Source organism: Myxocyprinus asiaticus, chromosome 15, assembly GCF_019703515.2.
Source record: "Myxocyprinus asiaticus isolate MX2 ecotype Aquarium Trade chromosome 15, UBuf_Myxa_2, whole genome shotgun sequence".
Taxonomy (NCBI): Eukaryota; Metazoa; Chordata; class Actinopteri; order Cypriniformes; family Catostomidae; genus Myxocyprinus; species Myxocyprinus asiaticus.
The window spans coordinates 32267733-32339821 of NC_059358.1; the positions used below are offsets into that span (position 1 = coordinate 32267733).

Here is a 72089-nt window from a genome sequence, read left to right on the forward strand (position 1 = left end):
ACACCAGTTCCTGAGCAGTACAGAGAGAGCAGGGGCTCCACCCATCTCCTCCACTGAGAAAGATAAAATAGAGAGAAACGTGATGCCATAGAAGAGGACGTTCAACCGAATGGAGTGTCCAGCTGCATGAAAGATCAGCACTAGATTTTGCAGCTAGTGAGGTGGTGCAGCCTTTGAATTTCCTCCTTTGTGAATTGCTTTTGTAACCACTTCTTGTCAATGGACTCAAGGAGTTTTGTTCTGTCAGTAGCAAAAGTAAAACTCCCTTTAGCATAATGCAATGACCACAAGATCAACACTGTAGATTAACTAGTAGTGCATGACTCTTGAAATGCATGTTAATGGGGTTAATTCCCAGGGTACACGTATGATGCACACAGGAAATTAGCGTGTTACATTTTTTCACCCAAATTACGTTTAAGCGCTAACATGTGGCCAATGTTCACGCCCCGAAAAATGGCTGTGCTGTGCCTTTGACCTCATATCCCTTTTGATTTCCAGCTATAGGGGATACTATATTTACTTTAGCCATGGCTAGAAGATACATTGTCTATTTATATCTTTCATGCAGCCTACACAATGCAGCTACTTGTTATTTTCATTAACAAGTATGTCTTTTTGTAGTTTGACAGTTTGAATGAACTGAATGAAGACTATTCAAGGCTACAGATAAACGGGTAAAAAGGTCGCTATTTTTAATTGTTCAACTTGTGTTTTCATACACTAACCTGCAAACACTTGATGTCAGTTTGTTCATTCTTGAAGAAGTGCTAACACCTTTTTAACTTTTGTCTGTATGGTGACCAGTGACGTGCACAGACCTTAGCAGGGACAGTGGTGGAAGGATAAAAAAGGGCAGATTTTTTTTTTATTTTTTTTTTTATCAGTAGTAATTATAAATACTTAACTAATTTCTTTGCTTTTTGAGTATTTAACAATTTTCTTGTATATACAGTATATACTGAACATAATTTTCTTTTAAATTTTTCCTTTCAATCACAAATAATAGCCTATTCTGTTATATTTCTCACAAAAAGCACCATGGTAATACACTTGTTTATTTATTCATTTTCAGACATGGTCTGTGATAACCCCATATTTATGACATGTGCCATAGTAAAACCATGGAATTTTTAAAGTACCTTGGAGTACCATGACAGTATCAAGAAATATAAACATGATCAATCATTCAGTACCATGGCATTACCCTGGTAACGTGGTGCACAATGAGAAAGTGCGAGCGTGAGGCGATCAACTGTGTTCCACGAATACTACAGGGTCCTTGAATAATGTATAACATGCAAGGAAGAATAGTTGGTGGAGTTTCTGGTGTCCCCCTAGGGAGTTGGTGCCCTACGCAGACTGCGTAATATGCGTATAGGGAGCGACGGTACTGTGGTAGCCTAATGGTATTTTTCTAAAAAGTGATTAGTCTAATGGCTTATTAGTTTCAACAAAACCTAACTGGAGTGAACTTTTTATCTGACCTGTTACTCGTCTGAGGTAACGGCACTTTGATGTTCCGGGGCTAATTCAAAACTGCATTTTTTGCCTCCTTGAAGAGCACTCCTGCGGGAGGGGATGCCACTCGAAAGCATGTTCAAAACGAAAGTGAGAAAATGGATCTTTTCTCAGAGGGCCCTTCCACAAGATTGTTAGCGAAGGGTACATTCATACAGTAATGACATGTTTCCTTCAGAGTACCCACTTCAAGGGCTCTGCAGTTCGGAGTGAGTATAGGGCATAGGGAGGATCACTTTCGATTGGAATCCACCCCCGATGTGCTGTAACGCTCTTAAAGTAACCTCCGCTTAATTTTCTTTAATATGCCCGCAATTAAAAAGAAATCTCATAATAACACATTATTACTGTTATTGTGAGATTATGACAAGATTTTAGTTTTGTTTTATTTAACTATTTTAATTTAATTATTAAAATTTCTCCCCTTTTTCTGGATGACCAAAAGGGCACCTTTAGATTTGTGAACGAAAAAGGCAGGGGCTTGCACCCCTGCTGCCTCCGTTCTGTGCACGTCAGTGATGGTGACTATTTACAGCTTTTAACTGCCACATGCTCCACATTGACACATCCTGTGTGCGATACTTGTGCTTTGTCTTACGCGCAATGTGAAGCGGCATGGCGCTTCTCGTTCTGTGTACGACATTCTTTCGTGTTTGGGTTAGGAGTATTATTTGTTAGGAGTAAAATTGGACGTGCTGTGCAAAGAAGTAAGTGAAAGAATGCAGTTTTGGTCTCAGTACTGTAGTGCATTTGCACAAGTTAGCACAACTGTAGTTCAAGCTTCGGCCGCTGGGGACAGTTCGGACAATCAGAAAGAACAGACCAATTTTTGCAGACAAGACAATTGGCCCTGTTGTCGTTGCTTTTTACTGCAAGAGAGAAATAATGTATAATTTCAATGCACTGTACGTCAATTTGGATAAAAGTATCAGAAATGATTAGTAAATAAGTAAAAACTTGGATACCTCTACAGAAGCGAGCGGTACTCAAAGAACATTCAGATTCCATTCAGTAATGGTCCTGTTTTTTTAGTGGCTTGGAGGTCTGCAGCAGCAGATGGACTGCCCCGCTGTGTGCCTGATTGAAACACTGAAACTGGAGCGTGCTCATAACAACATCTCCAGCTCCTGTCAGCTCAAGCCAGGGAACAAATCAGCCTTCCTGCAGCTCTGCTGCGGGCAACACAGCTCTGCTCAGAGGAAAAAGTGGGGCCCAGCCAAGGGTACAAAGTGTCCTCACGTTTAAGGACTGCCTGACTGTCAGTGTTTACAAGCTCTCTTCCTGTTCAGTCACAGATGATAGTCGTGAAAATCAAAGCTGGAAGTGCAGATGGCAGGTCCATATGTAAAGAGTTCTAGAGAGGTGGAGAGGAAATGGAGAGAGAGCACTCTCTGTAGACTGCACTGCAAATACTGAAGCATTGATTAAATGAGCTGCTCTACAAAGGCTGGCCACTATTGACTTTATTGATTGTGGGGAACATGAATGTATGAAGAGTAAAGATTAGGTTAATGAGGTCATGCAATACACTTAGATCACAGTCCTACAAAGTCAAAATGCAGTAACTACGGCAACACTGAAACTGAGAAGAATGGCTTCAAAGTTGTTTGATTGTCCAGCCAAATATGGGTTATACAATAGTCTTACTTTGTTAGCTGAGACAAACCTGTCTGTCACAGGACAGATCATAGCATAAGAGACCTGACTGTGGTCGTGACGAAATTTTTACCTAATGTAGTAACTGCACTGTGCCTTTGCAGGGCAGTATATAAAACAGGATGATTATTGTAAAGTATACTAAACAGTGATGGTGGAGACAAGTGGGCCCTGGTAGATGGGTAGCATTTGTGGTTGAACAAAGCAGGGTGGAGTGTCTTTGTCTCTTGTACTGATGATATAGTGAGCTGGAGGCTTAGAGCAGAATGATATGGAGCCAACCCTGTGTCCTCTGGGTGACATTCAAAGGCTCCATAAATCCTGCTCTTTATGGGGCCAGTTTGCCATAAATCCCACAGCCTAATTGGAGATGTAATGAATTACCATAATTAGTCATAGGCGGTTTTATATTAAATGGGAGGTGTGTGTGCCGCAGGGAGCAGTCCATCATAGCGAAGCGTGATTTGTGCGCATGCATAGCAGAGATGCTTCTAGAAGTTTCCCCAGCTGTCTAATCAGAGATTAGATGTGGTTTTGCACTTGCTGTCTGATTTTTAGCTTCAACACCAGAAGGGAGACTAGATGTTAGAGAATATGTCCAGAATATCATGTAATTAGCTATTTTGTTGGTCTGCTATCAAATGATAGATTCCTAGATCTTATTGTTAAGATTGCATCGCCCCTGTGCTGCTAAAGATGTTTTAGATTTCAAAAGGTTTGCTTTTGAATACCTGATCCTAAGCACATACCTGATCATATCATTGACCATCCTGCAGATAGGAGGCAGTCTCTGTCATCTGCCTCTTTAGCACAATTTGAGCAGTGATGAAAGAGCTACCGCAATGGCTGTCGTAGAAGGCCGTTTTGCTAAATATTACCATTAGATTTTTATAGGCTAATAAATGATTTGTTTAATGGATATGCACTCCTTTCCCTACTCTGCTCTGCTCCAGACAGCTGCATATCCTTTATTGCAATTTGTTGTAAAAATATAGGTTTCATAAGTAAATGCCACGGAAAAATTAATCTGAAGACCATTAAATTCTTGTAATGATGCTTAAACATGAAAAATTTAAATGGGCAAATGGAAAAGAAGTTTGATGAGTCAAGTTGAACATGTATATAATGCAGAGATCAAATGCAAAGTGCTTTTGCAAAGCCCTCTTAGATGTTTTAATTGCGCAGTTCTGTAATGTTCCAGTTTATATGATCTGTACACTGACATTGTAAACGAATATGATCATTAACAGATGGATTATGTCATTCTTTGTGCAACACATACACAGAACATGGATCTGTGGACCACACGGTTTGTATCAATGTTGGGGAAGCTACTTTGTAACTGCAGCTTCCCAGGCTATGAGCTACTCACAACATAAAGTCATTCAACTACAGTTTAAAATGTAGATACACTACAAGCTACTAACCAAAAGTTGCTAACTACACTGAAGCTATCAAAAGAAGAAATTACTTGTAACAATCGGATGATATTATTTAACTCTGCAATCAGCTATAAAATAATATTTTTGATTAGAGTGACATTACGAAAATGGTTTTACTACAGTAACCATGGTTTAACAATGGTATTTAGAAATCACAAATTGAACCATGGTTAATACAGCCATGGTACTGTAATAAATAGAACCTAATTTTCATACTTAATATACTCAGTAAAACTAGAAGTGCCCTATTTTATCACTGAATTGAAATATAATTATAAACAGTAGCAATTAACTAAATATTTCTCTTTAAAAAGAAGACAAAGTACCTTTAAGTATGTGTGGGGCTCAAGTGAATCAGGGAATCATTTATGTCACCTGGTTCATTTTCATGAACCATCTGAAAGAACTGACTCATTAAAATAAATTAGTGTTCTCATACTTAATAAGGGAATCATTTATTTTAACCAGTTCATTTACATGAACTGTCTGAAAGAACAGATTCATTTAAATTATTTGGTTTTCCCGGCACAACATGACAGAGAGAGAGAGAGAGAGGTTGGTTTAGGTAAGTGTGTTTGATTACTCCCTCGGCTCCACCGAACGTGACAAATGTAGAGTTTGTCTACATTGTCTACAGTACTAACAGTTGGAAAATGTAACTCATTACTGGAAAAGCTACACTATTGTGAAAATAGCTGAACTACTGTCAAGCTACTGAAAAATTTTGTTAAGTTAGTAGCATTGCTACTTTTAGTTCACTATTTCCCAACAATTTACTGGAAGTTATATCAAATTTGTTTGCATTTATGTATGTGATTTTGAATATAAATATATGATATATTAATATATTTTTCCTGCCTTTTTAGGTGTACATGTGATTTATTACAATTTAACTGGAGAACTTTGTGGTGTATTAATACATCTTTACTCATTTATACAAATTATTCACACTTTTATTTCTTTCCACTTTCTTTCACTTCCCTTCTTACATACACAAGCACACATACTCAGAGAAAGGCACACCTCACTAACCCTCTTGGAAATAACAGGGGCCTTATTTATGTGGTATCCCCAGGCGTCCCTTAGGGAAATATAATACTTTTCCAACTGGCCTCCTGTCAGCATCCCATTAAGGCACTGTCTTCATTTTACACCTCTAAATCTGATGCAGACACCACTGAAATGTAAGCAAATATTAATTGGGGTCAGCCGCAGCAGATGCAACTCATGCAGGCGTCTAATGTAAAGTACCTTTGTGCACCCGTGGCATTACGGAGCAGGGTGCTGACGCCTCACATTTTCCTCGTATGCTGGGAATGGCTGCGATGATTCATAATGGCTGCTGCTCTTGGTCTTCATATTTTACCAGGCAAGTGTTTTATCAATTAAAGGAAATGCTGTGATGGTACCCTTGTGCTTAGGAGCATTTAGCTTTAGACCTGTGAATCTGACTTAAAGTGACCCACTTGTTAAAGGTACAGTTCACCTAAAATGAAAATTCTGTCATCATTTGCTTGTGTTGTTCCAAACTTTAGTTTTGAGTTTGAGTTTGAGTTTCGCCTTTTGTGGTCCAAATGTGCTACTCACCTGGCAGACTGCAAACCCCTAGTTTTAAACCTTTGTTGGTAGATGTTCAGTGAACTGTACCATTACTTATGATTTATATTAAAATACACCATTGCATCAACATTTACAGTGACTTTGGGAAAATATGAGTCAAAATCGTGCTCAGCTCCTCCAAATTCAATGGCAGTTTCAGGGTTATTTGAGGAACACGTTTTATGAGGTGTTTTGTTTTAAATCAGAGACAGGACAGCTAAGAAAAGGGATGGATAATTCATTAAAAGCTCAATGCCCGGAAAACCTTGGGCCATTATTAACTGTTGTTCATGCTGCTTGTTAATTTGGCTGTATGAAGCTGTGTACAGTCACATCTCAACAAGGAGCCATTTATCAGAGGAACAGAGTGAACCATCCAATGACTTGTTTTCAAGAGGTTTTTACCAAGTTCAGTCATGACAACTCTCAGAAAGATTTAGCATGTAAATGTTGGTATGACATATTGATAGAATTTGGTCTTGGCGGACTAGACCTGCTACGCTGCTGCTGCTGCAGAGCAAGTGTAAGGCTAGGTGCCAAGAGAACTGTAACCCAGCACATGCCCACATGGAACAATGAAAGACTTCTGGGAAAAACAACACTCAAACTCTCTCACAAGTAGGATCTGCACCTGAGACAGCAAAGGCAACACTGTGTGAAAAACCCAGCTTACCCCCACAAACTCCCCCCCTTGTCTCCCCCACAAGGTCCACACACACACACACACACACAAACAAACACACACACACACAAGATGTACAGTTGTGCTCAAAAGTTTGCATACCCTTGGAGAATTGGTAATATATATACCATTTTTAAAGAAAACATGAGTGAGCAGGCCAAACACATTTCTTTTATTTCTTATGGGATTCATATTCAATTGCATGTCATAACAGAGTGGCACAATCATAAAACAAAACACGGCAACAAAGAAAAAAATGAAATGACCACTGTTCAAAAGTCTGCATACCCTTAGTTCTTAATACTGTGTATTGCCCCCTTTAGCATCAATGACAGTGTGCAGTCTTTTGTAATAGTTGTCTGTGAGGCCCCAATTTCTTGCAGGTGGTATAGCTGCACATTCGTCTTGGCAAAATGCCTCCAGGTCATTTAAAGTCTTTGGTTGTCTTGCATGAACCGCACGTTTGAGATCTCCCCAGAGTGGCTCGATAATATTAAGGTCAGGAGACTGTGATGGCCACTCCAGAACCTTCACCTTTTTCTGCTGTAACCACTGGAGGGTCAACTTGGCCTTGTGCTTAGGGTCATTGTCGTGCTGGAAAGTCCAAGAGTGTCCCATGCGCAGCTTTTGTGCAGAAGAATGCAAATTGTCTGCCAGTATTTTCTGATAACATGCTGCATTCATCTTGCCATCAATTTTCACAAGATTCCCCGTGCCTTTAGAGCTCCCCCCCAAAAACATCAGTGAGCCACTACCATGCTTCACAGTGGGGCTGGTATTCTTTTCACTATAGGCCTTGTTGACCCCTCTCCAAACATATCGCTAATGGTTGTGACAATAAAGCTCTATTTTGGTCTAGTCACCCCAAATTACAGTGTGCCAGAAGCTGTGAGGTGTGTCAAGGTGTTGTCGGGCATATTGTAATCAGGCTTTTTTGTGGCATTGGCGCAGTAAAGGCTTCTTTCTGGCAACTCGACCATGCAGCTCATTTTTGTTCAAGTATCGTCATATTGTGCTCCTTGAAACAACCACACCGTCTTTTTCCAGAGCATCCTGTATTTCTCCTGAGGTTACCTGTGGGGTTTTCTTTGTATCCCAAACAATTCTTCTGGCAGTTGTGGCTGAAATCTTTCTTGGTCTACCTGACCTTGGCTTGGTATCAAGAGATCCCCAAATTTTCCACTTCTTAATAAATGATTGAACAGTACTGACTGGTATTTTCAAGGCTTTGGATATCTTTTTATATCCTTTTACATCTTTATAAAGTACCATTACCTTGTTACGCAGGTATTTTGACAGTTCTTTTCTGCTCCCCATGGCTCAGTATATAGCCTGCTCAGTGCATCCACGTGAGAGCTAACAAACTCATTGACTATTTATACACAGTCACTAATTGCAATTTAAAAGGCCTCAGGTGTGGGAAATTAAACTTTTATTGCCATTTAAACCTGTGTGTGTCACCTTGTGTGTCTGTAACAAGGCCAAACATTCATGGGTATGCAAACTTTTGATCAGGGCCATTTGGGTGATTTCTGTTATCATAATGATTTAAAAAGGAGCCAAACAACTATGTGATAATAAATGGCTTCATATGATCACTATCCTTAAATAAAAGACAGTTTTTTGCATGATCAGTCATATTTTCAAAATCAATGCCAAAATTTCACAATTTCTGCCAGGGTATACAAACTTTTGAGCACAGCTGTATATGTGAAAATGTAACAAACACATTCCATGTAAACAAAGAATGCAACTGTATGTGTTTGATATCATTTAAGAGGTCTCTGTGCGACTGGTATAATGGTCTCTTTCCCATGTTGAAAAAACTAATGGTGACAAAGTTATAAGGTCTTTGCCAAATACTCCATAATTCTGGAGGTCTATCCTCCTCCTTGACCTACAATTTAAATTATCTCCTGTATGTTAATAAGGTTAAACCCCAGGAAGTCAAGAACCCATTCACCCCCAAATTCTCATTGTTCAAAGGATAATACCATTTGGTACACAATGTTTATTCTGTCTGGGTATTTAAGGAAAGTTGGCAAGAAGCTCGGGGAATCTGTAAGCCAGATCTCCCATGCTTTGCCGTTGCATGTAGTTTTGTCAGGTATGTTTCTTTGACTTGTCTTTTATTTTTAGAAATGTTTATTTATTCTGATCATGTGTGAAATTGGCTTTGATTGATTTTGTAACTTACGTTTTAAATCCTAACTGGCAAATAAATTGTTATTATTTGATTTATTCTGAATTCCTCCGAAATCATTTATCACCGGTAGATTCAAGGGATGCCTTTTGTTACCGCAAACTTATGTCCAGGATAATGATCATTACTGGAGCTTATGAATAGGAGGAAACCACGTAAGACTACCAGTCTCTGCTTATCACCGTCTTAGCAAGTTGTATGAAACGTGACTAAATAAAACTATCATCTGGTTATGAGCAAGCAGTAGGCGGACGAACCAGATGATATTAGTAAACCCTGCAACCGCTGACTATGAATGGGATGGCGATTTTGTGTCCGTGAGATCTATGCAATTAATCGGCCGGCATATGACTCTAAGCGACAATCGGGTCCTGAATGAAAGGATAATGAAAATGAATATGATTCAGAGTAATCAATAACTTAAAAAGATCAAATTAAAAGAATGATCAGAAGTTCATTAGAGCTGTAATCTAAATTAGATTAACTTAAATTGGAGTCAGATTTATTTAAAATTGGAGTCAGATAAATGTAATAATGGAATTAATTTGTAAAGTGTAAATTAACAATAATTGCTTTACTTCAGCACTCAGAAAAGACAGAACAATGCAGAGACCTTCAAGGGGCCATTCATTGAAGTTCCACTCCGAACCGATAAGTGTGTGCCTTTTTACACAAGTACGAAGACTTGTTACAGCTAAAACATACACAGACATACTGAGTTAAGCATGTGGACATGCTGCTGCACAAATAGACAAATGCAAGACATGCTGCATCATGCATGTAGGACAGATACACTGCACAAAGGCATAACACAATTCAAAGCCCCAACCATGCAGACCTTTGGTCAGCTTAGCCAAATGGCGTAACGCTGGTGAACTAAATCTCTATGTGTGCTTGGGCCAGCTTGGCCGAATAGCTTAAAGAGCTAGTGGCCTGACTCATAATGTGTACCTGGACCAGGAAAGCCCAGAACATATTTAACTATTGACTTAGCTATCTGTGGATTTATTTAAATGAATGACCTAAGATAGCAATGTGTACCAGGCGAGATTTGTCTAAAGCTTACCTTATTAAAGATGCTCTTCTATGTTTAATGACCAAAAGCTGACCTCACCATTTAAGTTGATAAAAAAAAAAATGAATCATGTAATATCACATATCACACATGAGCGAGCCGACTGGCTAACAGATAACGAGTTCAAAGAACCTATCATCTTGCACCATGTGGAGTTACATGCCTGAACTTTAGTTATTTCTATAAAATGTAACTGAAACTGCAGCTCTTAAACAAGTACCATGGCTCTGGTGGATTTATTTTAAACGTAAAGCGTGGTGCTCCTATAGATCGGTCTAAATCAGGGGCATTTGACCTTTTTTCTCCTTGGTGGACAGAGAGACAGAGCAGGGATCCCTATAAAATTGAGCATTTTAAACTTGGCTTGACTTGACCTATAGTACTATATCATTGTATTTACATACTTTGTTATGATGTTTATTATGTATGATACATAAGCCAAAACCAACCCGGTCTCATGACAAGTTGTGATAATAGTAGGAGTTGGCAAAATCAAAATAAATCATGCAAGTTGGCTCATACAAATATGACTTTTGCTTCCATTTAGACAAAAATAAACAAACCAATGAATGATGTTCATACCATGGTAGAAATAAACATTGGGATTTGGAATGAGACGAGGGAAGCATATTAGACGTTACTGATAGCGATGTCCCGATACCGATACTGATATTGGAATCGGGTTTATTACCGTGCTCATGTACTTGTACTCGTGCTCATAAAAATGCTCAGATACCAAAAAACAATACTATCTAAAGTACGAATTTCATGATGTAAACATTCAGCGAACAAATTAAAACCCCATTATGTCCTAGTGTGTTTATTAAACCAGAAAGGCTATGATTTAATGAGATAAATATATAGGTTGGATGTGCTGTGCACTTCAAATGTGCATGCTTGTGAATGTGTGCAGCCGATGTTTTGCTGACATAAAGATACAAAGTGCTCATACCTTTGTTCCCACATTCCACAAGTAGATAGGAGCTGCACTGTCATGACTGGAAGTAGCCTCCTGGGAGTGTTCCAAAGATGGCCGACAGTGGACTGACTTGCTAGAAAGACTTTGTATGAGTTTCACCACTTTGTGATGTCACCTCCCCCCCCACCAAAAAAACTGTCCCCACCACTTTTTAAGACAAGTGACACCCATGGTTAGAAGGAAATCAGCAGAGTCAGTCTCTCAGCAGGGCAGGTGTTATCATACCAGCACTCTGGTGTCATGTTCAAGGGCTAACAGACAGAGAGAGAGAGAGAGAAAGCAAATAACAGTGAGAGAGAATGTCAGCGTGTATCTGTGTGTGCATGTGTAAGAGAGAAGTCCTGATTAGCCATCCGAGGTGATATATGTGCCAAATTTTCTCCCAGAATAAATCAGGGCCATCAGAATGACAATCATTTTTCCACCTGCTATAAACATCTCTCCCAAACGCTCATCTGTTCCAGCATTGCAGAATATTTACTAGGCTACTCCCCTCTTTACTGTAATAGCACACATGTCTCCGATTGCCAGAAAAGTGTCCAGCATGGCATTCTAATGCTTGTTTGTGCATGACTGATGGCCCTGTGTGGCTGCAGTCTGAGCTAACCACTGAAAAGAGCAACCAATCATCCTATACCTGGTCCGAGACCAGGGGCAGCTGTCAAACTCTATCTAGATTGGTCAATATTACAGCATCCAGGCACACAAATACAAACATTTAGACAGATACATCTGTCAAACATGCTCTGAGTGTATAGTCAAGCTTAATGTTGTGATACACAATATAGCTGGGATAGAGTCCAGGAGGTATGTGTGGGGTAATTTTACCTCACAATACTCTTTCAGTATTCAAACACCAAGAATCAATATTTTTAGTTATTTTCACATTAATATTTTTTGGAACCAAGAGACTGACCACTATGTGTGAGACTAAACACACTGCAGCATTAGATCAACAAATACTCAATTATTTCTACTTGACCAAAATGAAAACTCAGAATGAGCTAAGAATAAAAGATTCTAAAACTTGTTTGAGTTTTAAGAATATTAATACAGATCACCTATACAGCTAGACTGCAAGGGTTTTCATGCTATGATAAACTTGCTCAAACCAAGGTATGCTATTCCCTCATATCTTTTTTAATTTTTTTACATAAAACGTCTATGCTCTATGCTACTTCTGTGGCACTTCATTAAAGTTAAGCAAGTAGATCTGCACTTGTTGCACAAAGGACAAAAGTCCAATGAAGATAAATGAGAAACAAGTGAGTAAAAGAATGCAAAATATCATATCATATCATAAATGATCACATTATTGTTATGTTGCAATCCAGATATCAATATAATATTTTTTTCCAGTGAGCAGGCAAAATGGGAAGTTATCCAGTTAACAAATGAATGTTCTTAACACATTTTTCAGACATTACATTACATTACGTTTTTTTTAAAAAGTTAGCATAACATTCCCAAATTGTCAAAATTTCCTTAAAACTTAATTTGCCAAATTCTTTATCAGCTTTCACTCTCAGAAAAAAGGTAAAGAAATCAAAAAGATATATGAACAATGTTGTACTGAGAATGTTTTTTTGTAACAATGTGAGAACTTTAATTGAATACTAGTTTTTTCAATTGGACACAAGCATTTCAAAGAATCATTGACCCATTTCCTCAAACTACACACACAAGGCCTATTTTAAAATATCACATTTCTAAAATCTTACACACACAAGGAAAAACTCACTCTTTGCTGAAAAACTTTACCCACAGTAGTCAAAACTAAATGATCAAGTCAGAATCACACTCAGAAAAGCATTTATGTTGTGCACACTAAACATCAGTTAACTGAATGAATTTTATTCAGATAGAAAAAAAAACAACAACAAAAAAACAAACAAACATATAGTCTAACACGTCAGAAACAGACATTTTATCTCTCAATTTACTGTATTTACTGCATACTCAACTCTCAATGTGAGTAGTGTCACCTTTTGGAAGAAAAGCTTAAAAAGTAGCCAAAAATGGTGATATCATTATTGGCCATCACCATATTGACAATTTCAGCTTCTTGATTTGAGGTGAACAGGTTAATTCTTCCAATATTTGATGGTCTTCTCTCAATTCTGTAGAGGTTGAAAAAGTTGGGTTTCCCATACATAGGAAAGCCAAGTATTGTGCAAATATTAAATTCCTTTAAGAAATATCTGTAACCAACCACTTACCTGTTCTCAGTTCGAAATGTCTTACAGTAATTATTCTAGCTACAGTATAATTTAGATGTGGCAGCACTTTCTTTCCAGCTTCCCTAAAGCTCACACCATGGTTGATGACACTATCTTTCACAGTAGCTCTTATCTAATTCGATATATTTCTGCATCTATATCTTCCTCTACCTCCTCATGCTCTTTGTTTTTCCATGTTTTTGATTTTTCAATGAGCAATTATTGACTTTGATATATTTGAGACAGTGAAGTATTCAATTTTGGTTGATTGTGTTTGCATGGATGAGATGTGTTCACCTCATTATCTCACTGAGTTTTGTTTGTTTGACTCCCTTGGTTGGGGTATTCACAATGACAATTGTGCTGGAGTGCTGAGAGTTGTCTGAAGAATTTTAGAATGCATGAGAATCGCAAATTGTGTGGAAGCAGGAATAAAGTGTTTACCATTTTGCAGAACCTGTATACTGTATGTTTCTGGCACATTAGCAAGAGAAACTGATGAAATGATTAATTGTTTTAGTCACAGTGGTATCCAATTGAAATTTTTTTTTAAATGGCATGTAAAGGATGTTCCATTAATGTTATTTAGTAGTAGTAGCAGTAGTCTTTAGTTTATTATAATCCCAATGGGCAATTTGGGTGCAGCATGAGACTGTGTAAGACATATAGGAAGGAACATACTTGTATAACAAAACGTAAAAAAAATAAATAACATCAACCATCAGCCAAAAAAATTTACAAACACAATATGAATTTAAAAAACAAATTGCAATGGGTATAAAAGAATGCTGAAATTGGTTGCTATTTATTCTAGGCGTCCTATTACAGATTTCAGTAAGAAAGAAGGGATGTAAACTCACTATTCAGCATTGGTTTTGATCACCAAGAATAGTTAAAACTGTTTGTTCATAGCCTTTAAAAAACATTAGCCAAAAATGTTAGAATGTTTCCTAAAAAAGTGGGTAGGAACAAGGATCTTGATCAGGTAGAAAATACTGAGCTTAACAGTGTCAGGTAGCAATGACTGCTTGCTCATGGCTGGGCCGTGTTCCTCTGAAGGCCTGCCAAAGTGTCCCTGAGCAGATTTAGCACCTCAAGCCCAAGAGGGTGCTCAGATCTGTCAGGGGTTGCCAGAGAGGTGCTGGCATGTGACTTATGCCATGGAGAGGTCAGGGACACCGTGTGTTCTTTGATATAACACTGAGAATGCCTCTCAGATGTCTCTCTGAGTCAGGACAAGTCAAGATGATAATTTCCCCCATAATATTGTGCTGTACAGACCTGTAATGACAAAAACACTGGAATTCTAAGTCAGTGTTGTGAGGTACAGTAATGGAGATTAGCAGTTATAACAAAACTATAGCCAGGTGAATTTTACTTGGTATGGTTCCTATAGGCCTTCATGTTATCTACAGTTGAAGTCAGAAGTTTACATGCACCTTAGCCAAATACATTGTTTCACAATTCCTGACATTTAATCTTTGAAAACATTCCGTGTCTCAGGTCAGTTATGATCACTACTTTATTTTAAGAATATGAAATGTCAGAATAATAGTAGAGAGAATGATTTAATTCAGTCTTTATTTCTTTCATCACATTCCCAGTGGGTCAGAAGTTTGCATACACTTTGTTAGTATTTGGTAGCATTGCCTTTAAATTGTTTAAACTTTGGTCAAATGTTTTGGGTAGCCTTCCACAAGCTTCTCACAATAAGTTTCTGGAATTTTGGCCCATTTCTCCAGACAGAACTGGTGTTACTGAATCAGGTTTGTAGGCCTCTTTGCTGGCATACACTTTTTCAGTTCTGCCCACAAATTTTCTCTCAGGTCAGGGCTTTGTGATGGCCACTCCAATACCTTGACTTTGTTGTCCTTAAGCCATTTTGCCACAACTTTGGAGGTATGCTTGGGGTCATTGTCCATTTGGAAGACCCATTTACGACCGAGTTTTAACTTCATGGCTGATGTCATGAGATGTTGCTTCAATATATCCACATAATTTTCTTTCCTCATGATGCCATCTATTTTGTGAAGTTCACCAGTCCCTCCTGCAGCAAAGCACCCCCACAACATGATGCTGCCACCCCCATGCTTCATGGTTGGGATGGTGTTCTTCAGCTTGCAAGCCTCACCCTTTTTCCTGCAAACATAACAATGGTCATTATGGCCAAACAGTTCAATTTTTGTTTCATTAGACCAGATGACATTTCTCCAAAAAGTAAAATTTTGTCCCCATGTACACTTGCAAACTGTAGTCTGGCTTTTTTTATGGTGGTTTTGGAGCATTGGCTTCTTCCTTGCTGAGCAGCCTTTCAGGTTATGTCGATATAGGACTCGTTTTACTGTGGATATAGATACTTGTCTACCTGTTTCCTCCAGCATCTTCACATGGTCCTTTGCTGTTGTTCTGGGATTAATTTGCACTTTTAGCACCAAACCACGTTCATCTCTAGGAGACAGAATGCGTCTCCTTCCTGAGCGGTATGATGGCTGCGTTGTCCCATGGTGTTTGTACTTACGTACTATTGTTTGTACAGAAAAACATGGTACCTTCAGGCGTTTGGAAATTGCTCCCGAGGATGACCCAGACCTGTGGATGTCCACAATTTTTTTTCTGAGGTCTTTTGATTTTCCCACGATGTCAAGCAAAGAGGCACTGAGTTTCAAGGTAGGCCTTAAAATACATCCACGGGTATATCTCCAATTCAGTACACCTCCTATCAGAAGCTAATTGGCTAATTGGCTAAAGGCTTGACATCATTTTCTGACCCACATTGTGATATAGTCGATTAAAAGTGAAACAATCTGTCTGTAAACAATTGTTGGAAAAATTACTTGTGTCATGCACAGAGTAGATGTCCTAAACGACTTGCCAAAACTATAGTTTGCTAATATGAAATCTGTGGAGTGGTTAAGAAATTAGTTTTAATGACTTCAACCTAAGTGTATGTAAACTTCTGACTTCAACTACATGTATTTCACACAAAAATACAATATTAAGTGAACTTCAACTGAAGCTGAATTAAGAAGCTAAAGTTCAGCTTCATCATTCCCTCCCACACTGAAATGTTTTAAAGGAATAGTTCACCCAAAAATTAAAATTCTCTTATCATTTACTCACACTCATGCTATCCCAGATATGTATATTTTTCTTTCTACAGCAGAACACAAACAAAGATTTGTAGAAAAATATCTCAGCTTTGTAGGTCCATACAATGCAAGTGAATGGTGATTAGACATTTTAAGCTCAAAAAATCACATAAAGGAAACATAAAAGTAATCCATATGGCTCCAGTGTTTAAATCCATTTCTTCAGAAGTGATATAATAGGTGTGGGTGAGAAACAGATCACAATTTAAATCCTAGCATGAGAGTGAGTAATTGATGAGAGAATTTTAATTTTTGGGTGAACTATCCCTTTAAGTAAATGTATATGACACATGATTATTTTAATGGCTTTGCAATGTAAGCATCATAAAGTATAAAAATGCACGAATATGGTGCTATATGCATGTTGTTATAGGCCAGGCTTAAAATGCAAATTTATACAGTAAGTAGCAGGGGGTCTCTGCTCCATCTCTTTATCCACCAAGGGGTGCTTGGCCTAAAAAGACCCATGCATTAAAATACACTAAACCTGAAAATAATCAATACTCTTGGTTCTTAACCACTGTATATTCCAACTATACATTTCTCTTAACAACATTCAACACCAGACCCCAAAGCGTCAATATGCATTTAATTTCTCCCCCTCACGTGTAACGTCATCGGCTCTGACTGAAGGAATTCCTATTGAAACAATTACCTGAGTGTTAAGCCCTGGTTCTGCGGGTATTATACGAGGAGCAGGTGTGGTAATTTGAGTCATTTGTGGCAGCGTAATGATGAATGGTGTCAGGAGTAAACAATCAGAGTGAGGGAAGTGGATCTACTGCAGAGTAAGGAGAATTTAGTTTCATCATAAAAGAATTCTCCCTTCCTCTATTTCACTTCGACACTTTTATGCTTTTTTTATTTTCTAGCTTATTGCGGCCGTGGGGCACGTGCTGATTTATATGGTCTGGCAGGGATACAAGTCAAGGGACCCTTGAGAGACCAGGCCCTCCCTCCCAAAGCTCCACACACACACACACACACACACACACACACACACACACACACACACACACACACACACACACACACACACACACACACACACACACACACACACACACACACACACACACACAGAGCTCACCCACTGGGCACTTCCCTTTCCTTCCTCTAACAAGATATTAGTTTGCGGCAATTCTGGCACTGTTATCCATCACATTGTGAGGGCTGTGTGAAACAGTATGCCTTTAAGCACTGCACACACTTCTTTAAAATGTGTCTGTGGAAATCGGTTATGCCCATTCATTCAGGAACCGGTTACAATGATGCCATTTTGAGTTTTGAGTGCTTAGCTTCCCTCTAAGGGGCTCTTTGTCTCACTTTAAGAAATGTGCAACAATGGCTCATAGATGAATAGCTGCAGGTTAAGACTCAGTTTAAATGTTTTGTAGATAATTAATGTGATCTACGCCATATATGTGGGAAGCAGATGCCAGATCTTTCCATTTTGATTCAAAGCAGGTGACTGAGTACAGCTTAAAGGGCTAGTTCCCCCAAAAATGAAAATCAGTCATCATTTACTGACTTTCACTTTTATTGCTTCTTGTTTCCTTACAATGCTTATGAATTTTTGCTTGTGAATTTTAAACATCTCTTCTGAGCACATATTTCCACAAAACCCCCATGCAATAGTTGCACAGAATATTATGTAGTAGTTGTTCCCAGGAGGTGGTTATGTCTTTAAGAGGTCATACCTCCCTATTATAATCTGAAAGAAGATTGCAGTGTAAAAACACGTCTCTTTGGATTTGCCCTCTAGGAGTATTTGAAGATGAGGGCAGCTTACTGTTGCCATTTAATACCCAACCAAATGACACTCCAATCACGAGTCACTTCACAGTGCTGCACACACAGTCTTTTTTTCATCTCCAGCAGAAATATGCTCTCCTACCCGCAGTGAAGGAAACCCCATCCAAGCGGAACCAGGCAAAGGTAGCCTGTCAAGGCTGATAAATGGGGGACAAGCTGCATCCAGATTCATTTCCCTGCCGACAAGTGAGTGACGGGGAAGATGTCTGGCTCTGGCAGTGGTGGCATGGAGGGCTGTTTTTCAGATAGAGCTTAATGTTGAGACAGGACACATAGATGAGTCCCTCCTCTTCACTTCAAGGCACTGAGTTATTGTAAGGTGATAGAGCATACAGTATATTGTATGAAAGATACAAGAGGAAGATCTTGTTTTAGATCACTGTACCCATGTCCATGTTTATAATTCAATTTTGCCACAAGTGTATGTGTGTGAGAGTTTTGTGGGCTTCCTATATCAAGCCTTCATAGGGCCTTATCCACCACACCTGCACAGACTATCTCTTATCTCGATAGTTTAGTTTGCTCTAATTGTACTGGTTCTTCAGTTCAATTCAATTTTGTTGAATATCCATTTGCTTCATTAGATGTAAACAATAAAAAATCTGACATGTATGGACACATCACACCTAAAATTGATCCTCTTGTACATACAGAGGGGTCCAAAAGTCTCACAAGACTAGTGAAAACAAATTACAGTGTATTATCAGCATAATCTTTTGGGTGAATGTGGAAATGAAAAATTAACATGAATTTCACGGTCAATGTCACAAATTATAGTGTGACATTAGTGACTTACAGTACAACAAATATTTCTGTAACACTTTACAATGAGGTTGTGTTCATTAAACCATGTACTGTATGCAATTATGTATGTATGTTATTTCTACGCCACTAGCACCACCAAAGGGAATTGCAAAAAACAACAACTTTGTTTTCAAAACAGCTTTTTGAATACACCCCTGAGTTCCATTGGTCAAACAAAAACATAGTCCTGCCCCTGAATCATGCCATTGGTTAAGTATCGTTGTTGGGGCGGGTCTAAGTAGGTTGTTCAAAACAAACTTGGAGCAATTTTCAAAGCACCACGGAAAGACAGTGCTTACAGTTTCAGAGAAAATTATCCTATGAATGGCTTACATGTCTCTGCATATTAAGCTGGGTTAGGAGAAAGTATTTTAACACAGAAAAAGTTACATACTTCAGCTTTAACATTAATTAAAATAATCATTAAACATGAAATAATAATGAACAATACTTTAACAGCACCTATTAATCTTGATTCATGTTAATTTTAACATATGCTAATACATTTTTAAAACTAAAAGTTGTATACGTAAACATTAGTTCAATTAATATTCCGGGTTCAATACAAGTTAAGCTCAGTCGACAGCATTTGTGGCATATTGCTGATTACCACAAAAATGTATTTAGACATGTCCCTCCTTTTCTTTAAAAAAGCTAAATTCAAGGTTACAGTGAGGCACTTATAATGGAAGTGAATAGGGCAAATTTTTTGAGGGTTTAGAGGTAGAAATGTGAAGCTTATAATTTTATAAAAGCACTTACATTAATTCTTCTGTTACAACTCGTGTTGTATTAAAGCTGTAAAGTTGTTTAAATCGTCGTTTTAGGGTTTTATAGTTTACAGTGTTAATGTGCGGTCTCATTTACCTTTGCATGGTGAAATTCCACGGGTGAAGAAGGCTTTGAATGCGTGTGAAACAATGCTGTACTTATTACTCTGGGAGAATGAAGTTAAAAAGAAACTCGCCACTAAAATGATTTCCTTGTCCATTGAACTGTAAATATTCAGTGTAGCTGTGTATGAAGCACCGCCAAAAAAGAGGTCACTCTCAAACCAAGAAACTTCCTATTGGTCATACTGCAATTCACTGAAATCAGCGAGGAGAAATATTTCGTCACCGGAAGTCTATTGCGCGATCATGAGCGGATTCCCAATGAGATTACTTTATTTCGCCCATGGATTTTTGGTGTGTGAAGGTAAATATGACGTCTTTAAGTACAATTACAAAATGAGATATTACTACACAAAAAAGGTTGGTAAGCGATTTTATCACACTAAAATCATTTCAGTAGTTCGCAAGTTAATGTAATCCTGCTCAGAGTATAGTGTAAAAAGTTTGTGGCTCGCTGTCCTGGGTGAAGGGCTCGAGGCTCAAGGCTTGGCCTGAGCAAGAATACGCCCAAAATAATTCCAGAAAACGTGACAGTGAGCTGTTGTCTACGGAACCTTGTATTTGAGATGAGACGAAGTATTTAATGATGCCTCTTGTACCCCCCAAAAAAGAACTTGAAATGATGAAATTAATTTGAGGGAGGAGGAGATGCTTGCTGAGCCCTGTGAGAGGTGGGCAGAGGTGCCAAAGTATGATAGAATGAGCGGGGGCCGCTAGTGGAAGCAACCTCACACTAGAGGACGCTCGGGGGATAGGAAACTGGGAGGTGTAGAATAAGTAGAGATGAAGAATGAAAATAGGCGGAAGTACTGAAGAGACAGTGGCGGTTGCGGCCGCATGGAAATGAGCTCTGCAAGAGCTGAAAAGGATTCTTGGATCTAATTTTGTTGTGGTGGTGAGTTCGGAGTGATGGAAGAAACCAAAGAAGGCAAGGATAAACATGGCGTCTAGTGTTTTTGCGGTATTTAGAGAAATGTAGCCCTGACAGAGAGTGTTTAGGCAACGAGTTAGTAGGTCGAGAGTAAATAGTTGTCTGGTATTGATTCTGGTGGGTTGGGATTTGTGAATGCTCTTGACGAGGAGTGAGATCTGGGGATGGCTTATTGTGGGGGAATTTTTTCCAAAAAATTTATTTGTGGAAGAAATGGATGCCGTTTAGGTACCCTTTAATTGTACCGGGGTGGATGTTTTTGGTTTTGTTGAGTTGTGAGGTGAGGTGAAGGATGATACAGAGATTGTAATTTAGGTGGACATCTTTGAAGCATTTCCAAGCTGTCTGATATGTTTGTAGGGTTCAGGGGGAAATGGCTTGAAGAAGCATTCAATGGGAAAGCATACGATTCATGAGAGAAAGTAAATTCAGCATAAACAGAGCTTTCTCGAAGCTGCGAGCGGCTGGATCCGCAGGCGTGGGCCTGCATTGCATACGATGGTAGGATGAACGGGATGAATCTTAGAGCGCGGACTCACGTGACGTTTAACAGGAGGAGCCCATGTTTTCATGTGAAAAGTTTATGCTGTAAATAAGTAAGAATTCACTCTGAGGTACAAATGGGTTGAGCATGGCATTTGACGTGAGGGCGTATGGTAGGCTATGTTCAAATGAAATTGATTGATGCGGAGATGCAAGCTTATGCTTAACTATTTAGGGAAGACCTGAAACAGCCCTGTTCTTGTCAGTTGCTAGGTGGGTGATGGTTAGTTTGGTATACGATGTGTTACAAAGCCATGGAGGCTGAGACGCATGATCTGAAAGACGTGCTGCAGTTGTGGCACTCGAACAGTTGAGGCGCTTGGACGGCGCATTTGCACTGTTTGCAGTGCAGTAGGAGGTGTGGTTACACAGCCTGAAAGATGCCACAGTTGTGGCGCTTGGACAGCATGTGCGCTGTTTGCAGTGTAGTGGGAGTTTGTATCACAGGGCCCAAAAGACGCCACAGTAGCGGCGCTTGGACAGCGCATTGCACTGTTTGCAGTGTAGTGGGAGGTTTAGTCGTACGACCAAAGGATGCCGCAGTTGTGGCACATGGACAGGGCATTGTAGTGGGAGGTTTAGTCGCATGGCCCAAAAGACATCACATAAAATTAAAGGGCACCTGAAACTGAGTATCCAGATGAATACCGTAGTCTGATGTTTATTAACTTAAGCATATGGTTTGGAGCTTGTAGATTGTTTCCCAATGTAATGTGAGTCATTTCATAGCTCTGTATTATTGGCACAGGGTGACTCATCTCGTTTTGATGAGGACATATGAAATCGTAACAGTTTGTGCCTGAGAGTTGGATTGAATAGTTACTATAAGAGCACCATTTGCGGATAGTGTGGTGGATAAAATGACTTATTTTATATTGATGACTTGTAATAAATTCTACAGAAAAACTAAAATATTAGAGTATAAAACAAGGTGCCAAGATGAATCATTTGGCATCGATTTAACTTGTTACTTTAAACTTTGGTGGAGCGTAAAATTATGACAGATTGTTGAACGCTTTTAAAATCATGCAGAAATTAAGTTGTATGGTCAAGCTTGTAAATTAACATTTGTAATCCAATGATTCGGGCAAAAGTAGAGAAGAATGTCTGTAAAATAAAATAATAGATTGATTTTACCTGCGTGAAGCGTTTGTCCTGACAGTAGGAGGGAAAGTCATGTTATAGTGTAGAGATGATTGGAATTTTGAAGCAGCGCTTGCTTTGTATTATAGGGGCTGCACGGCGAGGTGAGCTCGAATGTGGAGAGGCGAGACGAGTTTGAGGAATGATTATGAATGAGTTGGGACGCGGCGCTTGATCCGCCTCTTGCGGAGCCGAATTCAGCTCATGTCTATTCAGACAGAGACTGTGTATAACTATAGTGTACTGTGGAATGGTCAGAGCGAGTGCTGCGTGGCAGTGAACTCACGTTAAAATATTTGCGTTGGTTTGAAAAGAAGTTGTAATTAGAGTATCGGTCGATTGGAAGTAGTTCGCTGTTGCATGATTGCCCCTGTCCGAATTGAATAAAATATTTATGATACATAATGCAGCTAATAATGTTAACAAACAGAACCTTATTAAAAAGTGTTACCAATACTTCTCATTCATTTAACGTTTTCTATCTTACAAAATCCTAAAACTTTTTGTTCATTTCCCGTTTTTAAATAGGATTTTGAATCTCACGTTTCCAACGCAGTCTCAGACTTATGGACCCCACTGTAGGCTACATAATCACAGTAGAGGTCAAACATGGTTAATATGATTGTGCTAATGTCCATGACCGAGCATGTGTATGTTGTGCGGCAATATGCATTTGGTATCATAAAAAGTGCTGACAAGCTCTGAAGCAGATGGTGGCATCCCCTGCGGAGTCATTCCCCTCTCTGTCACCTTTTGTAGCTTCTGTTTGTGGAGTATTCATTCTGCTCATTCAGCATGAAAAGATGACCTCCACACAAACACAACACAATCTTTATTCTATACAGCCTAACAGATCTGGAAAGCCTCTCCTTGAGTTAAGCCCTCATACCCAAACTGTTCATACCAAAAGCATTTCTCTTTGGTCCTTTATAAGACAGTGTTCACTTTAAATCAATGGGTGAAGGTTTAGTCAGTTTTCAGCGTTGCCATGACAGTGGAACGGGACTGACAGTCATGGCCATTCCTGCTCCTCTTCCCCCTGTGGCAGCTCAAGGTTAACAGTCTGTAGAGGAGGGAAACAGACAATTACAGACTAGTCAATAGCTCTCTCAGTCCCGAGCACAATACTATACTACTCAAGTCCATAGCAGCAGTTCAGATGGCTTCCTATTAGTTGTACACACTGCATGGGTAAATATAAATGTACTTTCTCATACTGTTCTCATTTAGGAGACAATGAAATAGGCCCATTAAGTCTGAAATATTTGACCATTCCTTAAGGGTAAAGCACTTTTTTTTCTGATGTTAAAATACTTTCTCCTTCCCAAGCTTATTAGCAAAGTCTCGGTGTATGCCATTTGTAGGTTGATTTTTACATGATAAATGTGAGTACTGTGGCTCTGTGGCACCATCAAAACATTTCTATTATTGTTTGAGCATCCCAATCAGCTAGACACAGCAACACTGGCTCAACCAATGGCATGAGTTTGTGGTGGGACTATCTGTATTTGTCTGACCAATGACAGATGGGGGAGTGTTCTGGAAACCTGCTTGGGAACAATCATGAGCTATTCCTGTGTCTCAAATGATGCACTATGCACTGTGCACTTACACCATGCACTATGTATTTGGCCATCTAGTGTATGAATCGTCTCAAATGGAACACTTACGTTTTTTGTTTTTGTTTTACTACATGGGAGCATTCAACATTTTTCAGCTGACAGAAGTGACATTTCAAACACATGCAATGTGCTGCCGCTAGTTTTAGCATGTTAGCCAACCTCAGTCCAGCACTCCAAAATAACACACATATTCACACAGCGTGGGGTGATGGCAAAGCATTCAACTCAAATTTTCAAGATGTCTTCACAGAAGTTTCACTAGTTGCCACTTTCACCATTAACAACAATTGTTTTGTCAGGCCAGCATTGTGGTCAGGTAACCCCACCCCTTTTGCTATGTAGGGCAAGCTGTAACATCTGAAGTGTATGTGCATGAAGTGTCCAACATTCCACAATTTGTTATTTTGGTTAAAGAAGCTCATCATCCAGGTGCTCGTCATACTCTTATTCTCGTTGCATATTTCAGTATGAGCACAATACCCACACTACTTACACTATAAAATGGCATAAAATAGTGCAGAAGCATGCGATTTGGGATGCAGTTTATATGTTCGGAATAGTATGTTCCATACTACTATTTCTGCGGTATATAGTATGTTTTATGTGAATAGTATGCAAATGTAGATGACCTACCACATTTGCCAAAATATGCAGTGTACCACAGTGCACACTGCAGTGTTATACTACTGATTAATATGTTTTTATAAATCTTAAAAATATATATTTTAAGTATGTATTCCATTCTGTATTGGTAGGCTATTCCATTATGAACTTAAACATTATTTTCTCAGTGCTTTTACCTTTTAGGTAATGGCTCAGAAATTACACACTTTCACTTTAACAGTAAAAGAATGAAAATTATGCATGTTAAAATCACTTATGATCAAGTAGCATTGTATTTTTTACTAAAAAGTATTACGTTTATATAGACTGCAGGATGTTTTATCATAGTTTTAGAATGCGTCTTTCATGGTTAGTTTTCTAGACTCCAGTCCTGGGCTGAATTCTTCTATGAAAGGGGTTGTATTTCTCTGAAAAATTTTTCAAACTGAAAATGAAACTGCTTCCCCCTGCAGTGGCACAGTAGATCTGCCCTATTCGGGGACCCAGTCTTTGCCCTGGGCCTGTAATTGGACTGGTCTGTCTTCAGCAGGTGAGCGGCTCTCTCATTTGAATATCAACCATATCCACATGCTGGCGGCCATGACAGCTTCATTACCGCCTTGTGTGAAAGTGACGGGAGAGGCAATGCATATGGTACACACATGCCCAAAGTGCTCCCTGCATTCACACACATACACTCACAATCTCCCTCGCTCTCTCTCTCCCTCCCTTTCTCTCTCTCTCTCTCTCTCTCTCTCTCTCTCACACACACATACACATACACACACACATCACAGACAACTCAACAAACCCTATGTGGTTTAATAAGACAACTTCAGTAGTGTGTCCTCTCCACCCCAATTTGGTGTGCTCCCTACTGCCCTCCTTGGTCTATGCTGAGTGGATAAGGTCCAAGGGTGACTTTACCTGTCAGTCATGCAGCCGGGAGCCCTTTGTTTCCCCGATTATGAATTTATAATGAATTTCACCCTCACCTCAGGATGACACAGTAATCTAATTAATGTAGCAAATGTGTCAGACATGTTCAAGCTAACGGCGTATGACATTAACATAGCATAGCTTATATTATAGATCTGTACAAGCAGTCTTTACAGATGCTATACACAACTGGAATGCAATAAGAACTGTTTTTTCCCAAACAAGAACTAATTGCAGTACACACTCTGACCTTTTTTCAATGTTAAAATACTTTCTCACATCCCAGCTTTATATGCAGAAATAACTAGCAAAAACTAGTCCATTTGTAAGTTGATTTCCCCAAAAAGTGCAAACACTGTGGTCTGTGTTGCTATCAAAACAATTGGTTGCAAAACCAGTGGTGTGAGTTTGAGATGAGACTATCCATTTGTTCGACCTTAAAGTGCAACATTCTGGTCCCAGAAGTAAAAATCCCATTCATTTTCTTCATAGCGGAATTGATTTTTCATGATAACTTGTAAATTTTTGAAGTCAGACCTACTGTTGTTAATCAATGGTGTACAGTATATGTCCTCTTAATAGCGTAATTACTGGTGAAGAACTACACTACCCATGATCCTCAAGAGAAAGATCCACCAATCAGAGAATCGTGGCAAACAAAGTGTGGCAAAAGAGCCCAGCAGCCACCGCCCTCTTCCATGACACTCTGTGAATGACGCAATCAAGTTGGTCTCCCTACACTCTCAAACTACTTATACATTTGCATATAGCTAAAATATATAGTTTCTATACCTATAATTAACCTTTTTTATTTTCATTTTTTTAATTTTATTTTATCCCCTTTTCTCCCAATTTGGAATGCCCAATTCCCACTACTTAGTAGGTCCTCATGGTGGTGCGGTTATTCACCTCAATCTGGGTGACGGGTGACAAATCTCAGTTGCCTCTGCTTCTGAGACAGTCAATTTTATCTTATCACGTGGCTCGCTGTGCATGACACCGTGGAGTCTCACAGCACGGGAGGCTCATGCTACCCTCCCTGATCCATGCTCAACTTACCACGTGCTCCATCGAGAGCGAGAACCTCTAATAGTGACTACGAGGAGGTTACCCCATGTGACTCTACCTTCCCTAGCAACCAGGCCAATTTGGTTGCTTAGGAGTCCTGGCTGGAGTCACTCAGCATGCCCTGGATTTGAACTCGCGACTCCAGGGGTGGTAGTCAGCATCAATACTCGCTGAGCTACCCAGGCCCCCCCTATAATTAACTTTAAATAAATGGTTTTATATTTGTCTGTCGTTTAATATGTCATTCACTATGCTTCACAGGATTGTAGTTCATGCCCTCATTAAAATAACAAGTACACACCCTTGTACCTTTGTCTTTTTTCCAATTTTTAAATACTTTTTTTGTTTTGTGTTTTGCTTTAAATCAAAGTTTGTAATGTTTTGATTCACCTCGGAGCAAGTTGACATGGTTCATGGTCTAGAACTCTTTAATGAAGAATATTATTAAATCTCTATGAAACAAATGAAAGGGAAAAATATTTCCGGAACCAAGACAGCTGAAAAATTGGGTGGGCGCTGTTGCGCTCTATAGTCCTTTTTTGTTTACTTTGCTTTACATTGTCTTGTGATACGTGGTGTCCTTGTATCAGTATGAGTTATTAGATTAAACAGCTGATGGAGCTCACGGAAAAACAGATGCTTAAGATGTTACAGTATACTTCAAAGGCTACCTTTCAGCTGTTCTGACTGGCCTGCTGAATAAATAATACACCTTATGAAGATGTCACAGCAAGGGCCAAGCACGTCATCTCGAAAGGTGGACAGAATGACAGCGCACTGACATTAACCAACACAGCAGCCTACACTGGGACTCTGCCTGTCAACATGGTATTACCCCCATACAACCGTTAGAGCTGCTTGTCTGCCTGATGCGTACACACCTCCAGTCTCTTTTACTGGTATTTGTGCGTCCAGTGGGAGTCTCATGCCGCAGGGCTGACAGCACTGCTATCAGGAAGCTGAATGTGTGCAGAGCCTATTAAGATGGTCTCTATCGTTAGAGAGACAGCAGCAGCTGGCCGTCAGTGTTCTTAAGGGAGCCGGGCGAGTGACGTTCAGGGGGCAGGCGATTAGAGGAACATTTCAACCTGTTGGGCGAGTTTGCACGCATGAACCTTTGCATGCAGTGTAAGATGTGCAGGGGAGACAGGAAAAGACAGTGCAAAGGAATCTCCCTTCAGTTAAAGATTCGGTGTGACTCTTGCTTAAAAGGGCAACTTTCATCCATTGCAAGAATTTTAATTTACATTATAAATGCTTAATAAATACACTTATTCATACTTAATTTAATGAAAAACATAAAAGGCCATAATTCATGATTTATTTCACAAAGTATCTTAAATAGACTATTACAGTGAGATCAAAAGGAGGGATTATGACATATACCGTCTTAACTCACTTGTGTTGTAACTTTCCTTGTCACGTTGATGTCAAAAGAATAGTTTTACCTAGTCCTAGTTACCTAAAGTTTTCTGCAAAACACTTTTCAGGTCCTCATGCTCATTTACAGCATTATCAGCATATATCATATAGTAAAGCCTAATGACCATTAAATCATACAGAATTTTATGTACATAGGTTTCAAACGCAGGCAACTCCTAATAAATGCTTTACATATGTCATCTTTAGATTAAGGTACATTTTCAATGGTTACAAATGTTGAATAAGACTTATTAAGCATTTACAGGTATTGCATGCAAATCACCTTTTTATGCATGTTGTTATAACCACTTAATGTTTTGTATTTAATTTGTAAATTACTTATTAGCCAGTAACGAACCCCCATAATAAATGGAATATTAAATTAAAGTGTTACCGATTTTTCTTCAATCAAATGCTCTCTATAATGAAACTGTTCCTCCCCCTAATACCACCTGCAACTAACTAGCAGGTAGCAAATTGTGGTTCATGGCTGTGACATAACTAAAGCCTATTTTTTTTTAAAAGGGATGAGCACTTTTATATGTCCTGCCCAAACTCATGTTTCAAAATGAAATACGTGGTCGTGTTTAGTCTCTTGAGAATCGCATGTGACATTTAGTGTTTATTGTGTTTATTTTGAGTCCCACAGAAACCAAACAGTTACCCCAATCCTAACCTTAGTAGCAGCAAAAGTGACTCTTGCAAGACTTTCCCATGAACTCAAGACATGAGCTAATATATATCAACACAGTAAAGAAAACTGTGCTCATCAAGCGATTTCATGCAGTCTTTAAACGTGGAAAACAGAATATACGGTTACAGTGCTGTCCTAAAAGATATTTTGGCCCTGATGACTTGATGTATAATTTCATTTAACAAGTACAGTATAATTTACTTTTTTGAACACTGGTTGCAGCCCTTTGAAGGCTTTATTTTGAATGGCTTGCTTTTGGAAATAGCATACATTTATACTATTCTGAAAATGTATTCATGATCTAATGTCAAAATCAAAGCCTGTGAAGGCAGTGGATAATTTTAAGAGACATTATTGCTTGCTTTCAACACATTTTCTCTTTGAGGAAATGTATGATAGGCTCTTACAGGTGTAAAACCATCAGTCATTGCAAGACAGAAGACCAGCGGCGCTATCTGCTGGTCAAAGGCATGTGCGAGCTCAAAGAAATGTTGAATATTTATTAGAAGGCACACAGACAATGGTCTTTTTATAGCCAAGTACAGCCATAAAATTGTTTGAGAAGACATTATTATTAGGAATTAGCTTTCTGCAGTCGGGTTTAAATCACATAATGTCCAAATATTCTGTATTTGCTTATTTGGATGGGGTAATTGCGATGAAGGGACTCCACAAGCATAAATTCCCTATCATAAACCTCTCAAAGCACATCTGTAGTTTTAACAGCAAAATGTCTTCCACTGAGCCCACATTATGCTTCTACCTTCTTCTATTTCTTCTTTTTTCTTTACATTAATTTGAATCTCAAGCAAGACATTAATGTATGCAAGAATGTGTTTTAAATAATTTATTATTTTATTAGGTTATACAGATTCATCAGTACAGATAATATGCAGTATAACATGATATATATATATATATATATATATATATAACTCAATCACTCTGATTAACAGTCTTCTTCCTCCTCGACATTCTCTTCAGAGTCAGATTCAAAACGTTTGATTCCTGAGCCAAAATTGTGGATGGCTTCAGAAACAGTGTAGCGGCTCCTGCCCTCAGCACAGGCCTTGATTTTTTTCACACTCAGTTGGGACTGTAGGAACAGGTGCAAGCAACTGTCTGAGAGCAGCACTGGGCTGTGAACGACCCTAGAAGTTATAAGCACATTAAAAACTGAAACTGAGAGTATAGGGGTTTTGCTGTATTTTTTGAGGCTCAACAGATACAGTACTTCACATATGTCTACATAAATTCAAAATGTAATGTTAACTTGGTCTTAAGGCAATTGGACGCTTACACTTCAAGAAACTTCCTGAGCCCCTCCATTCGGGCACCAATTTCTCTGGCATTGTTGAGACTGAAGAACGGGTTCTTTGGAGGAAGTTTGGGTAGATGCGTTCTACAATTAATAGACAAACCCAAACGTCAAATCAAATGTCAAATCACACAATCAACAAGCTAAGTTAGATATATATTTTAATGCAAAGTAATATATGCATGGGAATATGGGAATAGTATGCATCTGTCACAAAGAAATTTACCAAATGAGTAAAGACTGAAACATTAGTATGTTTTCACTATTGCATAGTTGCCTATTTTGGTAATTAGCAAGAACTAGTAATTTGTAAATAGTAACTAATTACCTGACAAGATAGTAAAAGCCAGATCTATAACCATTTCATATGTTACTGAGATGTACAGTGGCCCCAACAATTATTTGAACACTTAAGCCGCATTAAACAAATTATGAATGTCTTTGCATTATATAACAAAATATCAAACCAAGTGGCATTTATTTTAAAGAAACATAGTACAAACACACTTTTCAAGCAAAACATTTAAAAAAAAAGTAGTTTCAAAGGTTTTGAAATAAATCAGATAAAACAATAGCCTACATATATTTTTTAAAATTGAGACAAAATGTAAAGGTTGTCGAGTGTTAACTGTTCATAGTTAATGTTCTGATTCTGCTGAACTACATGGTTACTCTGTTGGGACACCTGCAACATTATATATACACTAAAAATCACAATGAGACCATTTGCTAAAATGTTAGTTTCAAAAATGGCTCAAAAAATGAAGTAAATTCTGAAAAAAAACTCTACCATCATTTGTTTAACGATGACACTTGATATATTGTGTCTAATGCAATGACATTCAAAAGTGGCATCACAAGGTGTTCAAATACATTTTGGGACCACTATACAGGGCCGTAGCCAGTAAGCTGAAAGGTGGTAACGATTCTAGGGGCCCAAAGGTCCAGGGGGGCCCACAACAAATTCGAAACTGTGTAATTTGAATAGGTAAGGGGCCCAGAGCAATATATAGTCAGGGGGCCCAGAATTTCTTGCTACAGCCCTGCCACTGTATATTACAAACCAATTATTATCAATGCACAAACACTGAAAAACAGGTGTACAGGATGTCAATAACAGGAACAGGATACAATGGTTGCATACATGAGCATGGCATTTTCCTGTAGCTTTTTTCTTAGCCACACAAACTCACTGTACCTCCGCCGCACACAAGAACTCTTCTTAGTGAAGGCCAAACTATTTGTCTGTGTGAAAATGAAAGATAGAGAATGGTCAGGCCATATCTTTTGACCGCTTTGTGTGTGTCATGTCTCCTGAGCACACTTACGTGTATACAGATTTCATAATCCATGTAAGCATGCCAGAAATCCTCCTTCTGGATACGAGGATCCCTTACCCAAACAGCGGTGAATTCCTGCATAGGACCAAGACCAACAGAAAGAACCTTATGTGTACAAACTCACAGACATTGGACAGGAACACATTTGCCAGTTCTCAGAGGTTTACAAAAAATGGGAAGAATAAAAACAGAAGTATTTTCATGAGACATTGGTGTTGTTGACCAACTGGGGCTGATTCATGGGAACTGTAGACTGGGGGAAAACATCAGAGCTCATTTAGAGTCTCAGACTGACTATGGTGCTTCATTTTTACCAGCCACCAGAGACAAAGTGGACGAGCACCATCATAAAAAATAAAAGAGCAGCTGGAAAAAGATAGCTTTTCAGCCATTATCATAACTCCTGCATGTTTGAAACAACAGAGTATTTCTATCACTGCTTAAACAGTCCTTCATGCACAGTTGATCTTTAAACTTCCTCTTGATAATACAAATTGGTGGATGCATCTAAATGTATTATAATTTGTTATATTTAAAATAGAAAATCACATGAAGAACAAGTTGCTTTGTTGTTTGTTTACCTTTTGTATGCTCTTTTGATACTGCAAATGAACAGTTGTTTGAAAGAATGATCTCAATATTTCTGAGGCAATTTCATGTTTATTCAAAGCACCTACAGATTTCTCACTCGAGATTACATAACAATTATCTTAACAGTGAACTGGAAACCTGAACAGTGAAACTGCAAAACAGATGTCTTCGAAACAAAACCTCAAAGGCCTATTCACACTACTATGAACAGACAGAAACCGAAAGCAAAGAATGAGTCACAATGTACACAAAATGTGATTGTATGGGCTACATTCTAGAATCTGTTTTGTGCAAATCTACTGATTTATACCTGCATGAGCTACATTGTGACATCACAGATTACACGATCCATCACAGTATAACTTCAATAGGTGCAAAACCAGGGAGTTAATAGTACGGATAGTACATATACACATCAAAACAATTCCCCTTGAGCAAGTACTGCACCACTTGATGTCATCTCCTATGTCACAGTTTACATTATAGTAACAAAGAGGACAGAACAGTGAACATCAAGCAACAAACCAAATGTTCAAAACAACAGACCAAGGACTGCAACAACTAAGAAGCCACTTATGCGTAATGACATTTTCATTACACATATCTGTACCAATAGTACCCTACAGTAGAACTCTAATACTTAAGTCACATTTCTAAAGGTTTAGTGTGCTAGGAAGAGCTTCACATTGGAGTGTGGATTCACACACTTTGAATACATGATAAATCAAAGAGTAAACTTTTTCCACAGTGTTTGTGTTTTGAAAGCTGCCCAGAGGTACAGTATTATCCACTGCTACATATTTCTCTCTCTCTTTCACTGCTCCTCTTCTCCGTGCCAGGTCAGCTTGTCCTCGTAAAAGTTGATTACCATCTGGGGCCACCTTTGACTGGCCTCCCTTGCTGACAGTAAAGCCACCTCATCAGTGTTTTTCCTGAGATGAAGTAAACAAATAATGATCACATATTAATGGGCAAATACAGCAAATTAAAAGTACAACACATAAACATGGTTGCAGTGGTGGATTAGTGGGCATTTAATTGGTGTATTAATAATGCCAACTAATTATAACTGCTATTGTGCAATTCTAAAGACAGTGATGTCTTTCGGATGGGCTGTGAGGGTGTTTCTGATCTCCCCCTTTGTTTATGTCAAGAAAGAATATAGACATTAAAGGGATTCCTTGGTACCTGTGCAGTTCCCTAAAAAGTTTCACTAGTGGAATAGGGCCTAAAAATCAGACTGGGTCAGAAATGAACCAAGACTTGAAAATGCCACAGATAGTGACAAATATGCCCAATATATAAAAAAATGCGGGAACAAAAAAAAAGTCCCTGTAGTGAATTCCAGTATGTTTTTATATGTTATATATGATTTATATTATATAATTCATCATATTATGTTTTAGGTTGATGGGTTTGGGCCCCTGTAAACATCGTAGTGACCTGTAGCTGTCAGCTATCTGTATTCACTGTCTCACAGGCGAGTATTGTTGAATGTGTAGTGAATAGGAAGTGTCCGATTAAAAAATAAACATTAAGATCAGCTCTGAAAACACTGAACATTCCAACAACTCAAAAACTTGAATCAATGATTACATCAAAATGAAAAGTACCGTCACAGTAGAGTGCTGTATAATCTAACATAGGGACTTAAATAACTGTTTAATGTATCATAGCTGTCATGATCCTGCCACTTTTGTCTTTGTTTATTCTTGTTGTGGCAGGATCATGACAGTCTCCTCTGCCTGTTTGTTTCTGTGTTTTACCCTCGTGTTTGCAGGTGCCACGTGGAAAACGCTAGCTCCGTTGCCCTGACTACTGCTCCTTACTTCACTCTGCCAGTTATCTGCAGCACCTGCCTCCTATTACCTTTCCCTTTACAAGCTCCTCTCATGTTCAGTGTTGTGCCAGATTGTTTTGTGTGTCTTCCCAGTCGGTTAGTTCCAGGCTGTTATTGTACCTTCGGTCGGTTATCTGGTTTGTTGGTTTCTAGAATGTTTTTGTTCAGTTTTCTGTATTTTTTCACAATTGTGAGATTTTTTGGTTTGTACTTTGGTTTATTTGTAATAAAGCCCTTTAACTTGCCTCTGTGTTTGGGTTCTCCCTCAAAATCAGTGACAATAGCAGAACATGTGTTTGTGTGTGTGTGTGTTAGGATATATTGAGCATTATTTACAAATACTTTTGTATTTGGTTTTATTTGTTACAGCTTGAATTGCTAAAATTTCGAATTAATTTATTTTTTTCATTTTTTTAATTATGTGATGTAACTTGCATTCATCTGACAGAAATGGATGACATTCTGTGGTTTTATATTACTACAAACAATGTGCCCTCATAAAGGTTAAAAAAGTGCTCTCATAAAAACAAGGTCATTTCTGATACTGGCTCCCATTATGTAAAAAAACTTGAAAAATTAGCAAAGCAGTATAAAATAACAAGAAACCTAGAGCAGAAATATTACCACTTGATGAGGAACATGAGCTCTCCCTGTCGGTCTGTGGATCCAATGATGCAGTCTGGTTCTGGGTGGCTGGATTGGCCTGCAGGGATCTCCAAACTGTGATCACCACCCTCCTCATTACTCCTTTCAATTAGTTCCTCCTGAGACTGCTGATGAGCCTGCAAGGTGACAGACACAGAACTAAACTATCATTAAGCTTTCATATCAAACAGCAGGAGCAATGGACCTGCAGGTTTTGCACAAGACTAAAATTTTATGTAATAAGCCCACTGTTACTCACATGTGCTATTACTTGCAGTGGCCCCAAAAACTATTTGGACACTTAGAAATAAAATGCCATACCAAGTTGCAATTTTTACACTGGTATCACAAGCTCACTTTTCATGCCAAACATTTCAAGTCATTTTTATCTGTATGGCGCTTTCACAACACACATCGTTTCAAAGCAGCTTTACAGAAAATTATGTGACTGAAAAATGTGACTGAAAATCATGCCTCAAAAATTATTTGTCTTTAGGCTCCAAGTGTGCAAGCCAAAGGCGACTGTGGCAAGGAACCCAAAACTCCATAAGATGTTTGTTAATAGAAAGAAGGAAAAAAAAAAACCTTGGGAGAAACAAGGCTCAGCTGGGGGAAGCCAGTTATTCTCTGACTACACAGCATGAGTATAATGCCAGTATTAGTTATATATGTGTAATACAAGTCATGTATTATTTGAGTGAGCTGAGTAGATGAGCAGTGGTGGCTGAGTAGGGGCAGTGGTGGCTCAGCGGTTAAGGCTCTGGGTTACTGATCAGAAGGTCGGGGGTTCAGGCCCCAGCACCGCCAAGATGCCACTGTTGGGCCCTTGACCCTATCTGCTCCAGGGGCGCCGTATCATGGCTGACCCTGCACTCTGACCCCAGCCTAGCTGGGATATGTGAAAAAGAAGAATTTCACTGTATATGTGCAAATGTATAATGTGTGATAAATAAAAGAAAATTATAAAATTATAATTAAATTAATTATAATTATAAATTATAATTAATTATAGATGTTGGTGGGCAATGTTTAAACTATAGGATATTAACTAAACTGTAACATTAATGAGTAAGTGTCATAATACAGTTGAAGTTTACATACACTTAGGTTGAAGTCATTAAAACTTTTGCTTGAAAATATATTTTTAACCACTCCACAGATTTCATATTAGCAAACTATAGTTTTGGCAATTCGTTTAGAACATCGACTTTGTGCATGACACAAGTAATTTTTCCAAAAATTGTTTACAGACAGATTGTTTCACTTTTAATTGACTATATCACAATTCCAGTGGGTCAGAAAATGATGTCAAGCCTTTAGGCAATTAGCTTCTGATAGGCTAATTGGAGTCAATTGGAGGTGTACCTGTGGATGTATTTTAAGGCCTACCTTCAAACTCAGTGCCTATTTGCTTGACATCATGGGAAAATCAAAAGAAATCAGCCAAGACCTCAGAAAAAAGTCTGGTTCTCCTTGGGAGCAATTTCCAAACGCCTGAAGGTACCACGTTCATCTGTACAAACAATAGTGCGCAAGTATAAACACCACAGGACCACGCAGTCATCATACCGCTCAGGAAGGAGACGCATTCTGTCACCTAGAGATGAACATAGTTTTGTGCGAAAAGTGCAAATCAATCCCAGAACAACAGCAAAGGACCTTGTGAAGATGCTGGAGGAAACAGGTAGACAAGTATCTATATCCACAGTAAAACGAGTCCTATATTGACATAACCTGAAAGGCTGCTCAGCAAGGAAGAAGCCACTGCTCCAAAACCGCCATAAAAAAGCCAGACTACAGTTTGCAAGTGCACACTGGGACAAAGATCTTACTTTTTGCAGAAATTTCCTCTGGTCTGATGAAACAAAAATTGAACTTTTTGGCATAAATGACCATTGTTATGTTTGGAGGAAAAAGGGTGAGGCTTGCAAGCCGAAGAACACCATCCCAACCGTGAAGCATGGGGGTGGCAGCATCATGTTGTGGGGGTGCTTTGCTGTAGGAGGGACTGCCGCACTTCACAAAATAGATGGCATCATGAGGAAGGAAAATTATGTGGAGATATTGAAGCAACATCTCAAGACATCAGCCAGGAAGTTAAAGCTTGGTTGCAAATAGTTCTTCTAAATGGACAATGACCCCAAGCATACCTCCAAAGTTGTGGCAAACAAAGACAACAAAGTCAAGGTATTGGAGTGGCCATCACAAAGCCTTGACCTCAATCCGAGAGAAAATTTGTGGGCAGAACTGAAAAAGCAAGCAAGGAGGCCTACAAACCTGACTAAGTTACACCAGTTCTGTCTGGAGGAATGGGCCATAATTCCAGCAACTTATTGTGAGAAGCTTGTGGAAGGCTACCCAAAACGTTTGACCCAAGTTAAACAATTTAAAGGCAATGCTACCTGTAGTGGCTTTTTCCTATAAGCAGGGCAAGGTGGTAAGATGTTCTTTACTCATAGTTTGGAATAAACAATGTCCACACAACGATATCCATTTCAAATGCTTCATTGTCCATTTAATGAAATATATATCGTACAGAGTTTTAAAGCATGTGGATCTATGGTAAGAACCATATGTTCTCGCCACCTGTCCCTCCAGATACAACCCATGGGAAGTTTAAATACCATGTGATATTAACAGGTGACCACACCCACACCACTGGTGCACACCGCCATCTAGTGGTTTGAACAATCATTACATTTGGCTCCTACACTACCATATACTAACAAAGTGTCCGTAAACTTCTGATCCACTGGGAATGTGATTAAAGAAATAAAAGCTTAAATAAATAATTATCTGTACTATTATTCTGACATCACATTCTTAAAATCAGATGTAACTTTTTGGGAAAAAATTACTTTTATGAGTATGTTTTATGGTGGGAACTTTTCACACTTGCTCAAGTATATTTCTGATGAAAAAAATTTACTTTTACTTTGTTTCAATGGGTAGTGTTCCTGTCGTTACACTACTGGTTTTAATTTAATATGTGTTAATAAATCCGTAATTTATTGAGATATTTGAACGGGACTTTTACGACAGCGGAACTTCACAGCTGCACACTGTCACTCGATTCGCGTTCAACACTACAGCAGCAAGCGTACAAAACAAACATTTCTTCACTCCACACAATGCCTTCATTTTACACCAAGACAAGGTTATATTTCAACATTAAAATTGCAGCGCCAACATGAGAAAACACGGTGAGGTAAGTTTTAGGGATTGTGACAATGTGGGCTTGTCTGTGTCATGGTGATACTCATTCATTTTCAGCGTGAATCTGTAACTATAGGCTCTTAAGTAAACTCTTAACTATGGGCATTTTTATATCAGCGCTGCAACATATCTGTGCCTACTGTATAACTCCTTGTGAACGTCCACGTTAAGTGCAAATGTTTTGCCCTGCCAAACGCGATTGTGAGCATTTCTGCACATGCAAGGTTGGCACGTACACAGCGTTTGACAGATGCGGGCGGCTTTGTTTTATGGACAACACGCTTCCAAACACAGAGAAAAGGTGCAATTTACCCTTAGTGTACAGAACTAATTATCTAAATTCAACACTGAAAATGCTGGAACTACACTGAACTAAATTCAAGCAGGATGTAAAAAGCTGTGAAATAACGACAGAAGGCACGAATAAAGCACAATCTTGCTTCAGTGTATAATTAAACATTATATATAACTTGGGACTGTGACATTGTTCACGTTTTTCACTTTAATAATTACTAGAAAAAGGTTTCCAAACTTCTCTTCTAATTGACATACCCAAATCTGAGAAGCATCCTTAAAGCCTTTAATATTATATCATCATTTCCCCACCCTCATGTTCTTCCAACCCCGTGAAACTTTCTGTATTCTTGGAACCCAAAAGATCTTAGGCAGAATGTTAGAGACTGAGAGTCTCAGTCACCGTTCCCTTTCAAAATATTTTTAAAAAAAACACGCAGTGAAAGTAAATGATGATTAAGGTTAGCATTCTGTCTAACATCTCCTTATAGGAATAATTTTTCCAAAATTGAAAATTCTCACATTTACTCAACCTCATGCCATCCCAGATGTTTTTTTTTTCTTCTTCTGCTGAACACAAAGATTTTTAGAAGAATATTTCAGCTCTGTTAGTTTATACTAGAATACAAGTGAATGGTGACCAAAACTTTGAAGCTCTTAAAGGCAGCATTAAAGGAATTCAAATGACACTGGTTCAATCTATGTCTTCAGAAGTGATATGATAAGTGTGGGTGAGAAACAGATCAATATTTAAATCCTTTTTTACTAATAAATCTGCACTTTCACAGACGACTTCTTGTGTTTTTTGGTGATTCAATTCTTTGTGCATATCGCCACCTATTGGGCAGGGAGGAGAATTAATAGTAAAAAAAGGGACTTTATATATTATAAAGTTATATATATTTATCTGTTTCTCACCCACATCTATCATATTGCTTCTGAAAATCACTAGTCGTATGAATTACATTTATGCTGCCTCTATGTGCTTTTTGGAGCTTCAAAATTCTGGTCACCATTCACTTGCATTGTATGGACTTACAGAGCTGAGATATTCTTCTAAAAATCTTCATTTGTGTTCTGCAGAAGAAAGAAAGTAATACACATCTGGGATGACATGAGGGTGAGACAATTAGAGCATTTACATTTTTTGGTGAACTATCCCTTTAATTTGATGCATGGAAAAAGAAGTAATATTGGTTTGGAACCACATGGTGGTGAATGATGACAATTTCCATTATGAACAATAATATTAATAGTATTATTATTATTAATCATTCTGTAATGCATGTTAAATGTGTATCATGTACTGGAATATAGGAGAGTAAACATTCATTACATTATATGTGAAAGTAACTAGTTACTCACTACTTGAGTATGGATTGGATACTTTCTTACTCTTACTCGAGTAATTTTTAACACTATTACTTTTAATTCTACTTGAGTAATTATTTTTTTAAGTAATTGAACTTTTACTTGAGTAAAGTTTTTGGCTAATCTACCCACCTCTGCTTAAAATAAAGTAGTGATCCTAACAGACCTAAGACCGGGAATGTTTTCTACGATTAAATATCAGGAATTGTGAAAAACTGAGTTTAAATGTATTTGGCTAAGGAGTATGTAAACTTCTGACTTCAACTGTACAGTGTAATAATATCACAATCTCACTTTTCAAGCAAAACATTTCACAAAAAGAAGGTTGTTTTGTTTTAAATAATAAAACAATAGATATACTGTTCAAAATTAAAATAAATAAATCTTTGGAAAACTTTCTGGTGGTCAAACCTTAGTGAAACATGTCCATAGTTGTGATGAACTACACATGTGTGAATTTGAGGGGAACTGACAACATACATCCACTAACAATGACTTTGGGACTAAGTTTCAAAAAAGTTGGTTCTGAGCAAAGGTGGCATCTGCTAGCATAATTTGCTTGCAGATGCCACTTATTTGATAAATTCTTTCTAATGCAATTTAAATGTATAGAATTTTAAATGTGACTTAAGACTTAAGTGTCCAAATGTATTGTGGCCACTGAATGTGGGCTTTCATGTGTTTTAATGCTCATTTTTAAAGGTGCACTCGGCATTTTTTCCTGATTAAAAAGGTTTTACTCCTAAAGAAATGAATTGCAATTTTGAAACATTTGTATAAAATCATAATCATTCACATGATATGAAGACTCACAGTCATATCAGTAACCTTATAAAAGCTGTTTTATTCTACATAGAGAGGGTCCCCTCATGAGGGCTGCCATTTTGAGATCACATGACCAGCCGGATCCTCCTTGCTTAATCTCAGTAACTGCCCTGATATTGGACACTTTCACTCGTGGATTAAATTATTCATGGCTGACTGTGGATAGTGAATTTCTACAATGGCATCGATAACTGAAAACTACTGAGTTTGAATGAAGCCGCATCCATAACCCCAGATGTCAGTGTAAGTCCAAGATGACATAAACAAAACATTACTGTGTGCACTGAGATGCATAAAGAAATTAAATTCTTTATATCACCCAGCACCACTGGAATGGCATGTGCAACTGTTCTACAGATAAAGACACAAACCGTATCAGCATCAAGCTCAGTTAACTCTTGCTTGGGCTGGACGTCATGGTCTAGAGATGGACAGCCCTCTTGCTCGGTCTCTCCTGACACTGCTAGATTTCTGAGAAACTCCTCTATCAGTTCAGGACAGTCCATGTTGTCCTCTGGCTCCCAGGTATTCTCGGCACTGAGAAAAGTATGACAAACCTGTCATATACTGACAGTTATTTATAGTATGATATACATTTCTGACACACAGACAACATCAAAGTTCCAGGATACTCACTCTGTGAAGCCTTTCCACTTCAGATAGTACTCAACTTTTCCCTCATGGACTCTTCTGCAGATGATTTTGTCCACTGCAAACTCCTGGACAACTGTCGTCTCTTCCGCCTTCCTGTTTTTCACATTCTGCTTTTTCCTCATGATTTCCTGTAAAAGTACAACACTTTTTTTTTTTTTTTAGCATTTTAAGCTGTGTTGTATTATAATTGAGTTTCTTTCTTCTTGTAGTTTTTGATAACACAAAACTTTAACTTTTTGATAACATAAATGTACAATACACATGTAAGATACATTTTAAAAGCCCTTCCCTTCGAGAAATACTTGTTTTCTGTTATCTGGGGTTAATGTAGCGATGTTGCACCTGTCAAAGGGGATTGAGAGTCCTTAGAAAAACAATGGCAACAAAATATCTTTGACATTGAATTCATATCTTTTAATGACGTATCAGTTCCTGTTGAATAAACTTTGTAAGTCACGGATAAGCAGGCTAAGATTATGAACAGCTGTTGGTATATTAAGTTATATTCTCTTCTCTTCGCTATTGATGTCAAATTTGACGAAGTGCGCGAGCCCACCTGCCGATGCCTCACGCGCTTTTCACGCGCTATTCTTTTATTAACACGGTTGTTGATGAATCCAGGCACAAATGGTCAGTCTGCTCAAACTAGCCGGTGCCTCCGCACGGAAGATCACAATGCAATTTAATACCTAATGCATCATGTGCTATGTCGCCTCCACGATCAAGGCATTACTGTTTTGTTTACACAACTTTTCATGAATGACTCAAATTAAACATGGCCGATTGGGAGAGGGGAGGAAGTGGTTTCAAAGGGAAGAGGTCACATCAGGAAAGCCGGGGAGGAATCCTTAAAGGCGCATCCGGAGAGCAAGACCTGGTTGACTTTCTCTGCGCACATTGGCGTTTTTGAGGCGAGGTGGTTTGATCTGACACTGAAGAATTACAGTGCAGAACGCGCTTAGAGATTTGGGAGTCTTTGGAATTACTACAGCTTGTGGATATAGATTTCGAATAATTGCCAATCATAAAGTAGTAATTGCAGTGAAATAATGTCAGTTGTTTTGTAAGTGACAAAAGAACAGGGGGTTTGTTGTTAGTGAGAAAACTTGTTTAGCATCTCAGTTTGGGGAGGATGCAGGTTGGGGAAATGCGTTTTGTTATGACGTCATAGTTGTAATATTGTTGGAACCGCTTGAGGGCGCATGTGACACTCTTTTTTGCTTCAAAAATCAATTGAACGGCTTGATTTCAGTCTATCGGATCTGTCACTGTCAAATAGTTACACAATCCATAACTGTTTAATGTTTATGTAATTTTACATAAGGCCTTTAGGTTACGATTGAAAATTATAATTATTAAGACAAATGATAGAACGTTGTATTGTATCATCTGACAATTTGTATTTATTTGTATAAGGTTTTAATTATTTAGATTTAAATGTGCTGCTCTTTTCTATTTTATATATGCTCCATTGATTTTATTTTCTCCCAAAACACTAAATAGCAGCAAAAAGTACCACAGCACTTCACTATACACTGCAAAATTGTCCTGATCCATGAGATCTTTGCGTGTGGTGTCTAAAGGTTGAATTTGAGGCAATTCGATTTAATTTATTTTATTTTTTAAAATGTTGCACATTTCTGTATCTAATGAAAATCCCTGAAATTATCTCATTTATTTTTAGACAAAATACTTATTTATCCTTTTCAGTTTTGTTTAAGGTCATTAAATGAAACATTTTTCAATAACTGTCCAGTAAGTGTGAGGATAGTTTTTGGGGTAAAAAGTCCCCCTGTTGCAGGGGCTAAAGGCCCCTATTAAACACACTGTTTTTCTTAAGTGGGGCGAATAGATTTGCTATGAAACATGTTCAAATTGGGATCACATCCAATCATAATAGAGATTAATTTGTTTATAAAATACTTGAGATAATAATAAAATGCAAAATGTGTTTGAAATGAACAGGAAATGGTTGTCTTTTTTTTGAAGTAGTTATTTTGAGTAAATATCATCTTAAATTGTCACTCATTGTCGCATTTTTGTGTCTGAAAATTATTTGCATTAGTTGTCAAATTGTGCCCTATAACTATTGCCCTGGTATCTACACGTAATCACTTTAAAGCCTTTTACCCCAAGTGAGGGAGCCTTTTACCCAAGGGCAGATTTAGGCATGGGCAACATGGGCAGAATCTTGCACAGACATATATATATATATATATATATATCAGATTCAACCAAAAGCAAAACTTGCCAAAAATTTTTTTTACCTGCAAACACAATTTTTATTGCACCAAAAGAAAAGGTAAATCAGAGCCAAAATGTCACAGATTATAAGGGCAGTTTTTAGGAAATGTTTTTACAAATATTTAATTATTTACCGCATCATACCACTGTAAATAGGCCTACGCTTTGTATGCAAATTGCTCTAATATTAAAATACAATTATATAATGCAAAATAATAAATATAATATAATATAATATAATATAAGAATGCTTTTGAAAATATAATGATGATAATTTCTATTGAGGCGTGCATCTAAAACCCCTCTTGCATGTGTGGTGGAGGGTTTCGGTGGGTGTGAATTGTTGTACTACGGAGCTCTTTACTCGAGGACGCTCTCATGAAACTGACCACTGGTTCCAGTCTAGAGCTTAAGCTCCTCCCATTTTTGAACGTCAAGACATGATTGATAGTTTTTCTGCTTCCAATCAGAGAGTAGGTTAAATCGGATTGGTTGAATTTCTCACCCAATTGCATTAAGGGGGAAAAAATGTAGAAAAGAAACCTGCACCTACCACTTCTTGGTGACCACAAGAGGCTGCTATTACCCATTCACCTAATGCTTTTCTCCAGTATAATATATATATATATATATATATATATATATATATATATATATATATATTAGATAACTCATAACATGGTTTTTAGTTTAGAATTCTTTAATGCACTTAATTTATTCTTACAGATAAGTTTTGTAAACTACAATATACAGATTACTTACATCAAATTAGGTGAAAATTAGAACTCCAACCTTTAACATGTCCAATTTAGCGATAATAAGAAAGTGCTTCATGTCATGTAAAGATTGGTTTGATGTATTTTTTCAGAAGACATTTTTGGCCATTTCAAAAGATATCTGCATAATGTTTAATTTTTCTTTATTTTCAACAAAGATTAGCAACTATGTACATTCCATGTGGAGGAGGAGCCTAATTATTCAGCAGAGGTCCATAATGGTTGACAGATGGGCTATAGATTAAAAGTTCTTCTGTAGTGCTCAAGTGAAATCACAGATCTCTCTCTCTCTCTCTCCCTCTCTCTCTCTCTCTCTCTCCCTCTCTCTCTCTCTCTCTCTCTACAAAGGCCAGTCCTCCAGTCTGCTCTTCATCTCCAGCAGTGACAGTCCTGAGTGGGCTGTGGTTGAATATGGTCTTTAATGCAGCCGTGGCTCCTGTCAGGGTAGAAATGTGTCCAGAATATGGAGGGACCCCACTGTGCAGGCCTGGCCAGCACTCAGGGGGTGAGGAGAGTTGATGTGTGGGGTGGAGATCCGGTCTAACTGGACTCTTTCTCACCGCCTCGGCTCAGGTTACAGATACGCTTGTGCCGGCCGTGTCAGACATGTTGTTTTTCTGTGGCTTGTCAACCCCATGAACCCTGAACAGATTAGTTTGAGTTCGATTTAATGAAAGTGTTCTGTGGAGCTTAATTCATCGAGCACTTTCTGAAGGGGTCAGCTGATTTACAGCAAGGAATCCAAATGGCTGACATTAAATACAGTCCCTTCACCTCTACATCACACAACTAACACTGAGCAGAGTTTCTTTAACTTTTTTTTACAACTTAGTCCTGATATTAGTCCAATTTAGTAGGACTGACAAAAAGATCAAGAAAGTAAACAAAGTATCCACTAAGTTTTTAAACTCACATTCAAAAGAGTCTGTTGCTTATTCATAGTTACCTCACCAACATTTTTTTAACTTAAAAAAAAAAATGAAATTATTGTTATTATTTTTTAAGTACCAAATGAGTCTTCAACCATATTATTGGAACAAATATTTTCTCACTCCAACTTTGGCTCCATCCACTGAATTATCTCATTTATTTACTCTCATTTTCATGCAGTTGAACAAGCTCTGAATTCAGCTTTTCATTGCAAGCTCACTATTGTGGATGTGATTCAAACTCAACACATGTCAGATTCCAACACAGATGAATAAGAGAATTGAGTGAGCCGGTGAGTCTCACTGAAAGCGCCTCACAGTTTTTCCCAGCAGTGTGTTTGTCAAAACTGTGGGTTCTGTATGTTTTACGGGGTATATCTTTCTCACCCATCGCACTCAGCCTCTCTATATCAGCGCTCAGATCACCATTATCAATGAAGTGTCGGCTACACTCAGAGCGGTCATCTGTCATTCTCCGTCTTTTGCTTTGAAAAGCCCAAACCTGACACCGGCTGACAGCCTCTGTTGTTTACCCAACTAGAGGGACACGGGCGATTGTTCAGAGAACATGACACGGCATACTGGGCGGCAATATGGCGGGCGGCTGAGCCCCCTCATCAGCCAACTCTCAGCACCTCCGTCAAGACCCAAAACCCAACAGAGTATCAAATTCACAGGCCCATATTTAAGCAGTCTGAGGTTCACATGATGATTTGGGTGAGGGACCTGGCAATTGGGCCAGGGAATTAGAACCGACATTCTACTACGGGAGAGACGGAGGAGTTGAGTAAAGACCACCTGGGTAACCTTTCATAGAGCTGTCCACTGGAGCCTAAACACCGTGGAATAATATTCTCCTTTGTGCTCCATTTCATAGCCTTGTACTAAGTGTTAAAACAATGCCAAAACATAAAAAATTTAGTGAATTTATTACATTTTAGTAGTTGTAAAAGTTTAAGTTGATTCAGAGTGTATTCAGAGGGTTTGAGAGACTTATTTTGGCCTACCTGAAGGACATCACTGGACCAATGCTAGACCCCCTTCAGTTTGCTTACTGAGCAAACAGGTCAGTGGATTATGCTGTCAAAGTGGGACTGCATTATATCCTGCAACCCTTCGGCAGACCTGGTACTTATGCAAGAATCCTATTTATGGACTTCAGTTCAGCCTTCAATACCATCAAGCCTGATCTTCACTCAAACAAACTGACCCAGCTCTCTGTGCCCACCCCAATCTGTCGGTGGATCACTAGCTTTCTGACAGATAGGCAGCAGCAAGTGAGACTGGGGAAACTCACATCCGGGACCCTCACTATTAGCACTGGTGCTCCTCAGGGATGCGTACTTTCTCCTCTGCTCTTCTCCCTGTACACGAATGACTGCACTGCAAAGGACACCTCTGTCAAGCTCCTGAAATTTGCAAATGACACCACGGTCATCGGCCTCATCCGCGATAGTGACGAGTCTGCATACAGACTGGAGGTTGAACAGCTGGCTGTCTGATGCGGTCACAACAACCTTGAGCTGAACACGCTCAAAACAGTGGTGATGATAGTGGACTTCAGGAGAAGTCCTCCTGCACTCCCCCCCTCGCCATCCTGAACAGCACTGTGGCAGCAGTGGAGTCATTCAGGTTCCTGGGCTCTACCATCTCTCAGGACCTGAATTGGGACACCCACATAGACTCTGGAACCCACACACCCTGCCCACTCCCTCTTTGAACTGTTGCCCTCTGGCCGGCGCTACAGAGCACTGAGCGCCAGGACATCCAGGCACAAGAACAGTTTTTACCCTCGGGCCATTTACCACATGAACAATTAAACTGCATTCAGGACTCCCCCGTAGTGCAATAATGTAAATAAATATCTCATTTACATATGTAAATTCACATATTTAATTCAATAACTGTACATACCCCTACCTTGCACATATATTACCACTTGCACAAGTACATATGCCATTCTATGTTATATGTCTTATTATTTGTATATCTATTTATACTCTTACGTTGTTTTATATTCTGTAACTCACTTTAATTTTCTGTGTGCACTTGTTTCTCCTATCACCAGGAAAAAATTTCCTTGTGTACGTGAGAACACTTGGCAATAAAGCTCATTCTGATTCTGATTCTGATTCACTAGCAACCTTCAAATTCAAGCATCGTTTTGACATAATGTTTTTAAAACTGCTTTATTTTTCATTTAACACCAAATCTGTTTCACCAAATCAAACCCAGTGTAGCAGAATTGCAACATTTGTTTAAGAGAGTTAAACAATACCTATTTTAATACATTATTAAACATGGTAAAAAAAAAATAAATTAAAAAAAAACAGTTGCTGACACACTGAACTGTATCACAACAATAATTTTGGTGGGGAAAAACTTAATATTGAATGTCACAACAAAAGCAAAATGTTGTCGAAAATTACGATTTTCCAATTGACTGTCATTGTATTATAAAGTCACACAAAATTATATATATATATATATATATATATATATATATTTAACTTTAAAAGATGGAGCAACTTAACAAAATTTATTAAACCACAAAAACTTAGATTGCATTTTGTTGCAAATAAAACTGTTTTCTGGCATCTGAATTGTTCTGTTAGATTGTGTGAAAAAATGTTTGAGAATAGTCTCTCTATTGTGTATGTGTGTATGTGGATGTGTTGACCACTGAGAATTGTTTTGTGCATTGTAGAAAAGGCAAATGCGTCCTTGAAATGCAAGGGCACGAATGTGTGTATAACAGCAACAATGAGAGATTGTTGATATGGTCAAGTCTTATAAAGGCTTTATGGTCATACCATGGGACTGCAGGTGCCTTTACATACATGAATGGGGAATTTCAGCCTGCTCTGCCCACAACAACAGACCGGGTGGGAAATGGCAGCTGGCTCACTTGTGCCATTTTGACATCTCTCTCTCTCTCTCTCCGGTCCTTCGTTTCTTTCATATATATGTTATGTATGTGTGTGTGTGTACAAGGGGTGCTTTTAAGAGAGTGTGCAGACATCCTGTGTGTGACAGGGATCACTTTCAGCAGAGCACTACACTCATTTCCCTCTTCTAGCCCACACACACAATCCTTTCATTAACACTAATTAAGACTGAACAGTGTGTATGCATGTGTGCGCATGCAGCATTCTGTTTCTGTATCCAAAAAAGAGAAAGATTCGGTTAAATGTACACTCTAAAAATCGAAAACGAAAACTATTGCTTTTGAATGATGCTGCATCCATATGGCTACGTGTCAATATAAGCAACATAAAGAAAACATTCCTGAGTGCTAGTGATGGACGATACCACTTCTTTTCTTTTTTGATTCAATAAAAAAGGTGATGATAGGCTAAACATATAGGCCTAAACTGCAAATTATCAGATCTTTTTTTCTCTTTTCTTATTTATTAAAAACAGTTACAGAACATGACCAATCTTTTGACAACTAATAACAGATGTCACATTGTAATTTAATTTAGTCACATTTGAGGACTGATCCTCTCCATAAAACATCAGCATTTAAAATATCTCGGTAGTTTAAGTTCATTCTACCTATCCCTACTGAGTGCACCTTTAAGAGGAAGAAATGGATAGATATGTAAATAAATAATACTGGATTGAAAAGGGGTTGGGAGGAAAGAAGCTGGTGAAATCTGTGAAAAAGAGAAGTAGAGCCATTGTCCACTGGCGCACACCTATTACCTTTACTCCAGGAGTTCTTTAAAAAGCCTGTGATTGCTTTTGTTGGTCTGCTCTGCTCTTTTGAAACCAGAGTATGGCTGTGGTGGTTTTGAGCGGTGTGTAACACAGTCCAGCAGGCGACATGTTGACCTGTGACTCTGACAGGATATGCCATGAGAGGTAACAAGAGCGGCTGATGTGCCTCAGGCCACTGTGAGCCTGACTCTCACATGCATTATTCAAAGACCTGCCTCAGGGGACATCCGCACTAATGGTCTCCATGAGAATGTTCCTGATAGCTGGACTGTGGTCAGTTTCTTTAACATCACAGCACCTCTGGCATCCAGCTGCATGACAACATACACAGCTCAGATTGCTGGCTGCATAGAGCCAGAAAAAGCATTTATACATGAACTTTGAAGTTTTAGTAAGAATTCCATTACTGTGATTAATGTGAGGCACGAGGAACGAGCAATGGGTTGAATAATGACAATGCAGATACTTAATTATACAGTATATATATAGGCTACAGTATGTATATATATGTGTGTGTGTGTGTTTATATATATATATATATATATATATATATATATTAAGAGTTGAAAAAATTAAGAGACTACTGCAAAATTATCAGTTCCTCTGGATTTACTATTTATAGGTATGTGTTTGAGTAAAATGAACATTTTTGTTTTATTCTATAAAGTACTGACAACATTTCTTCCAAATTCCAAATAAATTATTGTCATTTAGAGCATTTATTTGCAAAAAATGACAACTGGTCAAAAAAAAAAAAAGAAAAAAAAAAAGAAAAGAAAAAAAGATGCAGTGGTTTCAGACCTCGAATAATGCAAAGAAAACAAGTGTATATATGCATTTTTAAACAACACAAAACTAATGTTTTAACTTAGGAAGAGTTCAGAAATCAATATTTGGTGGACTAATCCTGATTTTCAATCACAGCTTTCATGCATCTTGGCATGCTCTCTACCAGTCTTTCACATTGCTGTTGGGTGACTTTATGCCACTCTTGGCGCAAAAATTCAAGCAGCTTGGCTTTGTTTGATGGCTTGTGGCCATCCATCTTCCTCTTGATCACATTCCAGACGTTTTTATATGAGGTTCAGGTCTGGAGTTTGGGCTGGCAATGACACGGTCTTGATCTGGTGGTCCTCCATCCACACCTTGACTGACCTGGCAGTGTGGTATGGAGCATTGTCCTGCTGGAAAAACCAATCCTCAGAGTTGGGGAACATTGTCAGAGCATTTTTACCAGCTTATAACATGTGCGCAAGTGTGCTCATACCCGTTTATATTTCAACGTCAAAACCAGAGAATGATAAGTCTAATGTAATTGCGGGTTACTTACATTGTCAGATTTTTGAATAAGCTTGTTTTTACTCACGAGCATCTTGTTCAGTGTCATGCTCCATGTTGTCTGTGAGAGGCTAGCTGTTAAATGCAATTTTGCTGCTGTGCATCGCAAATCCACCGATTTGCACGGTGATGTCGGCGTAAATAAAACATCATGTTTAATGTACTGTAGCGCCGGGACATGACACCGTTGTTTGGCAAATTCGACAAGTTGTAACTCTACAATCTACTTGCCGTTTGATATCAACCTTCTCACTTATGTACTATCCACAGTTTTCCTGAGCAACCACTGGGTGGCGCCATGATGATTCTAATTGCCTGTTTTGTATTTCTGGTCTTGAGACACCAAGTAAAAACTGCCAATACGAGCAATCTAGAGGAGAACAAGAACCAATTAGGTGTTATTTAGTGTAGAAAATGAATTTCAGGCTCAGCTCAGAATAAATAATGATATCAACGTAACTAGCTTCTGACCATTGCTTCATGTCATCTACACACTCATTTGTCATTAGTCATCTGAAGTATCGGTATTTTTTTTTTTTTGACAACTTAAACATTACATTACCCGCTAAGAATATACGCCGATGTGAGTGAAAACACTGGAGACCGGAAATTGAAAAGAGTCAAATCGTGGAATACTTCCGCATTCAGGAAAAAGGTGGATAGATCTGTTACTCTGTTGTCCTGTGAGTGCTCAGTGCCCCCTCACCACGATGGAGATTGTTTCACAGCTCTCAGTGTTGCGCTGCTTGATTTTAATTACACTATAATGTGTTTGTTTATGTATTGTACTAACATATGGTATTGTATAGTAAGCGTCGTATCGTACGAAACAATACGATACAATATTTTTTAAAACCCCATATATATATATATATATATATATATATATATATATATATATATATATATATATATATATATATATATATTACATACAACTGCAATATTGATCTGTCAGGTGCCAAACAATTCTTTCAGGTAGGGTAGGATTATCTGGAACATTGTGGGATACTTAAAGTCTGTGCACATTTCTTGCCCTATTACAAGATATAGTCTATTTGATCATAACCGTATTCTGGCTGATATCATTCGCTGGTATGCAATGTTGGGGTGATAAAAGGCTAATGTAACTGAGATTTTGTCATGTTTTTTGTTGTTGTTTTTTTTTTTAAACCAGAATGAATGTTGCTTTTAAGCTGAAAGCTGAGTTTCAGGCTTATTTTCTAGTTCTGTGGTAGGTGTTAGTGTTTATGTGTGTTTGTTGAGTGTGTGTTCACGTGTGGATTTTGTGCACAGGCAGAAAAGCACCACTCCAGTGCGGGACTCAGCCACTTCTCTGTCTCACTCTAACAGGTGTTGATCTCAAGGCAGGCCCTGACAGGAAGTTTCCGCAGCTCTCCACCAGGCCCATTGGAGTGCACATCAGCCTGATGGATGGGTGACTGACACCAATGAAAATGGAGCGCTATCCTCCGGGTGGATGAGTGACAGGGTGCAGGCGGGAGAATAGACTGCCTTTGAACCTGAAAAAACTCTTTTCCTCCCTTTTCTCCCTCTTTTCTCTTCTTCAAGGTGCAGATTCCCCCGACCTCTGGTGGATTCAATCTTTTCTCTGTGGTGCCGTTTTGTTTTGGGGGTGTGTGTGTGTGTGTGTGTGTGTGTGGTGGGCAGTGTAGGGTGTGAGGCGTGTTAAATGCTCTCCTTTCAGAGGCAGAATGTGTCAGTCAGCTCACAGGCCCTGTTTTGTTTGGAGCTGTCAACCCTTCTGGAAGAGGGAGAGGAAAAACTGGGGAAGTGAAGAGGGAGAGAGAGAAATCAGAGGGCAAGCTGAGAGGGACGTGTGGGTGTAGGGAGAGAGACAGCTGGGATGCCTACAGGAGAGCCTGACCTCACCTCAAGAGCAAAGGGTCACTGGCAGGCCACTCACAACTATTCCACAAAGCTGAAATGAGTTATTGAACACTCAGCCCATGACAGAATAACCCTTACCGTATACAGTGAACATTATGCAAAATATAAATAGCTAAAACACATGTTCTTTTGTATTATGGAAAAGTTAAATGGCAAACCTAATGTCACATCCACCCTAATCTATTTTTGTTTGAGAACTCTGTTTTCAGTTTCGTAACGTCATAATTTTCCAATGTATGTAGTAATGAGAGCATTTTGAAAATGCTTAATTTTTGGTGAAGGAAAATGGCATTATAGTGTGGATGAGGGGGTTAACGTTGCAAAATGGATGCGTTTTCAAACGAAAAGTTATTAGCGTGGATGTGGAAGTGGAAAGTTTCCAACCAAAAGCAAGTATTATGTCCATGACCCATACTGGAGCAACACCTATTTTAAACCCTTATGACTTACATTTTTTATGAAAGGAGATAAGGAGATATGCATGTTTTTCTCTGTACAATAAAAGTGAATGGTAACTGAGGCTGTCAGTCCCTTACATTCACCCTAACATCTCCATTTGTGCTCACCGAAGAAAGTAAGTCATAAGGACTGACATGACATGAGGGTGATAAAATGATGTTAGAATTTTCATTTTGGGGGGAACAAGCCCTTTAAGCTGGGATAGGATAAAAAACAATACACACTTCATCTAAGTAAAAACATTGTAACATTTATTCGTTAAATCTCAAACTTGTCCCATTCACTATTCTCTTGTCTTTGTGGATTCACTGGTGGGTTAGCGCTGCGTTCACATCAGAATGTTTGTTTTGTGGTGACTCTCTTTTGTACCAGGACCTCCTCCACTCTGGTTGGAGAGCTTCCTTTAAAGAATGGCAATCACAGTCAGGAGATTGAGGGATCTCTGACAGGTCCTCTCTAATAAGAGTCACAGGGTGGAAGGTGAGGGTCAGGCTACTAACAGTGGACAGAGTGACAGACAGAGAGACAGAGAGAGAAAAGTAACATCAACAAATACTAAAGTATCAACTAAATTCCTCCAGATTTCTCCAGTCCATTTCTTATGTTTCATCACCATGTCCACAGTGGTTTTAAAGTGAGGAACTGGGGAGAGGCTTTGCTGACAGACCCTCTCTCACTGGGAGAGGGACAGATTGGTATGCATCTGCTCTGGCTCCGTGCCCCACTGAGTGTCAGCGTGCAGATGGAAGTGGTTATTTGTAATAATAAACCCTGGGAATGGCAGAGATGTGTGCCCTCACAGCCTGAGACATGCATGACTCCAAAGCTCAAACAGCACTCAGTGTCGGGACAACACAGCCCGTTCAGAAGCAGGGATTAACAAACGTCCCTACACACTATCCTTCTGTAATGCTTTTATCCTGACTGTAAAATGATATTTTTTTAAAGCATCACAAGGAATACTGTATATAACACTTTGTTATACTTTTTATAATTTTCATACCGCCTTTTAAAAGCGAAATGCATTAACTACATCAAAACACTGAATCTGAGGGGGAAAAAAACCCATCTTCACTCCCATGGCCTGAAATACTGTTACTTGTGCAATAATTCTGTGCATCAATAAATAGACAGAAAAAGCGCCCTGCAGCATCTATTTACCAACGTGGCTAGTAAGCGATTAAAACATTTACCAGTTTGACATTAGATTGTGACTTTTTATTCAGCATCATGTGAGTTCTAAACACTGGTTGGAATAGAGCAAAACCTTTATAATGTTTTCACCTCAAATGTTCTCGCCTCAAACAAACACACAATGGTGATTCCTTGTGAATGATCAAGTGACGGAGAAAGTGTAATTTTTTTTTACAAAACAAACCCAGATGAAACCTTGTGATAAGCCGCATTCACATGACTCACTGGAGAGAAGCATCAGCGTTTCTCCTGGCGTAGTGTTGCACTTCATCCAGACAATAGAGTGCAACAGTGCCGGTCCACTTTTGCAGCCGTCTGGTTTCCATATTTTTCTCATTCATTTTTTGCATAGTCTTTTCATAAAATCCTCCATAAAAGAATTGTAAACCATGAACCAAATCCACCAGCTTGGAGGTGAATCACAACATTACAAACTTCGGTTACAGGCAAAAAAGTATTTGAAAATCTGACAAATAAACAAAGATACAAGGCTGTGTACTTACTGTCTTTCACGAGGGCACAAACTACAATCCCACGAAGCATTGCTAGTGATGTAATCAAATAAAAAAACACTGGGAATATACAAAATTATTGATTTTAGTTCATTGATTAAAAAATTTAGAAACAATGTATTTTACATTTATTGCAAAATATTCCGATATGTACAAATCTATAAGTAGTTTAAGGGTGAAGGGGGACCAACTCGTCTGCGTCATTCACAGTGTGTTATGGGAGTGGGTGGTCGCTCCTAGGCACATTTCAGAGGCTTTGTTGGCCATGGCTCTCTGATTTGTGAAGCTTTCTCTGCTGGACCATGAGTAATGTAATTGTTAAACAGGAATTCTACAGAAAACAAATGAAGATTTTTAGAAGAATATCTTAGCTCTGTTGGTCCATACAGTGCAAGTGAATGTTGACCAGAACTCAGAAGGTCCAAAAAGGACAAAAAGTAAGCACAAAAATAATCCATACGACTCCAATGTCTTCAGAAGCGATATGATAGGTTTGAGTGAGAAACAGATCAAAATTTAAGTCCTTTTATACTATAAATCTCCACCTTTGACCAGCCATAACCAGTAAGGCTTAAAGTGAAAGTGAAAGTCACTTCAAAACCAGAATGTGGAAGTGCAAGTGGAGATTTATACCAAACCAAAAATATTTCTAAATTCAAATTACATTTCAAACTAAACAAAAATATAAATAAAATATAATTATTCGATTATATAGAATATAACCCCTTCCTAAATCCAAAATTGTGCCCTCTCCAACTTCTTCAACTGGATTATTTTGCAGTGACTTAAAAATCACTCTTCAGCAACAGGTGAAAAAAATATTGATACTAATTATATCTGTAGCCGGTGGGTTGAAAATAATCACACAGGATACAAAACTGTTTTTTTTTTTTTTATCTGACGGCTGTTTATATAAGAAAAATAAACAGCGGTCAATGGGGCAATATATAAAAAAAAGAATAAAGAAAATACAAAAAATAAATTACAGTATTGAAATACAGTAGTGAAATACGCTAGAGGCTGATGTCAAAAGAAAACACAAACAGGTCATTAGCCTGCCCATATGCTTCAGCATACATCACCCCAATACATGCTTATATCATTCACAGCATTCTATGCATTTAACACATGCTTAAATCACTCAAAGCATTTTATGCATTTTTAATCAGGCTTTAAGGACATGTACAGTAAAACAGTTTAAAACAATAGAATTTTCATTACACATATTTCACATATAACATATAACAACACATAAAACAACCACAAACACACATGCAACGCGGCCGCGTACGTCTCTCTCTCTAACTGGCACCTCCAGCTCCTCTTTATCTCGCTCTCCCACTGATCAGCTGATCCAGCGCCAGCAGTGCATCATCACGGCCCGGCCACGCACTTCTCCTCGTCATAATAAGATATGATAACATATTACATACCCAGTTCTTGCATGTGTGACAAACGTGGTCAAACTCCACACATGTAATCCATATGAATCCTTCAAAAATGATCCATAACAAACACTAAATTTTAACATACAACCCTTCTGAACACATATTTAATGCAATTTATAAGCATTTTGTGTAAAATACCCAAAGATTAATCAGATGATGAACAAAACCGGAAGCTCTCTTGCCCAACGTGTGTTTTCACATCTCCAATACCAGAGAGTGCTGGAAAGCAGGCGTCACAAAACTCTGGTGTCACAAAACTCCAGTTCTTAAAGGGGCCACATCCAATTTATGACTAGAGTTAAATTACATGAAATTTCTCCACTTGGCTACATATCATAAATACAATAAATACAAACTTAATAAAAATAATAATAATTGAAAAATAAACCATGACCTCTAGAAAGTTTAACACAAATCTCATACATTTTTTGTTTCATAAAACGGTTACAACCAAGACTGTCAGGGACTTAATTTGAAGTTCCACTATATTTTCAGAGTTTGGACATGAACTTCTCCAAACTGCAAATGCAGTAACTTATTTTAGACTTTGAGCTGAAAACAGACATGGTTTTGAAACGTCTTAGCACAATTAGCTATTGCTCAGGAAAATAGCAAATTGGGCTTTACGCCACTTCGTTTACATACAATACACCCACAGTTTGCACGCATATACCTACAGACAGTGCAAACACTCCCACCCACGCCCACTTAAGCTTTGCGCTCTTGCGATCATTGCGTGTTGCGCTGCGCCTTGCATGCTCATGAAAATAGAGCTCAGAGTGTAGTTACATGTCACTATCATATTGATATTTTAGATTCCCATAACCCAACCCCATTCTTAAACCTGACCAAATATCAACAATATAAAAAATGTAGCAGGTAGATACATTTCATCACAATAATTGTAGTCACATTACAATATGATTTAGATAATTTTGAACACCTAACCCTACCCCAATGACTAAATAACCACTTCTCAACAATATACTTTAAACTCTGAAAAACTTCCCCCTACATAAAGACAGTCAAATCTCATTCAAATGATACATACATCCGAAATTTTGCATGTAGTCACATGACACACAAATGCATGGCATTTGACATCAGTGACGTCCAACAAACCTGTGTTATAATGCTTCTTGAGGTGGATATTTTTGAATGTTTAAATGGGTATGTGATCTGTCACGGTGGACAGGACCATGGTCATTGAATCACAATGGGAATAAGGTGCCATCCATTGTTCCTGGAAGGCAACTCTGCCTTGCAGGCTACATTTGGTTAGGATTAGGGTGGGTTCAGGGTTAGGGCATCTGCTGCCTGCCAGAAACAAACCCTGGCACCTTTGTACAATGGGCGTCATTGAATAAAAACGTATATTTGGGTCTGTTCTTCACAACATATAATTTCACAATGATAAAAGTGTAGTGGCTATGTAGCTGACTTGAAAACTTTGAATACTTGTGTCTTAAAATGTTTTAACAATATTGGTAACACTTTACATTAAGTTTCCATCTGTTAACAGTAATTAACAACATTAGTTAACACGAACAAACAATTACTATACATTTAAAGCATGTTTTAATCTTGGTTTATGTTAATTTCAACATAAACTAATAATTCTGTAAAAGTTTAAAAGTTGTATGTATATGTTGACATTGTTTGTTCATTGTTTGTTTGTGATACCTAATGCATTAACTAATGATAACAAATGGAACCCTTTTGTAAAGTGCTACCATTTATATTTTGTTGGTTCTGCCAGATTTGTATGACTGCATACAGATTTTGATGTTGTATACATTTCTGGCAAGAGGCAACTCATAAAATGATGCTCAAGCATTTTCTGTCAATCACAGTGCGGTTCACTATGAGTTCTCTTTAATTAGCCATATTTTCTGAGTCTTTAAACTGTCACTGTGATATTTTGAATTAAAAACACTTTGTATGCTCAAAACAGAATTTATGACTGTGTACAGCACAGAGGCCAGAGGCGATATTTTCCATAAAATTATTCAAGTATTTCTTCACTTGCCGCTGATAATTTACGGCAAGAAGCGTGCGACGGACCGAGTCAGGGACAAGACCTGAGTGAGAGCTTTTATGAGCTGAACGTCCATAACATGTCAACCTTTTCCTTCCACAAATAAATATTGTGCAAACGGCAGAAAACACAGTATTTATGCTCAGTGCTTGAAAAATGCACAAACATTCTTTTTTCAAAGACTGCATTCTTAAACTCTCCTTGCCCTCACAGTGAAAACAAGGAAGGTTGGGGGCGATGGAGGTGGTGTACTGCTGGTGGAAAACACATATTAGTTTTCATTTTGTGTGGTTAGTGCATCAAGTTATGGACAAATCACATCTTTTTTATTATTGTTTGATGATTTCATCCCTCTGAAATAACCCACACTTTTCGATTTTTTGCAAAGAGATAAGTGAAAGGGTTAGGTTAGGTTCAGTGGTGTAGTAGTGACTGAAGAGGTGGGCATAGGCTACTGTGTATTTATCGAGGATTAACTGTTAAATGGGTAACACTTTTATACTTATTCTAATTAATCAACTAATAGCCTACATTACCTTATTCATGATGAACTGTTAAGCATTGTATAGGTAATGACTAATGAGTATAGTAATGTTCACGTTAACACATTATCTTATAGTACGATATACAGTTCATAAAAATTCATTATTAGGCTATTTGTTTTATCTGTGTACAAAAATGTTCTTTTCTGTGTATAGTGAAATAGCTTTCCTATTAAGAAATATAAAATAAGATGATATGATATCATGAGGGGAAAAGGCACCACTGACAGCAGTAAAAGACAGGGAAAAAAAGACATTTGATACAATTTCGGGACAACTTGTCATCTGCGAAGAGCATAAAAAACTAACAAGGTGCAGTGACACTCAGTGTTTTCCCAAAGTTTAATAGCATAAGTTTTTATTTAAATGCATTAATATTTTCACTTTTAGCAGCGAAGTAAATATACAGCACAAAATAATCGTGGTGACTCCAGTGTTGCTGGCGAATCAGCATTTCACCGCAAAGGCTAGAAATATCCCGCCCCTTATTGAAATGAAAAATATGATTGGTTAGAAAATATCCAATTGCGTCTAAAACAAATGTTCTGTTTGGTAGCTCAGCTGAGGCAAACTGTCAATTAGCGATGGGAAGATCAGATCATTTTACTGACTTGAATCTTTGAGTCTCGTTCAGCAAAATGAAGGAATCTTTATTCAAGTCATTTCGTTCATTTCGTTCATTTGAGCAGAATTAAATTAAAATGTTACATTTTCAATAGCCAAATCCCCCCAACACGTCTACTTACACAAATTTTGATTATAGTCCCAATAAGGAAAAAATTATAATGCAGCCAAGGACAGATTTTGAGAAACAGAAATGATTAGTTCACCTCTGCAATCTTCATGTCCGAGTCGTTCGTTCTTTTGTCATGTGACAGCCGTATGTGCATAGCGTATACGGCTGTCACGTGACAAAAGAACGAACGACTTGGACCAGTTGACTCAAGAGTTGAACTAATAATTTCTGTTTCCTGTGTGAGCAATGCATAGCGTATACGGCTGTCACGTGACAAAAGAACAAATGACTTGGACCAAAAGAGTTGAAAGGTGAACTAATCATTTCTGTTTCCTGTACAGCGCCTATGCGGTTTTCACGTAACAAAGAATGGAGGTTGCGCAATGCACATGCGTGGCCAACACAAAATGAACGAATCACTCTCTGAGAGTACTCGTTCTTCTGAGTCACATAAAAGATTAGTTGAAAATGAACGAACCATTCATTAACAATCCATCACTACTGTCAATTCTGCCTGTGCCTTCAGTTCAGCGGTCCCGCCTCCAGCTGGTCTGTGAGCGATTAGTGAGAATCTCTGGACACACTAATAATTTTTTTATTTATAATAATCAAAATTCACTCAACAGTGCTGTGGCATCACCTCAGTATATATTTTTTTTTTCTCCCCTTTTCTCCCCAATTTGGAATGCCCAATTCCCAGTGTGCTCTAAATCCTCATGGTGGCGCAGTAACTCACCTCAATCCAGGTGGTGGAGGACGAATCTCAGTTGCTTCCGCATCTGAGACTGTCAATCTTCATCATGTGGCTTGTTGAGCGTGTTACCACGGAGATGTAGTGCGTGTGGAGGCCCATGCTATTCTCCGTGTCATCCACGCACAACTTACCACGCACCCCACTGAGAGCAAGAACCACAAATTATAGCGACCAGGAGGACGTTAGCCCATGTGACTCTACCCTCCCTAGCAACCAGGCAAATTTGGTTGCTTAGGAGACCTGGCTGGAGTCACTCAGCATGCCATGGATTCGAAGTCGTGACTCCTGGGGTGGTAGTCAGCGTCAATACTCGCTGAGTTACCCAGGCCCCCCAGATCAGTATAATTAAAAATGACGGGTCAAAAGCCTCCTCGCTGTTCTGGCGGCCATACGTATCATAACTCATTATAGATGGTCATACGCAAAATCCATAGAAAGATTGGTGGGCATAAGGTGTATGCCCTAGACTACGGTTTAGGATCATATTACTGTAATTATTAATCAAATATTACTGAAAATCAGATGTGCTGTTCCTTTCCCGTCACATCCATTCAAAGAAGTGAAAGAAGTAGTTTTGTTTTCTTACCTTTAGGGTTACGGTAAGGTTTAGGGTTTGCATTCTGAATATGTAAATAGTTACTAATCAGATGTTTCCAAAAATTGGATGCGCTGTGCCTTGCACGTCACATACATTCAAATGTTTCATCCACATAATGTCTGACTATGTCTTGCGCATGTGCGCAACTGTAGTTCTAGCTTCAGCCACTGGGGGACGCAAATTCAGAAAGCACAGACCATTTTTAGCAAACAAAATATTCGACCTCCTGCCACATGTTTTTCGATGAGATCAGTCTGGATTAGAGCATTAGGCCTACATTGCATCATAAACTACTTTGTGTGGATGCTAAATTGCATCCCTTACTATGCTGTTCATTCAATCAAACCTTTGGTTATGATGTAACAATCACTTTCTTTTCTTTTGCAAAATTCTAGTTAATTAAATTGCTTGTTGGTTAGTTCATCAAGTTATGAACAAACGACATCAAGGTTTTACATACAGTAGAAACTACTGCAACTTGTGATTAGAGCATTGTATATAGTAATCATAAACCACTTTCTTTGTGCGAATGCTAAATCGTGTCCCTCATTAAATGAGTTAGTCTTTGTTATGATGTCACAATCACTTTCTCCCCTTTTACAGAATTCTTGTTAATTAACTTCTAGCCTAGCTGCCGTGTTGGTTGGTTCCTAGGACTCAAAGCCTTCATGCTCTTGTCAATATTGTGTACATCAGAGCTCTGATTGGCTCTTCTTTTGTTAACAAGCTGGTCAGTGTGCTGACAGCCATGACAGTGATGTGGCATGATGTCTTTGTATGGTGAGAGAGGAGTGCGGTCCAGGCAGCTCACGCTGTCACTCCGCAGCTGCTGGCTGTCTCTGGGTGGATTGTGCCGTGCCACAGCCCCTCGTACACTGTCTGTTGACCTTCCAGGATCGGGGCTCTCGTTCTCTCTCACAGCTGTGCGCCACTTTGAACCCAAAATTGTGTGTTAGAAGCAATCAGGGCCAAGTACTGTTTTCAGTCCTTTCCCCCTCAGGCCTCAAGCTGTTTTGTGTGATCAGACTCTTTGGGCAATGGGATTGGATATGCTGGTCAAGAATTAGGAAAACAGTCTTTGTACAGGCAGCTTGTGGTTTGGCTCCAATCAGAAAGCCTTCATAGGCTGTTTCTCTTTCTCCGGCAATCATTACCTTGTCAAAGAGAGCACTTTGTTTTCTTTAATGATTTTAAAAATGAGAAACTTCTTATTTTCAGTCTTACTTTTACATGTCTTCTTAAATGCACATACTGTTATACATATATGGTTGTTGTCTATCTTTTTGCAGTTTTGTAATAGCATTATAGACCCATGTTGTATTAGATGTCTTTAACTAACTATGTATTTATATATATTTTTAAAAATGAGCATTTGATACAATATACTAATTGTGCTACAGTATAAGTTATGTTGCATTGTACATACACTTAAAGTTCCTGCATGTACAGTAACTACAGTACATACTGTATGTAATACTGCTAACACTAACACTAACCCTACCCACACCCCAACACTGGTAGCAGCAAATGTGAACCTTTCGAGTGTTTTGCACAAAAAGCGCTTTGTATAAAATGCTTAATTTTTTTTTAATGGAAGTACATAGTAGATAAAAACACTTAATATAAAGAGGGACCAGATTTATGATTATGCAATCCTGTTAAAATGGATTAAGGTCTATTTAAAGAAGTTCTGATTCTGGTGATTTTGCTTCTGTTCTTTTGTAGTCATGTAGTCCATTATTTTTTATTGGTAAGAGCAAATAAATAAGGTCAAATATGTTTTTTTTTCTAAAGATACTTTATAGGATGTACTATGAAATATATGCTGTACTGAAAAGATCCAAATGCTCTTTTGGCTCTTTTATACTGAGCATATGACGAAACCGCAGTGCCATGTTTTTCCTCTGACAGTCTCTCCTTTGACTCACTAATTGAGCGAGACAGGCCTCGGCTGCTAGCCATTCCCTCTCTCATGCGTTATTTGAGAAAACTTTCCATCCTCACGACTGCTTCCAGCAATATGGCAGGTCTCCAGTCACCACATTCTTAATGGTTAGTCTTACTTTCTCTGCTCTTTCTGGAGTCTGTGAACAAACAAACTAACAATTATAACAATGCTGCAGTCTACAGAGAAATGCAACATCTGTCAAATTTAATAACAGTAAATTATCAGATCAACATGATTCCACAGGAAGTCGGCATGTTGTTTCCGAGAGTTTCAGTACACTGGGATCAGCCACATTATACTGACTCACTGACAAGCGGCATCTCCTATCAGACATTTTTGCTTCACTCCAGCATGTTAACTTCCCTTGTGGCGTGTCCGGAAGCACGGTGCGTCAGCAGTGTGGGAGATCTGGGTCCGGATCCCACGTTGAAACCAGGAAGTAACCGTGTTCGCATAATCAGTGACAAGTGCAATTAGGAGGTTGTATTTTTCCCTCTAACATTACATTTTTACTCTACTGATGGTTAGGTTTAGGTTAGGGGTACAGTATATAAAACATGCATTCCCCTCCTCTGTCTTACATCCTGTACAGCTGAAAACAACTCCCTTCACAACTCACTTTTGGTGCTACTCTGTGGACATTGGGGCTCACACATGCCCATTCAGCATGAGACTTACAACACTTCCCGCTTTAGCCACTGGGGGCAGTCTTTCAAATTTCTGTAAGCACAGACCGATTTTAGCTCAAGAAAAGTAAACCTACTGTTTTCGATTTTATTGTGAGATGAGTGTGATCATATATGCAGTGGATTCAATTAGAAAAAACTCATTAATTCTGATTTATATTCTTAAATCTTGCTCCAAAAATGTGTTTTATTCAATAGCTTGATTTTCCCCTATTGTCTGTATCTAATATCACCATGAATTATCTTTGTTTGTGCAGATTTAAATGAATGTTCCATTAAAGTGGATATTCTGAATAAGATGTTTACATGACTTAAAATTCGAATGAACACACATGACATTTGTCTTACTTGGACTTCTAGAAACTGGAATATTGGCTGGTTTATATGGTTATGGCAATCAGGTTAATGCATTTACATGACACTTACATAAGACGGATATGACCATATTCTGATTAATGTCGGAATATTCCGGTTGTGCATGTTAAATTAGTCGTTGTGGAAATCTGTAATAAAGTTAATAGTGTATGGCATCTTGTTTTTGTGCCTTTGAATAAAGTTGAACGCCTGTTTTATTTTTATTTTCTTAGGGCTCTTTTAAACTTTTGTATAGTGTTGGTGTATTGGATCTGTTTATTCATAAATAGAAAAGGTCTGTAGAAGCACTCAGTGTGAATAACACAATAACATTCTCTCACAACAGAGCCAAAACTATGATACGTTCCACATGTCAACCACTGCTTATGAACATCACGTCTCGAGAAACGGTCAAATATTTTCTTGACTGCACAGTATTTGCAATTCAGAGCGAGTGACCTTTCACTGAGATGGAAAGGTTGCTGGGATGAAAATTTGTCTTCATGTTAAGATTGCCACTGAGTTCTCAAAGCCACAGCCTTTGGTCTGCCCGGCCAGCTGTCTGGAACTGACAAAACCAGAAATGGATTTACATTGTCCATACTCCAGACTGTCTTTCTCAATTTGGGAGCCATCAAGAGGCAATCTGGAAGCTGTTAGTCAGTGAGTCCAGGCAGTAATTGCTTGCAGCTGAGAATTCAGTCCTGTGTGAGTGAAGTAAGGGGGGTGGCTAGAGGGTAACCTGAGATGTAACAAGTGCAATTGATCCTTTTCTGAATTTACTCTCTGAGGAGCCAGATTTGGGCTCCACACAGCTCAGGAAACAGGCTTTCTACAAGCAGGAAATGAAGCAGCGCACACAGACAAACCTCTGTTTTTATTCAAACACACAAATACATATCCTACAGGGGGAAAAGACACTGAAATAAGGTTTTAGAATGTTTTCACCAGCAAATTTTTACCAAACATACCAAATATACAGTATGCTGTCTTCTCAACTCAGACATACATATCCTCACTCAAACAAGCACACACACATACACAAACTCAGATGGTCCTGGTTAATGGTGAGACTTCAGGGCTCCTACACGTTGTTTCCCCTGTGTGCTCTAGTAAACAGCATGACAGTATGTTTGATTAAGGCTGCACGCTGGAAAGAGCAGGTTTTGAGGGCACAGTAGGGGTCTGGGCTCTCTCAGGGGCCTCTGTGTTTACTCTGATTGTTTTAAGGTCAGAGAGAGAACACAGCAATGCACAGAGAGTTCAGGCATCCCCGGTCCTTTGACCACAGGCAACAGAATGCTTTGTACTGTAGGAAAGCTGATTGAAATATGTTTGGTATCTTGCAATGATTCTTTCAAAGAAAAAGTAAATAATTTAAGAAAAATAAGCCAAACCAAACCAAAAGTTGTAGAGTAATGGTTCTCAACTGCTGGGTCACGAACCAAAAAATGGTTGCAAGTCTGTTCTGATCCGGTAATGGACAGCAGGGAAAAACAAGGCTAAACACTATAATGATTAATAAAGTTAAACTAACCATATAAACAAGCATAGTTAAGATAGCAAAATGTTTTCCATATCTTTTGTTGTTGATGTCAAAAGCTGTGCAACCAATCAAACTCTAGGTTATTTTTGGTGCAAAAATATCAGTCATTTGGTAATATGGCTAATGCTAATGCAGTATTAAGCTGGTACAGTAAATTATACTTTTGCTGGTGGTTATGCATTTACAGTATTGTTAATTTTCAGTTTCAGGTTAATAATTTTGCACTATGCTGTGCCTATGCATTTCAGGGTAATATTAAGAAATTTTAATGTTTGACATTTTTTGTTGACATTTTGTATGAAACACAATTTTAGTTCTGTGTTCGGACATCACCTGTCCAAATGTAAAATCTCAGACACTACCCAAAACCAGTTGAGAACCATTGAAAATGTTTTAATTATTTTTTCCTCAACCTATGTATTTAGTACAGTAGATATCGAGGTAAACAGAAGTCAAAATAGAGAAAGAAAGTGTGTGTGTGTGTGTATGTGTGTGTGTGTGTGTATGTATGTGAGAGAGTAGTGAAAAGAATGAAAAGGGAGCTCTAGGAATTTGGGTGAAGACATCTCTCCTTTGTTGCACAGCCCTCTCTCTCTCGGTTGGAGGTCAGATAAGTATATTGTAGGGAGGTTACAAAACCCAAATGCCTCAGATGGTGCACTAATGTAAATAACCCTGCTCTGTCCACACTATCTCTAGTCTTTGCACCTCCTGTGAATCACTCCGAATCTTCAGCGTGATCTCCCATCATGGGCACAATTTACCCAACCCTGTTGCTGCAGATCTTTATATCTTCCCGGTGGAGGAGGAGGAGGACATGCTTTAGGTTGCCTGGATTTTGCTCAGATCTGGACCTTGTTTGTCCAGCAAAGTGAGTTATATGTTGATGTCCATTTGAAAGAAAAGGAGGTGCTGGGGTGAGCTCTTAATCACTGACATGGCTGAGGAGTGAAGATCCTCACTTACTTGAGGAAAATGCACCTTTTTGTCCAATTTCTCTCATTTCTTTACATGGCAAATGGATGATGAAATATCAGTGACCACGTTTACTTTCACTTAAAAAACGGTTTATTCCAGGGTTTCTGCAAAAAGTGCCATTCTGAAACGTCATGTAAAAAAATGGTTTAACACAATCAGGTTTCTCCCGCTAAATGCATTAGCGGCGTTCTTACAGGTTTTTGAAGAGTGCGCATGTGCTCGAAAAAGAATGGATAACAAACATCATAGGATTGATCCTTATCAAATCAACAAGTCAACACAGTGGAAAATATACAAATTTCTGGAAGTACAGTGGGAAAAGTGAAAAGCACATACACCAAAAAATTATACCCACTTATAAACACCAATTTAAAATATCGACTGTCACTCACATTCATTTAAATGCTCTCAAGTTAATTGGAGTAATCCCAGAGTTTGACATAAGAGGGCAACCCCTGTTTTGCATCACAATTCCGCTGCAGGTTGCAATAAAAAGTTAAGGAAACAAACACAGCAACTCTGTCTTTCTCAGATCCCCTGTTTGTTATTTACACAAGCATTGCTGGGAAATTGCGTTGATGTAAAAGAAGCTGCTTATCGACTGAGCCGCATGTATATTGGAGTAAAGATAAAACCGGGAGCACAGTGCATGTAAACGGGAACACTGCTTTCCAGCCCTAAGCAGCTTTCTCGCAATCAACAGCTTTCTGGTGTCCATGTAAACGAGCTCAGTGAAATACTTCTGTTCTAAGTCACACCTCTGTTCATGAAGAGAAGGCAGAACAGTTACACAACAACAATTTCTGGTTCTCTAATTTGATTGGACTAGCGGCGTTTCAAGAGTGCTGATATTTAGTACAACAGCATTGTAATGCTTGGCTGTTTGTTATTCTGCTTGTCTGTGTTTGCAGTGTTCCAGACAGCCTGTCAGTCTTGTCTTGGAGACATACAATACAACAGTTGGTTGATTCTCACAAAACATGTCAAGAAAATATCCTGGTCATATTTAACCCCAAATCAATACCAAATAAATAAATAAATACAAAAAATGATATCATACTTTATATTCGGATGCCTTCATATAGGACTTACTGTATAGGAGTATATATGACTGTATATTCATATAGGACCGTGGTAAATGAGGTAAATATATACTGTAGTTTGCATGTAATTCAAATGTGAGCGCTTGTGAATGTGTGGAGACAGTGTTGTGCTGACGTGAGCTGCTCATACCTTTTAAAGCTCCTCCAGGGCTCATACAAGGAAAACACCGTAATGAGCAATGCGCGCTCTGTTTGTAGCAGATGTGTTTGTAGCAGATGTGTCTGTAGCAGATGACAGTAAGCAGAGTGCAAATTCACTTTGTAGCGCGAGGCACAAACAGAGTACATACTTATTTAATTAAATAGCAGCCTTTTGCGGTTTAATAATCACTTTGAGTCATGTAGCGACCAGCTTTTCCAGAGTGGGAAGCTGCCTTGATAATGTCAGAGCTCCTTGGTCAAAACAACACAGAAACTTTTCAAAATAAAAGCTCCGTCAAAATGAAAGCTAAATTTTATAGGAAAAAGTATTACAGAAATATATCACTGCTGTAAAGTTATGTAATATTCATTATAATACTACTACTACTATTAATAATAATTATAATAATAATAAATCAGTAGTAATTGTATTTTACTTAAGCAGTATCTAATATCTGTGATGCTCTGTTATGCAGCACTTTATTTGACAAAATATAACTTCAGTGTTGTATTTTGGATTGTGATGTGAGGTTCTGTATATAAGCACTTCATTTGATAAAAAAATGATACAATATTATGTTGAAAATTTAAAATTTAAATAAATGGTTGATATGGAGTTTAGAAAAAATAAATAAAAAAAACAGGTATCAGACTTGGTATCAGCAAGTACCAAAAAATGAAGTATTGGTACTTGTACTTATTCTCAAAAAAATGGTATTGGGACATCCCTATAAATTTCCGATTTTCGTGTCATCATGTTGACACCACAGCTCCGACAAAGTTTTGTTTTTATTTAGCAAGTTTTGATACAGATCTAAATACATGGCAACCCTTTTATATTTCTCTATACAGAGTCATTTGGCAGAAATAATAGAGCATTGCGGTACGGAATGAAAATACTGCCTTTTTCCTGGATGGTTTGTCAACTCTGTATTTTTCTTCATTGAGGCTGGAGGCATTTGTGATCATTCTTTGATCCAACACATGAACTAATAAAACATGTTGTCTCTTTTCCATCCAAATGTTAACACAGGGATGACCATATGTTAGACCCAGATAAATCAGCCTTATTGAGTGGCCAGTCTCACAAACCATACAGATTAGAGCATTAGAGAACTAATGAGGCTGCTGGGAGCTGAGGGCCGCTTCATGTTACCTTGAACTGCAGCTCTGTGTGAAACACAAAACAGACATGTCCTGCATTGAAAACAGTACAACAGCTGCTGTCGGAAATCAAACACAACAGCTTGCTCTTTTGTGGTGGGTTCAGCCTAATCCAAACTGTGCATTACAGTGAAAGGATTACTGTGGTGACAATGCAGGAAAAAGGTGGCCACTGACATATATATATTTTTTTTCAGAGTTTTTGTTTCATACATTAGCTGCCCCCCTCCACAAAGCATGGTCAAGGTTTTTTTGTGATTCTTCATCGCTTCTGCAAGAACAGTGTTAAGACTATGCTGAAATAAAATGAATAGCCTATTTTGTCTCGTTTTCCAGAACAAATATTTACACATCATTAAAATGTATTACTTGAGAAGTAAAACTGTGTAAGAGATTAGGACTTTTTCAGAGAATATATCTTGAATTAAATTTATTTTCATTACCTTGTTGGCAAATAGTTCTTTCTTGTTTTAAGCATAAATCTAACTAAATTTTGTGCAGTTTATGTTTAAAACAAGAAACTAATCAATTAGTCAATTGAGTAAATAGGCTAAAATAAAAAAAGAAAAAAAGATATTTCAAGATGAATTCTCTGAAAACAAATCTTGTCTTACACCATTTTGCTTTTTAAGCACATTTATCTTGTTTAAAGCATGTTTAGATAATTTTACTAGAAAACAAGACAAAAAATACTGATTTAACAAATTTTTTATTTAGTTAGTTTTTTGCAGTGTATCAGATGCAGGCTTTGTCAAAATTCACAAATCAGTTATTATGCATGTCATGATTATAGTGCTTATGTTTGTCTCTGTGGCAAGTATAGATCAATACAAAGTACAATGCATTAGGGTCATTAAGTGCCCTTTATCTTTCTGATTGACCATGTTAAAATGTTCATAAACAGCAGAAAGATTATATTGCACAGAGGACAGGAAGCAGACTGAATCCTGGGTCTATCTCTGGCCAATCACTATCCAAATAGCTTGAGCTTTTAAGACAGCTCACTGGACGTTTGCAGACTACAAGACTCCTTGGCTTTTAAACCCCCATTTCCCTTTGTTTCTTCCTCTAAATAGCTTGATTATACTTCTTCAAGCAAATTTTTGCAAATGGCATCTTGGAATTCTCTATTACAGCTTATTGCTCCAGTGCTCTGTTCAAATTTTGATCAATTCTATTTTTGCATTACAGTCTTAAATGGAAGGAGATCCTGATGTTTGTCTGACTAATCCCTTGACTTTCCACTCATATATCAATGTAACCAGACTACCCAACCTACATTTAAATATTTTGAGAATGCCTAATTAAAGAATCTTTCATTTCTGTGGAATGTGTAGAGAGATGCTATGTATGGGTGTATCTCAATCCACTTTTGTTCAGCTGTCTGGTTTTAAGCAGTGAATATATCTGCCTGAGAGAGGTTACCATTTGAATGGCAGAGGTCTTACACTTGTAGAGTTAACGCCTCGCTTGTTACTTTCTGAGGTAAAATACTCACCCGTCTATCACTCTGACAGCTCTGACAGCCATTCAGGGAACCCCGAGGTGCCCCAGTGCACAATCAAAGGGCTTTTATTGAAAGAATCCAAAACTAGCCTGTCAGGAAAGAGGGGCGGGGTCAGCTGTCATGGAGACAGCCCTGTGGCGCTAAATTATCCCAAAAGAGAGAACTCCAAGATCCTGTGTGTAGATCACTTTGAAGCCTGCGTAACTCTTGCATGTTCTTATCTATATGTCCGAAATGTTAAAAAGGAAAGGAGTTAGTTTGTGTGAAAGTGTTTTTCATCATTTCTATCCTTTCTCCTTCTTCATCATCTTTTTTCCTCTCCTCTTCCTCAAGTGATAGATATAGGAGGAATATAAATCAGAACATAAATCAGAAGATATGTTTTCAGTGTTCTAGTTTTTACCACTGGAGGACACTGCTGTACAGCAAATGGCTCAAAAACTTTTTATTATTACTAAGTAAAAATCATGGTTTGAAATGTTCTCAGATAGTGAAGGCCATTAGTATGCATGTTAGGAGTAAGTATTAACTCCATAACAACAACATTATGCATAACAACAGCAACAAACTTTTCTAATATAGCTTAACCAAAGCAACTGTAACTATTGGGGAACAATAAATATGACTAATAAACATCATTACCATTAAAGAAACTGCATGACAGCTTAAAGCATATTCAGTAACGATGACTTCAGCAGAATCTTTGAATGTGAACGTTCAAATGACAAAATCTAAGCTTTAAAGAGCATGTATTCATTATTTTCTTTCTCTCAAAGAGGCCAAACTCTCAAAGAACATTTCTTTCTTTATTTTACATAGGTGAAGAACACCCCCAGAGAGTCTGTCTGTTGTTGTTCATTACTGGCTTAAAAAAACCTCACTGCAGCTGTTTCATCAGCAACACAAGAAGATCTTTTGCTGAGGCTTGCTCTGAATCATACAGATGGAAATTTTAAAATGCAGGTGCTTTAGGGTCATGGTTTGGACATGCATTATGTTCACATAATCACTACAAAGCTAATGTGTGAAGTGCTTCTTTGATCTGCTATATCATGTCATATCCCACTACTGAAGATGGTTCGGTGCATCATTTCTGAGAGAATGACAGCACAATGTGTGTGTGTGTGTGTGTGTGTGTGTGTGTCTTTACATACACTCATCCTCACATTGCTCTTTGAGAATAAAACAATGGAATGAATATTGCCCACATTATGGACCTACAGAGCTGAGATATTCTTCTAAAAATCTTTTTTTGTGTTCTGCAGAAGCAAGAAAGTCATACACATCTGGATAAACAATGAGAGAATTTTTTTACATTTTAAGGAGTTTCCCCAGCACTGGACTGATATAAAAAACATGCTTAAAAAAAACTGTGACGTGTATGTTGTTTGCATGAAATTAAAGATTAAGTCAAATTAAGTAAACATTAAGTCTATCCAAGTTTCAAGATTTCTGTTCTCTTACGAGTTACTCTTCTAATAACAAAAAGTGTATATTTTAGTCTGACAAGACTGCCATTTTGTTGATGAATTTACATTAAAGGTTGCTCATTTATTACTTCAGTTAGAGTTAGGACTTCACAGCCACAATTGCATGCCTTTTGTATAGATAGCTGATTAGACAAAAAGTATCATGGGGAAAAGGAATATTATGAATAGAAAACTACTGTATAAAACATCAAGTGCATAAAGTATGTGTTTTCAATTCTAATACTCTTCTTTGAAGTTAAACCACTTTTTATATGAACAAAATTGTAAACTAAATTGAGACAGACAGAAGCAGAAAAGGGACAGAAATACACAGACAGATCATTCTCCAGACCCCATATGCCATTACTCTCTGAGTCTTTGTTTAAGCCTGTTTTTAATGCACTGAAGAGCTGATTAAGAACTACAGTTGCATAACACTTCATGCAGTACACGTGCTCTTCCCTCAGATGAATTTTTCAACAACAAGTCAAAGCGCCGAGATCTCTTTGATTGTTGCAGACGTGCAGACAGGAAAGGATGGAGAACTGCAAAGGGAGACAGGCACGCTTTTCCCGTCGGTTACAATCGTAACTGATCTGTGGACTGGAGCATCTTCAAAAAAAAAGTCCTACTCTATTTGAGCCATGGAAGCTGGAGTCAGGGGCGGGGAGGTGTTTTTGAAGCAAGCTACCAGCAATAAGGGAAGAGCACATGAGCAACACAGACTTATTTAAGCAGGGGAATGGGGAATGAGTGCAAGGCATCTGACAGCATTGTGAGAGTCGCAGTATAAATAGGCAATGAGCTCAATAACCCTGGCAGTGAATGGTTAACTAGGGCCAATTAATAGAGAGTGCTCTGTCGTGAAGGTTAAGGGCACACATGCAGGGTTGGG

At 38.3% G+C, this 72089-nt stretch overlaps 2 protein-coding genes across 4 annotated transcripts; both read right to left on the bottom strand.

The window, feature by feature from the left end:
- Window positions 1-29840: 29840 nt before the first annotated feature.
- snx10b (sorting nexin 10b) lies at window positions 29841-31902 on the bottom strand. 2 transcript variants are annotated; one of them, XM_051718480.1, is made up of 4 exons: window positions 31649-31902; window positions 31519-31565; window positions 30303-30404; window positions 29841-30153 (listed from the first exon to the last, which is right to left on the bottom strand). In XM_051718480.1, exons 1-4 carry the CDS (start codon window positions 31739-31741, stop codon window positions 29952-29954), a joined length of 444 nt encoding a protein of 147 aa, XP_051574440.1. In that variant the 5' UTR covers window positions 31742-31902; the 3' UTR covers window positions 29841-29951. The 2 variants fall into 2 exon arrangements, with proteins under 2 accessions (XP_051574440.1, XP_051574438.1); XM_051718478.1 differs by having other exon boundaries at window positions 31465-31565.
- A 442-nt stretch (window positions 31903-32344) lies between these two features.
- Window positions 32345-41885, bottom strand: cbx3b (chromobox homolog 3b). 2 transcript variants are annotated; one of them, XM_051718476.1, is made up of 5 exons: window positions 41653-41885; window positions 41079-41438; window positions 40814-40979; window positions 34716-34873; window positions 32345-33183 (listed from the first exon to the last, which is right to left on the bottom strand). In XM_051718476.1, exons 2-5 carry the CDS (start codon window positions 41216-41218, stop codon window positions 33066-33068), a joined length of 582 nt encoding a protein of 193 aa, XP_051574436.1. In that variant the 5' UTR covers window positions 41219-41438; window positions 41653-41885; the 3' UTR covers window positions 32345-33065. The 2 variants fall into 2 exon arrangements, with proteins under 2 accessions (XP_051574436.1, XP_051574437.1); XM_051718477.1 differs by having other exon boundaries at window positions 32347-33183; window positions 41079-41224.
- Window positions 41886-72089: the final 30204 nt, after the last annotated feature.

Coding starts and splice junctions, on each gene's coding strand:
- snx10b (XM_051718478.1), bottom strand. CDS start 31,741: ATGCAGGAATTCACCGCTGTTTGGGTAAGGGATCCTCGTATCCAGAAG. Junction 31,566..31,648: donor ATTATGAAATCTGTATACAC/GTAAGTGTGCTC, acceptor ATTTTCACACAG/ACAAATAGTTTGGCCTTCAC. Junction 30,154..30,302: donor CTCAGGAAGTTTCTTGAAGT/GTAAGCGTCCAA, acceptor TATAACTTCTAG/GGTCGTTCACAGCCCAGTGC.
- cbx3b (XM_051718476.1), bottom strand. CDS start 41,218: ATGAGGAAAAAGCAGAATGTGAAAAACAGGAAGGCGGAAGAGACGACA. Junction 34,874..40,813: donor CTGAGCTTGATGCTGATACG/GTTTGTGTCTTT, acceptor GTCACCTTGCAG/GCTCATCAGCAGTCTCAGGA. Junction 33,184..34,715: donor CTCATGTTCCTCATCAAGTG/GTAATATTTCTG, acceptor ACTTCATCTCAG/GAAAAACACTGATGAGGTGG.